Here is a 72,089-nt window from a genome sequence, read left to right on the forward strand (position 1 = left end):
AGACAAGGTAGAAGAACCTACTAAGGAAGAAAAACCTAAAGAATATTGGCTACTATTTTTTGACGGGGCTTCAAAAGCAAAAGGTAGTGGTGCAGGACTTGTGCTCCAAAGCCCTGATGGCTTTACAGTGGAATACGCTATTAAGCTAGACTTTCCGACCACTAATAACGAAGCAGAGTATGAAGCATTAATAGCTGGACTTGGTCTAGCTAGAACCTTGAGGGTAAAAAATTTGAAAGTCTGTGGTGACTCAAAGCTTGTAGTCTTCCAAGTGAATGGTGAGTTTGAAGCCCGTGAGGAGACTATGCTGAAATACCTAAGGATTGTAAAGACCCAGATGGCACTATTCGAAGAATGCTCGGTAGAATATGTGCCCAGGGAGGAGAACACCAAGGCTGATGCCTTATCACAATTTGCATCCTCCGACGATGAGGTATGCTCATGAAGCGTTTATTATCAGGTTTTGAGAACCCCAAGCATTGAAGCAAAGTTAGTTGCCCCCATTGACACAGGGGCCACTTGGATGGATGAGATTAAGTTGTACTTACAAAGCGGTCATCTACCGCCTAATGCTGATGAAGCGCGGAAGTTACAGGTGAGGGCCCTTAAGTATGTACTCATTGAGGGGGTCTTATATAGAAAATCGTTTGTGATCCCTTATTTGAGATGTTTGAGGCCGGATGAGGCTCGAGAAGCCCTTAGAGAAGTTCATGAAGGGGTATGTGGCCAACACCTCGGTGGAAGAGCATTAGCTCATAAAGTAACTCGCCTTGGATTCTATTGGCCAGATATGCTAAAGCACGCTCAAGACTATGTGAAAAGGTGTGATCGTTGTCAAAGGTTTGCACCCGTTGTACGACAGCCACCTGAGATGCTAACGTCTATTAATACTCCTATCCCCTTTGCAATGTGGGGGATGGATATTCTTGGACCGTTTCCACTTGCTAGTGCGCAGAGAAAGTTTCTATTGGTTGCGATTGATTATTTCACTAAGTGGATTGAAGCCAAGCCGTTGGCCAAGATAACCACCAAGCAAGTTGCACAATTTGTGTGGGAGAACATTATCTGCAGGTACGGAATACCTCGAGTCATGGTTACAGACAATGGGACTCAGTTTAATAATGCTGAGTTTAGAAGTTATTGTGAGGATTACTCGATTGAGTTACGCTTCACTTCAGTTGCCCATCCTCAAGCTAATGGACAAGCTGAGGTGGCCAATAGGATAATCCTTGATGGACTGAAGAAAAGAGTTGAGAAAGCCCAGGGAACATGGGCCGATGAGATACTCCCTATACTATGGGCGTATCGAACAACTTGTAAGGTTTCAACTGGGGCAACACCCTTTCAGCTGGCTTATGGAGCCGAGGCAGTGGTGCCACTTGAAATCACTCATACATCCTCCAGGGTCCAGCAGTATGAGCCAGAAGCCAACGAAGAAGGTATGAGACTTGCGCTTGATATGATTGATGAGATTCGTGACGAAGCTCATGCTAAGATTGTGGAAAACCAGAAACGAGCTTCCTATTACTATAACCTACGGGTTAAGGAGCGATACTTCCGGGAAGGAGATCTGGTACTTAGAAAAATTGAAGCTTCTGGAGTGGGTCCCAAAGGCAAGATGGCTCCAAATTGGGAAGGCCCCTACCAAATTAAGACTGTTACAGGCCATGGCTCATACAAGCTTCAAACCTTGGAAGGAGTTGAAGTTCCCAGAAGTTGGCATGCGACCAACTTGAAGATATATTATATTTAATGCTTATCTTATGATAGTAAAATTTAGTAGTTATCGCAAGAATAAGGTCATGTCGACCACTGCCATGTAGTTGAATTCAAGTTTAGTTTATCTCTTTTACTATGATATTAATGAAAGTCCCGAGGATTTTTAGCCTTGATTTTGTTAAAGTGTTATGGGCCTATGCTTACCTTCGAATAAAACATCCTGAAAAAGGATAAAGGCTTGAAGCTGAGAAAAGATATTAAGTAAATTCCAAATATGACTGTTAAAAGTCAACGACCCTGATGGGCTATCCCAATCATAAAAAAATGATTACGAGAATCCAAGTTGTAAGCCCAACCTAATCGTTGGAAGATGATTTGGAGTTTTAAAATTCTAAGTAAAAATAACTTTGAATTAGTCCCGATTCATGAAAGTTAAAGTCCCGTGACTATTTCGAGATTTGAATTAACAGATCTTACTAGAGACAATCTAAAAATATCCTAAGTAAAGAATATTAAAGGCACGAATTGCAAAATACGAAACAAAAGCAACTTAAATAAATAAGTTAATAAAGTTAACCCCGATGGGTGCAAGTTCCAGAATTTAAATAGTTACAAGGGTTGAGCCACGCAGGGCATAAAAACTATCTAAGGAAGATCGTCGTCAAAAACGTCGTCCCCTTCCCCGGCATCCGCCACCTTTTCTGGGATCTCTCCCTCCTTTCCAGGTTCCTCCACCACGTCCTCGGCCATTGGGGAATGGACTTCATCCTGGAGGTTTCTATCCTGGGAATCGAGGGGGTGAGAGTCCCCGAGCACCTCCTCCTCCTCGAGGTCAACCGGTGAAGCAGAAGTTTTCCCCGGGATAGGAGGGACGGGGAACTTCTCTAATGAAACCCCTTCTATCTTGGAGCTTAACTCCTCGATAATCGACTCCCAGCACATGGTAAAAGTCTCCGGGAAACTAGCGTCGTACTCCGCCGACAGGAGATCGTCGAACTCTTTGGACTTTTTATAGTCCTCGATCGCCTCCGCGCGTGTGCGCGCCAACTCCGCCTCCAGAGAGCGGACCTTCTCTTGCTCAGCCACCAGCTCAGCCTCCACCCTTCTGAACTGCTCAAAATTAGCAGTTGAGGAATCGAAGTAGCGATCGCGGTCGCGTTCCGCGATCGCTTTCTCCGCCCTCACCGCCTTCAGGTTATGAACAGCGGCTTGCAGATAGGTGTTAACCTGCGAAACAAAAGGGACTATTAAAAAGAAAGACCTTAAGTTTGAAAACAATAAGGAACAAAAAATACTGCTAAGTAAGAATTTCGAAAACTTACGGTGGCCACAGCTTGGGCCCCCAGCATTTCGATCTGGAGGTCTTCCGAGGACTCGACCACATGGGCCCTGTCCCGCGGAGTGACTACATTCTTGGACCACTCTGTGGCGGCCCGAGAATCACCGACCACAGTGTCCTTGTTCAGAAGGCCCCACTGGACCACGTAAGGACTTGAATCCTCATCTATGGCAGTGGGCCTTGGGCTTAAGAAAGCCGGAACCTTCTCCACGGCCCCAGGGACTCCATCCTTCCTGACCCGCTTGGAGTGGGGAATCACTGTCGCAACGGCCTTTTCTGCGGCCGCCTCCCGCTTCTTAAATATGCTTCCTAAAGCGACTTGGGCTGCGAATAAAAAAAAAACACACAAAGAGTTAGAAGCCCATTTTATAAGGATAAGAGAAATTTGGCAAATACACAAGTAAACAGGGCATACCCTCAGGGCCTAAATCGCTAAGCCCATGCAATTGGAGGGAGGCCTCTGAGATAAGCAACGAGCAATGATGGAGATTGTCTCCTGTCAAAACCCTGATGGCAGCCTCTTCCTCGACCCCCAACTTAAGGGACCGCATCGTTCCGTCCTCGGCCTGGCTAAAATTCGAGTAAAAATAATCGGCCCAATTGGCCCCTTCCAGGTGTAAATAAAACCATTGTTTCTTCCAATTTGGAAGAGAATCGGGGGCCGAGTCAAAAACAAAGATACTGCGGCCCAAAGTCCTGTATTGGATCTTGACCCAGCCTTCGTCGTTTGGGGCATTCACAAACTTAAAAAGGTATCGAAATACAGCCACACTGGGCTCTAAATTGTGCTTTCTGCACTGGACCAAAAAACAATATATAAACCTCCAGCCATTGGGCTGGAGTTGGGTTGGGCATACCCGGGCTTCAGCTAAAAGCCTATAAACGAACATTGGGGGAGGCAATCTAAATCCAGCATAAAAAGTCTCCTTGTAAATCCTAATTGTCCCGGGCTTTGGGTAACAAGCCCGGTCATTTGGGCCCGGAAGCTCGGCCCTATAAGGGTGTTCAATTCCAAAGAGCTTGCTCATAACATCAATATCTTTCTGGGTAAGCTTAGAAGGGTAGTTGTAAGCATCTAAGTGGAGCAAGTTGGGGAACGCTTGGCCAAACTCACTTAATAAATCTCTAAGTGAAAATACACTTGCATGGACAAGAGATTTTTTACCTCGGTTTGCGCGCGAGCGCGCGGCCTGAGGCTCAGATAGTTGAGATTGCTGGGATGATGAGGAATCCGCCATTGATGTTCTTCGTAAGGAGGTTTGAAACCCAGAAAGTGAATGAAAGAGATGAAGATTCGTCGGAAACTGGAAAAACGTTTGAAGATTGCCCGGATTCTGCAAAAATCTTGAAGATCGCCGGAAAGGTCGCCTTGAAAATCGCCGAGAAGCTAGAGAAAACTAAAAAGCTAGAGAGTGTTTGAAAGTGTTTAAGCTCTTGAACTTGTGAAGTGTTTTGAGTGAAATGAGAAATGAACTCTCAGTCACTCAATTTATAGAAACCCACAGCCGGTTCCCTTACCGGTAAACCCTAAAATGAACTGGCTACAGCCCGTAAAATGGGCCTTGGGCCGGTCATCCAGCCATGTCAGAGGTGGGAAGCCCGTAAATTTAAAAATTGAATCCATTCTAGAAGGATCTCAAGAATTCTGGGGGACACTCGGAAAATTAAAAGAAAAATGAGCTATATAGGCCTGACAAGTATAGACTAAGGCCCACAACCTATAACGGTAATATGCACCTAAGACAATTATAGGAAGGTATATTACTCATAAACACGTCTCCTTGGCGGGTGTACCCACGCCAAGGAAGCAATCACAAATCAAGCCTGTGAAGGCCTTAAAGACAACCACGCCCAGGAAGCATATTTCCTAGGCGTGGTACAAGACTATGTCTCCTTGGCGGGTGTACCCACGCCAAGGAAGCAATCACAAATCAAGCCTGTGAAGGCCTTAAAGACAACCACGCCCAGGAAGCATATTTCCTAGGCGTGGTACAACACTATGTCTCCTTGGCGGGTGTACCCACGCCAAGGAAGCAATCACAAATCAAGCCTGTGAAGGCCTTAAAGACAATCACGCCCAGGAAGCATATTTCCTAGGCGTGGTACAACACTATGTCTCCTTGGCGGGTGTACCCACGCCAAGGAAGCAATACTTGAAGAAAGCATCGTCAAACCACGCCAAGGAAGCACTTTTCCTTGGCGTGCTACCAAATTATGTCTCTTGGGCGTGTGCACCAACGCCTAGAAGACATTTCACTCTAGAAAAGGCATGACCGATCCTGGGAGCCTGCCTCCTACGCGTGGCAGCTAAAATGCCTCCTTGGCGTGTGTAGTCACGCCAAGGAGACTGAACACGTCGAACAACACTCAGCAACGCCCAGGAGACGAGTCTCCTAGGCGTGGCTCACTGGATGCCTCCTTGGCGGGGGTACCCGCGCCTAGGAAGCATCTCCTTGAGAGGGATGAGTTTTTATTAAAGGATTATTTAATTCTTTATAAAAATACCCAAAAAAATCCAAAAATATGGAAAAATACAAGAAAAATCATAAAATTGAAATTTTAATTTCAAATATATTTTTTGAAAATTATTTAAAGGCTCGAAAAATTCTAGAAAATTGGAATTTAATCATAAAAATTCCAATTAATTTGAATTTAGCCCTGAAAAAATACGAAAGTGCTCGAAAGTACCATTACAAACGTAATTTTGAAGAATACTTGTTGTACCAATAAAAAGACTCGTAGTATCATGAAAACGACTCGAAAAGTCAAAAGAAAGACTCATGTCTTCCGATACTCCAATCAAAAATGAAGTACGATCCCGAAGGATACGAAACAGAGCTATCTTTACTATACAGTCAATTCGAATCATCTCTCGAATTGTTTCAAAGTAGTCAAGATCGGTGAGATCCTTGCGCTATTTATGGAACTTCAGACCTTGGACGATGGGAATTTGCAGAAGTTAGCTTTCTCGCATGATATATGAATGAGGGGCTCAGAAAGCCGACGAGGACTCAGCAACTTTTGAAAAGTTTTTACAAAATTTGTCGAAAGTTGGGGGGCAAATGATATGGGTCAGAAGTAATATTTAATTATTATTAGATATTAAAAGCCCAAGAACACTAAAGCCCAGTTAAATAGGGCCTGAGGCTCTTAAATATTAATTAATTTCGTAATTAATTAATAGAGGCCCAGTCAGAGGTCCAGTTACAACTCCAAATTCTATAATACATCTGATTGTAGCAGATAAATATTCAGAAGTTCGGATAAACGTCAACAACAAGAGGATAAGAGCTCTGTCTTATCTCTTGCTTCGAAACCTACTTCGATATAAAGTCTGATACATGGAATCATACTTCCATCCGACTTCTGACTCTGAAGCGTCTATATAAAGGGCTCTACCCCTCATAACTAGAACTACGTTTTGGACTTGATTCTTCTTCACACAGAGGATACGTAGGCATCTCGCATCGAGACCAGTCCGAAGCACGAATCGCTCACCCCCGTTTTTAGTTCTACAACAATAGGTAACTTGAATAATTTAAATTGAATCATATCATGGCTTCTGATCATGCATCACACAAACTCAATGTTGCCTTACATTTTATTACACTACATGACACGAATCATCAAAGTAGTGGCACCTTGTCACAAAATTCTTTATTCTACATAGAAAACTCAAGCAAACTCAAGGCAGGTTGCCAAATAATTCTTTAACTACGTAGATAAGTCAAGAAAACACAAAGAATCATGTAGTGTCTTGTTTCATGCATATCAAACCATCAAACCACTTCAATAGATTTTTACAACTGAGGATCTTGAGAAAACTATGTGAGACAAGTTGTTTTCTTTTATATTCTACTTCACCATTTCATTTTTTATTTGTTAAAATAGAAAGGTTTTTAGAAGTACTACACTCCAAAAAACCCTTTTACGCACATATTCATGAGATGGATCTGAGTAAAATAAATAATAATATTATTATATTAGATAAATTATGTTGCCCACACCCTTGATACTATCTTAAAAGAAATTTTCATGATTTTACACATAAAGTCATGTCATTAGTAGTTTTACCCATCCTTCTAACTTCTCAAAAAAAAATTGATAGTAACCTCGTATCCGGTAAAAATTATTAATATACATATCACAACCATATGATTCGAGACATTTCAAATTTTCATGAGTAAGAATAGAATAAATTTTTGAACTAGCACAATTAGAAATTGTGTCCATCAATAAAATAATTACGAATAGATCAACATAACATGTGTACACTCTAATTAATTTGTTTTACATATATAAAAAACCTATCTATATTTTCAAAAAGGAAAAAAACCTTTATGATGGCTAATTAATTAATTAATATAAATATATTAATTTGCCTCCACTTCAATATCCTTTCCAAAAACTCAACTTCCTCACTCCCCTTAGAATACTTTTCAAAATCATGTATATTTTGATCTGAGATTCCAAAAAATTCTGGTAGCCACATGAACATGACAAATATATAAGCCAAAGTAGAGCATCTATTTTTTTATCTTTATAATGTGCATTTGAAATGATATAAAAGGTTATATAGCAGACTAAAAGTCTAGTTTTGGCAAGTTATTTACTATGATATTTTTTTTCCTTTTTGTCGTCTTTTTAACAATCTGAATGACTTTCTAAATCCTTGCATCAATGAAGTGGTTAAGTTTTTTATATCAATTAAGTTTTTTTGCATGTAGGCAGGATAGAAATCTATCTGTTGGTTAATCATGGTATAAAAATCAAAGATTCTGATGTAAAGTTCATATGCTCTACTGCAGAACAGTAGTTACCTTGTAAGTTAGCGGTGATTAACCAGGAAAAGAGCTGCACCCTCTTTACCTTGTAAGTTAGTGGTGATTATGTCCTGCAACATGCTGCTTAGTATTTGTTTAGTATTGTTTGGCTGCTTCACACATATCTTCTTAATTTTGTTATTCAGGACTCGTAGTAATAAGTCACTGACCTGCATGTTAGGTTCATAGCACAGGATTCTTCTAGCTTCTCAGCCGTCGCGTTGGAACTACTCATTTTTTTAGGTAAAGTCTTTCTTTGATTTCTGGCTTGTAAATTTTCAGGACGGAGACGGAAATTAGTCTTACTCGAGTTTAAAAATTTTTAAATTTGTTTATTAGAGTGGGATAAAAAATTAACTTTAGTGTTAATAAAATGCTAAATACATGATAGATATGTACACAAGTGTGCGACTTTAGTAGTGGCTATCTTTCTAGCTTCTGCTGGAGTAATTGCATAATATTGTAGAGACATACTCTTTGCTACACCAATTAAGCAAGTTAGGCGCAAAAAAGCTTGGAAACATAGTGCTCGATGTTTACAGTTTAGGATTTTATTCAAGGATAGTTAGACATGTCTTTCCTTGTCATATGTACTATAATGCTAAAGCTTCTACCTCTGCATGTACCTTATCCTCTTTAGGTCTTTCTTATCTACCATAGTACTTATAAACACCCCAGTACTGTTGACATAAAAGATTTCATGTGCTTCTTGCTAAAATAGATTTGCCAAGTGGTCCTAAATTTTTTCATTTGATAATCAACGGTAGGATTAGAAGTTTTTGTTCTGTTTCATGCCTTATTATCACATTCTAAATTGGTGATTGTTTAGATTTAAAGGAATATATATTTCGAAGACCTACAATTACAATCTTAACTAGCTTAGATATCTGAAGACATACCCCAATAACAGATCACACAAAAGATTTATTTTTACTATTATAGGATCTCATACAGCTCAAAATGAAGTTAAATTCTCACCCGCTTATTATGCTCAAATGATGGGATACTTGACATTGTCTCTGACAATGTTGCTGAAAAGCATGCCTGCTGCTCTGCTTGGACTTGATGCAGGCGATGTCTTAATTCTTATACCATTTCTAGTTCCTGCCATTCACTCTTGTCACGTCTAGTTCATTTGGTAGGTTCCCCAGGCTTCTCACACTGTCAGAACAAATAAGGTCTTGGCTTGCTTATAAACATAAAATCTAGTCCCACAAGAAATAATTATGCACTTTAAGGAAAGATAATGTAGATATTGTTATAATTTTCTATAATAACCTATTTAAATAAATAAGATAAAGCTAACAACTATTGATCTCAAGAGATAGAAATATATGTATTGTAGTAGTATTGTGTAGTAATACAAAATTTCTCTAGTATCTAAACAACGGAGTGCAGGATGCTATTTATAGAGAAAAAGCACCGCCACCTCTTCAGTGTGAAAATGAACCGGAAGTGCATGTATCAGTTTATTACAACGTGTATTGGAACTAGGAATTGAGTTTCCTAACTATTTGATCCTTGGTTGTAGGAATTCATCATGGTTGTCACCAGATCAATGTCTGGAACATCTAAGACAACTGATACCAATGCCAAGTAAGTCTTTTTAGGTTGTTATTAAGTTGATTTGAATTTGGTTTCTAGACTGATTCTTATTCTTATTCTTATTATTTTTATTTAGGATTTCTGTGAATCACAAATCTGCCACCAAGAAAACTGATACCAATACCAAGTAAGTTTTATGTTGTTATTAAGTTGATCTGAATTTGGTTTCTAGACTGATTATTATTATTATTATTATTTTGATTAATGATTTCTGTGAATCACAAAGCTGCTAAGAGACCAAGCAAAAGAGCAAAGTCTCAAAGGACTGAGAAAGTTAATGGGTAAGTTCTTATCAGTTTTTGTTACTTAATATATTCATCTTAGTTCGGTTTCAAAATATATATATATATATATATATATATATATATATATATATATATATATATGGGGTCGCGCTCAAGAGAGAACCGATGCTTAAAATAGAACTATAGAACCACTAAGGTTCTGCTGCAGAACCCTAAATTTTAAATAGATTTTTAGTATCTAAATCTAAATTTTTTTTTGATGTTTTTTCATCGTTGTGTGTGTTCAAAAATAATTTTAAAATATAATATATAGGTATTGACATTTTTTGCATGTGAAGTTCTGTTGCAGAACCCTAACTAATACTAGAAATAAAGTAAGGGTTCTATGGGTTTCTCTCTAATGGTGTGTGTCTGTATATATATATATATATATATATATATATATATATATATATATATATATATATATATATATATATATATATATATATATATGAGTAAATTGTAATTTAATTGTCCGAAAATGTATCTTTTTGCAGTTTTTTGAACAATTAAATGCCTAACTGTAAACTTCAACATAAGGGTGTTACTTTATATAATATGTACGTATGTGTATAATACATACTTATTATGATTTAGGTTTTATGGGAAGACCTGCGTAGTTAAGGACGGCTGGCCATTGGACTTGGACGCTTTTACCATATTGATGTAACTTTTTCCTTCGTTATGTTTCCCTATTCAGTATTTTCATTATAGGTTATGATCTGATTTTGTTTAATTAGAGGAGAAATGACTATCTGAAAAAATATTATCAGAATCGTCCACCACCAACCTATGGAATAGTATGATCTTTTTCTCTACACAGGTTTTTTTAGCATCAATTCCTTTCTAATTCAGTGTTAATTTTTTTTCCGTACTCTTTTCATCAAAGACACCATTTGAGGTCTCTTGTGCTGGACAATTAGAATGGAGAGGCATGAGTGCTAAAGTAAGTAATTTTACTGAAATCACTACAAAAAAAACAGCCTCAGACAACACACGTTACTCAGCGGTTTGGAAAAATTCCGTTGTGCCAATACGACATACAACGGCGAAATATTTTTCTTTAGCATACCGTTGTCTGAGAGCGGAACAGACATTGATTACGTAAACTATTGTCTATGTGGTAATCTTCAAAACGTGACAGACAAGCTTTATTTTTGAAAGTGTTGTGTAATTAGATCTGTATTCTGCTACCTTAGTTAATATCTCAAAATGAGACTATAAATCTGAGAAAGTAATGCTATGTCTTTTATTTGCTCTTCTTTATCAAGTATAGACTAACAAGTTTGTTTTCCTTGCCTTTGTTACAACTGCAGGGCTTGATCCAGTAGTCCAGGGCTTGATTCGGTAGTTGATATGACCAATGCTCAACTGATCCACCACAAGCAGACTCGTTATAAAGTTCTTCAACCATGGAATCATAAACCTTGGAAAGAAATATTCATCAAAAAGAGCCTTATCTTTGATGTTCATCATTCTCATGGCCATTATATATCTTATACCTCAAGTAAAAACTTTGTGGTTTACACATGTTGCACATTTAAGTTATGCAAGAGCAAGCTTTCATATAGATGTTGCTAGTTTATCTTTCGCATTGTAATATTTACAATGTAAACTATTATTTTGTAAGATTTTGTGTCTTAATTTTTTCAAATTTATTGTGAGCATATTTTCATTTTTATATGTTTGTGTGAGTATAAAAGTCTTGTGTGTAAGAAAATACCACAATGACTTGTAAAAACTAAATGAAAAAACCATCGTCCTAAATGAAGAAAGACAACAATCCGAAAACTAGAAACTGTTGTATATATTATTTCTTAAAATGGTTCTTAAATTGATATGTTCCAAAACCGTTGTTATGCATTCTTTCACACAATTGTTTTGTATCCTAAAATTGTTGTTTCATATGATTTCCAACAATGATTCTAATATGCCAATACCGTTGTGTGACATGCTTTCATACATTGGTTTATAATGTAAAACTATTGTTTGTAATTCTTTGCAACTTTGGTTTAGTTTTAAGAACCGTTGTGTCACCAGCTCTTCAACAAGTGTTAGGAACTGTTATTATATATATCGTTCAACAACAGTTAGATTCCCGTTGTCTGATACATTATCAGATATCGCCTCGATATTCAACGGAATCCCGAGATAATAGACAACGGTGATAAACCGTTGTATAACCCTGTTTTTCTTGTAGTGAATATGCTGCATGTTTCCTTCAAGTAAGATGAGATCTCAAAGTTTCGCCTATTTAATTCTTTTTTAGGACAAAGCTCCGTTTCGAAAACTGGCCAGGGAAATGAGGGCTGAAGGACGTAGCTTTTTCAGTTTTTAGGCTGTAGCCTAAATTGGTAAGTAACCCATGTATTGTAAGATATTAAACAATCGTAAACGATTTTCTCTCTCTGGTTCTTGCATTAACTAGAAGATAAGATTTTGTTTTGTACAAATAGGTCTTCTGGTCTTGATAATCAACCTGTTGGTGTTTGTATATATGGCTAATTGCTTTACTAAATATTGTCGATCACAAATGCATCAACAGCCAATGTCTTCATGCTTTAAATCAAATAACTGATGGCTTCTAATCCAGCAATTTTCTATTATTGATCCGTTCTTGCATTGATTTATAGCCTGCCATATAACATTAGTTTCTTAAAGATTTCACATATTTATGTTTTGATTTATTTTATCAGATACTTATCCTTTTGAGCTATTATTACCGGGATTGTAACTATAATACTAGTACTAGTTTCTGCCAATCTTTGTGCACTCCCTCTTTATTTATATGGTCTGTTAAATCTTTTGCAGATGCCAGCATCAGAGGAATCCTGAAACAAAGTTGCTACCTCAGAAGGCTTAAGTTTCATGCTGCAGACAATGATTTGCATTTTCTATTTTTATTTTCACATTAGGACTAGTTAGTAATTTTCATTTCTGTTGGATGCTCGGAGCCTTAAACCATCTAATGTAATTGATGGGTACTTATTAGGATTGCAACCTTTTTTTAATATTCAGATGTTTGCATTCTTATGGTTAGTCAACAAATTTTTTGCATCCAGATTTCAGTTGGGGGGGAGGTGGTATGGAGCGGGAGCTAGGGCGGTGCAGGAGGACCGAGGGGAAGAAATGGTGGGGTTTCAGGGATGTTGTGGTTGGTCGCAAATACTGTGACTTTCTAGAGTCAGATATATCTATCGATTTACCAATTTGAAAATCAAGTCATACACAACGTATATGGACTGCTAGCTAATGTTTCTAATAACTTTGACACAACATAAAATAGCAGATATAGTTTTAATCAATTGGGCATATATTATGTCCAGTCATTGTTTGTATAACATTCTGCAAGAGAGAGCACAACATTTGAGGGATATATATATGGCCACTTCATTAGGCAGTTGGTCAGTTGGTAGTTGATTAACATTTCTTGTATCAAAAGTGCATTACAAACAGCTGATATTCTCACAACTCTTTCATTGCATTTGGTTGGGATGAATGTATTTTGCTAGGAATGGAATGAGGTCGAGAATGGAATGGTAATCCCATTTCCCTTCTTCACTCAAAGTACTATGGACTTTGCTTGCAGAAGGGTAGTTATAAAGTTTAGCTCCATTCTGCCGAAATGCAATTTTCTAATGATGAGAAACATGGGAGCATTGGAAGGCGCATTTTGATGGTATTCAGGTGAGTAAGAGGTTAGGTGTACTAGTGCAGATCAACTGGACCTTTGAGTTGGACTTTTATGAATTCTGTTAATTCCATCTGTATGTCATTCAAGTAACGCTAATATATTTATCTTTCCAAATTTGAGTTCTTTTTCTCCAAACAGAGGGAATATTGTTTGGAAAGATTTTAACATTGCAGAGAAAGCTGGAGGAATTGGAAATGGTATCACCCTGGAGAAGGATGTCACTGTTCATAGCTGCAATCTGGAGATTCATCAAAACGAGGGCAGTCCGGGGACTATCAATTCCAATTATTGCTGGCACTGTGTTTGCTTCAATTGTGAGTCTTGCCTTGACATTATATATCTTCTGGATGAAAGGTTTCCTAGGAGGAAAATATCTTGAAGATAAATGTGGGATATCTTATCAAGATATTGAGTGTGTGTGTTGTTTCAAGCTCATAGCTTGTTTCAAAAAACTATTGTGATGTTTATTTGCGGATGTCACATATATTACTTGCTGAGTGTAGATTCCGTGAGGAAATACCTTTAAATCAGTGTGGTCAAGAATGCTAATTTTTTTTGACGAAAAATGAAATTTCATTACTCATTCAAATCATTCAAAATACAATTCTTGATTTTAACCGGAACAGACCTCTAGTCAAAAATGCATTCAGGATACACATGGGACTTGAGCTAGCTTGTGCCGGCAATATTCGCAGATCGTTTTATAAAATACAATTCGACGTTGTTTACCTCCTTAATCATATTCATGCAGTCTTCAATTACCTGACCAAACTGTGATCTCATTGGAGTTGCATTACGAATCATCTGCACCACAAACAAGCAATCTGATTCTAGTACAACTGAATTCCACTTTCCTTCTTGGCCCAGCTCAGTGCTTCTTTAATTGCAATAGCTTCCACCATAGACGGGTTCATCACCTCATTTAAAATATTGACTTAGCTCCCAGAAGCACACCCTCATGATCGTGAACAATAATGTCAATGCCACAAAAACCCCGGTCAGAAATAACTGATGCATCCGCTGTCATCTTTACTGTGTCTTGTTGAGGCTTTGCCCAGTGCGTAATACCATCTCCTGCTAATGAAGATTGAAGATGTACCTTGAAGTTCCTGTCCTGAGCCACTTTCCATTGTGAAAGATACTCCCAAACTTTTGCAACAGTTCTCAGGGCTGACCATCTCTTATTGTTCCAAACAAGGTCATTCCTGGCTCGCCAAATCGACCAACATAAAGTGATAACCTTTGCTTTCTTCTCACTAGGCTGTCCAACAATGCTCTTCTCAAGCCAGGGTTGAAAGTTTAAGCCCACATGTGTGTCAATGGTTGGATTGAAGATATTCCAACACCTAGCAGCAACGTCACATCAACCAAAGCATGAAAGATTGATTCGACACCATTACCACAGACCGGGCATTTGTTATCAATCTGAACATGTTTCGAGCGAAGATGGGTTTTTGTTAGAAGACAATCTGTTACAGCTCTCCAAATCAAATTCATACAGAGCTTTTGGGAGGTGTTTTGGTGTTCCATACCGTTTTCCAGAAATTAATACTACCATTTTTATTCCATGCGCCTTTTTGTGACTACAAGAGTTTATAAGAACTCTTGACGGAATATAGCCCAGATTGCTCTAACTTCCAGAACAACATATCCTTATCTAACTCCTGCTCAATCTTGGTTGATAATGCAAAAATGATCTCTGGCATTAAAGATATCTCTTATACGTCCAAGTCCCATTCTTTGGTGTCCGTGTGAAATAACGAATCGACATTCATATTTACTATCGACAGAGAATCGGTAATGATGAAATGATTATCTGTATCATTAAGCCAAAGATCTCAAATTTGGAAAGACAATCTTTTTGGACAACCAAAGATCTCAAACTTGAGTAGACAACTAAAGTCCCACTAGGCCACATCCACACCCTACCATGCCCTATCTAGACCAACCTTGGGGTCCATCTCCTAGCCCCACAACCATCCCCATTCTCCTTAATTAAACTGCTTCATATCTATTTTTTATACTTGTATCAGAGTAGACCCCGATACATGCATTTATATTTCATGTTGCTCTTACAACTCTTAGCCTAAGAACCTTCTAGTATTAATTAGCGTTCTGCACCACATGAACAAAATGTAGTGTTTATGTATTATATTTTAAAATTATTTTCGAACACCCACAACGATTCAAAAAACATTTATTTAAATTTAGATCCGGGACATCTATTTGAATTTAGGGTTCTATGGCAGAAACTTAGTGGTTCTAAGGTTATATTTTAAGAATGGGTTCTCTTGAGCGCGATTATATATATATATATAGGGTCCTACTCCAATAGAAACCACTAGAATAGAAACTAAATAGAAACCAAGGCGATTAAGTAGAATGATGCGGGTTTTGGGACAGGGGATGGACCCGAGATGGGCCTAGACGGGGTCTAAGTGGGGCCTAGTAGGGCTGGTTCGGGGCCTAGTGGGACCATGGTGGGGTCAAGGTTTGGCTCTTTAAGACAGTCTGGAGCCTGTCCAGGGCCATTGAGGAGCCTTGACGAGGCCCTAGCGGGCCCGGGGTAGATTAAGTGGGGGTGAGGGTGGGGTGACATATAGGGGGTGGGTGAGGTCATTTAGATATAGTTTCTCTTGGTTTCCATTTTAGTTTTATTTTAGTGGTTTCTATATGAGCAATTTCCTATATATATATATATATATATATATATATAGAGTCTTGCTCCAGTACAAACTACTAAATACATCCTTAAATGCGAACTAATGCTTGTAAGAGTATTGGAAGATTTGTGCGCCCCGAAAATGGGTCCCTAGGTGGGCCTTGACAAGGCCTAAGTGGGCCCTAGTGGATGGGGGTGGGCCCTAGTGGGAAGGGGGTGGGGTAAAGCATTGGCTCTTCGACTTGTCTGGAGCCCTTCCGGGTCCTGTCCGGAGACATCTAGTGGGTGGGTGATGTCATGTAGGCCTTGTTTCTCTTGGTTCGTATTTAAGGTTCGCATTTAGTGGTATGTATATGATCATTATCCTATATATATATATATATATATGACAAAGTTCTATGGAGTGCAATTTTTTTTTTTTTTTGGAGTATTGGAGTACAAAGCATTCACCATTTATTTACTTTCCATCCAACGACTGTTAAAGTATTGGCAGCTTTTTTCAATTTGTATTATTCATTTAATCACTGCTTACCAGTCCATATATACCGTACAATACGTAGAGTATGTATTAACTTGTTTTTGGCAGTTACAACATTGCTTGAATGTAGGCAATTAATTTCTGATTAATAGCATGTATCTTCATCTCTTGTATATCTGCTTTCTTGTTTCATCCTACGTTGCAGCCCGGTCTGTTATCCTACATAGTAGATCGACGCAAGGTCAATGTACTAATCCGTTGCACAATTTGTTCTCTTCCGGGGTTGTCAGATGGCGAACGTCGAAGATTGTCCGGGAGAGTCTCGATGTGTATAAGTTGTTTAATATGTACAGATGATGTCCTTTATTGTTGTAAAGAGTTCTTCTTATCGTTATTGGTAAATCCTTCACGTTTGTAAATGATGTGCATGTGTTCAGGTTGTAGCTTATATGTTTGGATTCATGTTTGGCTGAAATGTATTGCCTGTAAAGCTAATGCCTTTATGTGTTACTCCCTCTGTCCCATTTAATTGTATACGTTTCTTTTCAACTGCTCGACACGCATTTCAATGCTCTTATAAAATATAGTTCCGTAACTTATTTTTGAGATTTTTTTTTTCTGAATAAAAATATAACATCCAAACTTTAATTCAGAAAAAGAAAATTTTAAAAATAAATTACACAACTACACTTTACAGGAGCATTAAAGTCCGTGCCGCGTCCCCGTCCCCCAATGTATACTACTCAGGGGGACGGAGGGAGTAATATTGTAGTTTCAGAGGTGCCACACATCGATTCTTCCGACTCTAAAAATTCAGAAAATGATGTAGGATCTTTAGTATCCAAAACTTCGAAGAGTTGTAGTCCAGATAAAGATGTAGAAGAACCCATCGAAAATGTGAAAATTCACAGGCAACATGTTACGTTGCACACGATGGTGTGAAGTACTGGACTCCTATATGCGAGGAGATTAAGAAACCTCAGCTAAATCAACACTTTATTACATTGGAGGACGCTTTTAAATTTTACAGGGATTATGGGCTTATTTGCGGTTTGATGTCTGTAAATATACAAAGAAGACATTTAGCAAAAAAAAAATATACAAAGAAGACTGACAACGGTGGCAATCTGTATGCCAAGTATTTAATATGAAGTCACGGTGCTTCCCCATTGCCTAATAAGTTGTACGATGCTGATGGTAATGTAGTTCAAGGACCCCGCAGGAAGACATCCTATAAGCGTTGCAAATGTCCTGCTCAGATTGTTCCTTGCTTCTTTCTGACACAGCTTATCTGAAGCAAGATTAGTACTACCTTTTCTGTTCTCCTCGTCCTCCAAGTCTACAAACACTGGTTCTTTTTTCTTCCAATTAAACACCCAAGGGCTTTCTATTAGTCGGTTGCTCCGTCGTCGTCCTGCAACAATTCGAAACATTCAGCAATACATCACAATAAATTCCCTCGTGTGACATAATATTTCTCAATAACTAGAGAATGCTTTACTAAAAAAACAAAAATTTACAATCAGCTAACACATTAGGACAAAATTCAATACCAAAAAAAGCCCCACTGACATTCATACATGCCGTATAATATATTAAATGTTTGGCTTGTTATGCACAACCTCAAACTCCACCATAACACTACTACTATTTCATACTAAATCTGCACACCTTCAATTACAGACATAATTACCAAGAAGACAAAACATTTAATGAAATGCATATTGTTAAATAAATATATCACTACTAGAAATATGTTAATACACATCAGTTAAAAACTGATGTCCCATAGAATTGCAACTGATGTTACTGTGGGCGATGTTAAAGGTACATGTCTTTAACATCAGTTAAAAACTGATGTCTATTGTTGGATTTAACATCAGTTCTGAACCCTAAATAATGTATATTATACTCTTTAACATCAGTTCAGTAATCTTGGATGATGTCTCTTGCATTCATATACATCAGTTAATAACTGATATTAAAACTTAGTGTCTTTAACATCGCCCACAAAGACAACGTTTGAAAATTTTTTTGCACTTTAAAGAAACTGATGTTATAACATTTGATTAACATCATTTCTTTACTCATTAATTGACGTAATAAGATTGAATTAACATCATTTTTATACGTAAGAAATATAAAACCAAGAAAACAACCAAATCAACAACTAATTCTTATTAATGCATATATAAACCAATTGTACTCTATACATCCATCAAATTCCAATCTCACCTACTACACATCCATCAAATCCAATATGGATCAACTACTACACATCCATCTAATCTAAATATCAAGTATGTACTACATCCATATATTATTTTCAACATGCAACCACTGAACATCCATCAAATCCAATATCGATCAACTACTACACATCCATCTAATCTAAATATCAAGTATGTACTACAACCATTATTGATTTTCATCATGTGCATCTGCAACATAAGGGATAAGCTTCACATGTAGAAGATTTTTTTCCTATGCATATTAATAGAGCACCCAGACTTATGAAAAGAAAATGAAAGTTTCAGCGAAAACAAGATAAAATATGTTTAATTATATCTAGAATGAGACCAGACTGGTGAACACTGAACTTTATAGCAGAAAATTTTAAGTGTACTTCACTGATATATTGTTGTGATTTTGTAATGTATCTAGACAGCGGTAAAAAAAATTTACAAGTGTACATCAAACAATTTTATTGCACGCTTTCAGAATTCAAGGATTAATTAGTTCTATGAAACATGAGCGCGGTAGAATTAGTTATTAGATGCAGAGGAACTTGACCTTATATCCGTTTTTGTTTTTCTTTTCTAATACTCTGTATACCTTTCTAAAATGGTACATACTTTTTGCTAGACAAATTAAGAATCAAACCATTCTAAAATTTACAACACCAAACAAGGCACCCTATCTGTTCTACGTAAGTGTTGCAGTACAGTTCACATCTTAACAATTGAATATACTACTAGAAACACGCCACTCAAGCATGTATGAAAACAATCTAGAGCAGAACATATTCTAATACTCCGCTGACAAAAGTAGCACTAATCAAACTTGCGGTTTGTTAATCAAATTCCCCATATCCTCAACAATCTATAAAACGGCGCAAGACATTGCTCTATAAAACTATACTACCGGCTACATTGAATTCATGTGCTAAAAAATCAAAAATGTAATGCCTAGAACAAAATGCATCACTTCGTACACAAAATAAACTTCACTAATTAAAAGTAGCACTAATTACCAAGGACTATTCAGAATGTTCCACACCGCCCAAGACATTGCTCTATAAAAATGTACTAGCGGCTACACTGAAATCAGGTGTAGAACAAATAAAAATTTCAATGCCCAAAAAAATAAAAGGAATCACTACGTACACAACAAAATTACACCAAAACAAGGCACGACAAACATGTGTTTCTGTACTGTGGATCACTGGCATTATACACACCACAATATAGCCTTCCAACATCCATTTTTTTTAACACAATAATAACCAATATATCACAAGCAAAACAAATACCATTCAAATGTTGGCACAATCAAAATATAAAATGTGCGGCACAAGTTTTGTCTAGGCATTTAGCCTCGCAATGAAATCCAAATATCAATATCTAAATATGGGCGATTCGAATATTTAACCTAATAATCGAATTTCATAGTGGATGTTGTATACATACAATACTAATGTCATGACATGCAACAATATATATACTTCACATACCTACTATGGAGTTATAAAAAGTATATGGGAGCTAGACTATAACAATTTTAGAGTCCCTATATTTCGTTGTGATTGGGTAGATATGAACAAAGGGGTTAAGGTTGATGACTTCGGATATACATTGGTTAATTTGAACAAATTAGGATTTTTAAATGATCCTTTGGTGCTAGGGAAACATGTTAAGCAAGTTTGCTACATTGATGATACTCTTGAAAAGTTTTGGTCTCTGGTGTTGAAAGTCCCGGAAAAAACTTTTATGACCACTGTGATGATGACAATGAAGCAACTGTAGAAATAAAACTTGAGAATGAGCTGCAGTTGCCCGTGTTCCCGAATGTTGATGAAAAGGACGATGAAAATACTAGCTATATGCGAGAGGAAGAAGAATGGATTCAACTTTCATCATGGTAATATATATAATTATTTATAGAACTTGAGTCCATGTACTGCTGACTTTTTTCTTTTTATAAGTGAAGCTCATATTATCCACATGTACATCTCATGAACCCCTTGATGAGATTACTTTTGCCGTGATAAAATCATCATCTAGTTGACTATGAGTTCTCAATTAATTGAGAATGGTGCTGGTTGATGTCTCTTGTTATAATAGATGATGATTTTATTATAGCAAAAATAATCATTCGGCGGACATACAAGTATGGCTAGCTTCTGCTGCAGGGCTCGGAGATATGTTATCTATTGCATATGATAAAATTATAAAATTTTCCACATCAAACTTATGCAAATTAAGGTTAATCACTTGTTTTGTGTTTATGGCAGAATTACTAGCATAAGGTGTCGAGGCCTGCAAAATTATGGGTAAGCAGCATGCATGTTACCAAAGGCAGTAAACAAGGATTATAATTCCATTTTCATTGTAATATTCACTACTAAACAACTCTATCTTGTATGTTGAACAATGTAATTTGAAATCTGTCTTGTCCAATTGGAAGTGTTTGGTTTGCCAATTTTGATTTTCTCGTTTGCTAGTCTCTTATACGAATGGCTTACAATTTTGATTGAGGATCTCTAGTTTGTTGTTGGTTGGACCTTTGGTTGATTTAAGGAATTATCTATTGGTTTGGTTTATTCAGATGGGGCATCTTATTGTTTTGTTTGTGTACAAGGTTGGGATATGTGATATGTGAAAGTCAATATTTTCTTTCATCTTTAGTGTATAGATAACGGCTTCTTTTGCTAATCATTTAATCATATTCCCAATAGGATTTTCATACGACATTGTTCCCAACTGTTGTATGAACCCTATTATCTCAATGCTAATAACCATTCTCTATGAACTTTGATTTCCATAATGGTATTTCTAATCAATTGTTTGATAGAGTCTAAGATATCAGTTTCAGCAAACCATTGTCTAAATTAGACAATGGAGTTGTCTAAAATTGTTGTCTTAAGATAAAATAAAATTTTGTTCATACAACATGCATGCACCCTTGTGTAAAAGGGTTACAAACAACAGCTCCTAAAATAACAGTTGTCTTAAGATGGAATGAATTTTTGTACATACAACATTCGTGCACCCTTGTGTAAAATAGTTATAAACATGAGGTGAAAAAACAGTTGTTTAAATAAGTCAAATCGAACAGCTTACACAATAGTGTGCAAAATCCAATATACACGTTGTTGGATGGAAACCAAGACAACAGTTTTTTCATAGAGAAGAAAAGCCCGTGGTTTGATTTTTTCGGACAACCGGTAGATTTTCAACCGTTGTCTCAAGACTGTTGTGTGAATGCGAATTTCTTTTAGTGATGGAGCGAACGAAGTTAACGCAATCTAAGTAAGTTTTATACTTGTTTTTATTTTTTATATATACTTTGATCGTGGTAATATAAACGGTATGCTAGCTAACTTATTTTAAGTAATATTACATTATTTTTTGAATTAATCATACTTGCAGCCTTGGTGAAAGCGTTATGATAGTTAAATATTTTGAGTAAATTTATTTACTTTTATTTTTGGATTTCATTTTTACTCCATGTGTGACCTCAACCATACAGTTCAGATTTGTATATAGTCGAATAATTGAAAATCTTAGATGGCTTTAAATTATTTTTTCTGGGAACAGGGAGAACTTTGTTCTCTGTTTGAGAATGGAATTAGTAAATTGTAAGTATTAAGTATATATTTTTTGCAACCTTATAATCATAGGGTGGATATTCAGTACTAAAAATTCTTTGGTTAGTGTGTGGACCTCATCTCGTTGGTAATACATGTGATTATCTCCTCCTAGAGTCAGAGTGAGAAGGCAGTTCGAGGCGGGGATATCGGGGAGGAAAAGAATCCCCGTTCGGGGTTCGGGGAGGGGTCGGGGAGGGGTATTAAATTCGGGGATCGGGGACGGGGATAGCACTCTCCGACCCCGAAATGCCCCCGCTCCCATCCCTAGTCCTATTTCATCACAAACTAATATGTCTATTAGACTTATTTTTTAGAGTTTGGCATGGAATTCACCTAATGGCTAAAACCCTTCGACCATGAAACTCAAAACTGGTGAAATTTAAATGCACAAAGTTGGTGCCCCCAAGTATGTCAACCAACAAGATAAGATATCTCATCTTTTGAGAGGAATAGATGCATATATTTGAAATTTGGCACATTCTTGATTAGTATCCTATATATATCTTTGTATATATTGTGTTCATATAAAATCATAATTACAATAGAAAACTAACATTAGTCAATTTGAGTCCCTCATTAATTTTGCCAACAACCTCCTCCTACCCTCTCGGCATTGCACATTAGTGCAAACTTAAGATATGGATACCTTACTTGTAGAGCGTTTTATAAAATACCATTTCTATAGTTATTTTAAAATAAAAACCATATATCAGCTACTACCCACCATAATAAAAAATTTAAGGTTAAGAAAGTATTAATCTTCATAGTGTTTTAAATTGAGTGCAATATATAAGTGGAAATTAGTTCCATGGAGAGTTAAGGCAATCTAAGGAAGTTTTTTACTTTATTTTTTTATATATACTTTGATAGCAGTAATATAAACCGTATGCTAGCTAACTTATTTTAAATAATATTATATTATTTTTTGAATTAATCATACTTGTAGCCTTGGTGAAAGAATTTTGAGTAAATTTATTAACTTTTATTTTTGGAATTCATTTTTACTCCATGTGTGACCTCAACCATCACATCAAATTTCACTCATGATCATTCATCCATATGTATATATCATGTGGCACAAATTCATGGACCAACTCTTGTCTTCTCCCGGCTCCAAACAAAATGCAGTCTTCAATTGCTCAATCTACAGATTCCCTATTGTTCGAACTGTCGTGAAAGTGCAACGTGGGTATTATATATGTGTTTGGTGAAGTACAATTAGGAATTTCTAATGAGTTTGAATGATATGAGGGTTTAGTGCATAACAAAAGATTGTTTATCTTTTTGAAATGAGTTGACCAGAAATTAGAGTTGAAGATTGCTTGGTATTCTTATTTTTTTAACAATGATCTTTGCGGGGCCAAGTAGAAAACCATCTATGTACAATCTTTTGGATATAGATTGGTCATGGAGTAATATTCGAGTGATAAAATAGTTCAGATTTGTATATAGTTTGAGAATGGAATTAGTAAATTTTACATATTAAGTATATATTTTTTTCAACCTTATAATCATAGGGTGGTTATTCATTACTGAAAGTTCCTCGACCAGTGTGTGGGCCTCATCTCGTTGGTAATACAGGTGATTATCTCCTTCCAGAGTCAGAGTGAGAGGGCAGTGCAGTCCTATTTCGTCACAAACTAATAAGTCTTGTTAGATTTATTTTTTTGAGTTTGGCATGGAATTCATCTAATGTCTAAAACCCTTCGACCATGAAACTCAAAACTGGTGAAATTTTAATGCACAAAGTTGCAAATATGTCAACCAACAAAATAAGATATTTTATCTTTTGAGTGGAATAAGTGCACATATTTGAAATTTCGCACATCCTTGATTTGTATCCTATATATATCTTTGTATATATTGTGTTCGTATAAAATCATAATTAAAATAGAAACTAACATTAGTCAATTTGAGTCCCTCGTTAATTTTTCCAACAACCTCCTCCCACCCTCTCTACGTTGCACATTAGTGCAAACTTAAGATATGGATACCTTGCTTGTAGAGCGTTTTATAAAATACCATTTCTATAATTATCTTCAAAAAAAACCATATATAAGCTACTACCCACTATAATAAAAAAATTTAGGTAAAGAAAGTATTATCTTCATAGTGTTTTAATCATACTTGTAGCCTTGGTGAAAGCGCTATGGTAATTAACATATTTTGAGTAAATTTATTTACTTTTATTTTTGCAATTCAGTTTTACTCCATGTGTGACCTCAACCATCACATCAAATTTCACTCATGATCATTCATCCATATATATCATGTGGCACGAATTCATGGTCCAACTCTTGTCTTCTCCCCGCTCCAAACAAATTGCAGTCTTCAATTGCTCAATCTACAAATTCCCTATTGTTCTAACTGTCTTGAAAGTACAACGTGGGTATTATATATGTGTTTAGTGAAGTCCAATTAGGGATTTCTAATGAGTTTGAATGATATGAGGGTTTAGTGCATAATAAAAGATTGTTTATCTTTTTCAAATGAGTTGATGAAAAATTAGAGTTGAAGATTGCTTGGTATTCTTATTTTTCAGCAATGAATCTGATATGTAGTTGGGAAATAAAGAAAAAGAAAATAATAAAGAAAAAGAAAATCAGTTCATCATTAAAAATTTCATCCTTTAAGCTTCATGCTTGTGGTGTACCCATTTTAGGAACTAAAACAACTTTGACTTTTCTTATTGACCTTGATAGCAATTAAAAGATCGAATATTTGATCAACTCTCAAACACTCGACAACATAATTTATAGATTTTACTTCTTCCGCCCGACTATTTAATTATAAAATCACTTACTTTCATTATATATTGTTTCAAGCTATGTTTATAAATTTCTTTTACATGTACTTTATATATTCGTTGTGGTTCCAAGCCATTACTAATTGTTAAAACTATCCCATTAGAGTACCTTCCACTACATATGTGACACTCTTCACATTTGTCGGAACAACAAATCTCAACTTTATTTTTGTAGAGAGTCGTATATTAAATGACCTTTTGCATGCTAGATAGAAGATATTTCTCCTAGACCTCTAATCGTCAACGCCACATATATCTTTTACACATTTATCAATAATGGCGAGCAAGAGATGTGCTAAAATAGAAATTTTTCATATGTAGGAATGATACTTATTTGAAGACATGAGTGGATCTTGAAAATAAACTAGTGCATGGAACAAGGCCCTACACACCTAGATAGTCATACACAACACACATAACAAACCTTTAGACAACTTGATATCTCACATTGTAAAAGGTTATGTGAACAATTAGGTTATCAAATCTTCTCTCATATCATATAAATTGATGACTTTAGCACTGGACAATAACGGTGAAAATTAGTAATGGTGAGGAAAGGTGGGCAATTCTCGCACATAAAGAAAATAATACACTACAACATGTTTGATTTGGTTTAAGGGATGATTTTCCTATACCAAAAACAATAACGAAACTCTTTACATGTGATAGATTTGATTAAAGGAACCATTAACGATGGTTTAAAGCAGTACCGCTTTCCTTCTTGAGATTTTTATGGTTATATTCGAATCTCTAATTTGACGGATTTTTTGAACAATGCTATGCACAAGTATCCTACACTTGTTCAATATAGGTAACTTAAATAATTTAAATTAAATCATATCATGCCTTCTGATCATGCATCACACAATCTCAATGTTGCCTTACATTGTATTACACTACATGACACGAATCATGAAAGTAGTGGCACATTGTCACAAAACTCAAGCAAACTCAAGGCAGGTTGCCAAATAATTCTTTAACTACGTAGATAAGTCAAGAAAACACAAAGAATCATGTAGTGTCTTGTTTCATGCATATCAAACCATCTAACGACTTCAATAGATTTTTACAACTAAGGATCTTGAGAAAACTATGTGAGACAAGTTGTTTTCTTTTACATTCTACTTCACCATTTCATTTTTTATTTGATAAAAGAGAAAGGTTTTTAGAAGTACTACATTCCAAAAAACCCTTTTACGCACATATTCATGAGATGGATCCGAGTAAAAGATATTTTGTAAAACTAACTAAAGTGGAGAGTATAGAAATAAATGTAAAACTCCAATAAAATTAATGATATCTAACACAAATAAATAATAATATTATTATATTAGATAAATTATGTTGCCCACACCCTTGATACTATCTTAAAAGAAGTTTTCATAATTTTACACATTAAGTCCTGTCATTAGTAGTTTTACCCATCCTTCCAACTTCTCAAAAAAAAATGATAATAACCTGGTATCCGTAAAAATTATGAATATACATATCACAACCATATGATTAGAGACATTTCAAATTTTCATGAGTAAGAATAGAATTAATTTTTGAACTAGCACAATTGGAAATTGTGTCCATCAATAAAATAATTACGAATAGATAAACATAACATGTGTACACTCTAATTAATTTGTTTTACATATATAAAAAAACTATCTATATTTTCAAAAAGGAAAAAAACCTTTATGATGGCTAATTAATTAATTTCTCTTATGGGTTATAAAAAGTTACTTCACCAATACCTCACCATACAATGGGGTGGCGATATTGGACCCGACCCTACAACCCGACACGAATTCGACTCGTAAAATACGAATTCGAGTTGTACTTTTTCGGGTTCAGGTCGAATTCGGGTTGACCCAAAATCAACCCAGAAAAAACGGGTCATTTTCGGGTTGAATTCGGATTATCCGAAATTGACCCGAAATTAATATATAATATTTATATTACATACATTTATATTATTTATATTATTTTTATAATATTTATACGTTAAATTTAATAAAAAAATTATTTTAATAAAAATTCATTTATTTGAAGTAAAATAATATTTATTTATTATTTAAAAAATATATTTATTAATAAATATTAATTTTCGGGTCGGGTTCGGGTTCGGGTTACCCGCGGGTCGGGCTCGGGTTGGGTATTCTAATTCATTAAAATTTCGGGTCGGGTTTGATTTGGGTAAAATTTTTAACCCGCTACTGTCAACCCGACTCCAAACCCGAAATTGTCAGCTTTACCATACATGTAGATTACTTTCTGAGCATAACTTTATAAATAAAGTCCATTATCTGATATGTAGATTTTTAATTGTATTACAAAAAAATCCCTAACAATAAAATCGTGCATGTTATAAAAAATAATTTTTTCACTATGTTAGATAAGTGTATTTGTGACACTAAAATTTACCATGGACCTTTAAGTATAATATTTTAAAAATAAACCCGGACACAAAAGAAGAAAAAATAAAAATTATTTCCACGAGATGAATAACATATTCTTACGTAAGTTAAATATTTCAACAATTTTTAAAACTAAAAGTAATTTAAGAAAATAATATATAAGTTTGTAGTTCAGAATTATGGTGTGTCATTTTGGACCAATATTCCCAGTACTTGAACAAAATTAAAAATATTAATAATAAATGGTGATGAAATATGCCTTTTATAATATCGGTAAATATATTAATCAATATATTCAAATAGATTTTAAATTTGCAAAAAATAATAAACTAAAATATACCATTTAGTTTTTTTTCCGAAAAATATTCAAGACTTTACCCATCGTGACAAATGAAGTTTAGTGCCTGATGTTAGGAATATATGATAGATTTTGGGTTTTGTATAGTTTTATTGATGTTCAAATTGACTTTTCCTACAAATATATAACCACTTTAAGTAAGTAGACCAATCATATGTTTTTTAGTTTTAATAAAACTAAGCCAAAAAGGAATTATAAGTGTGGCCTGTTTTGGAAATAGAAGTCATTTATTCTCCTTGTATTATCAAAAAAACTGTAAGAATGTCATGGCACAAAAAAGAGGAATATAAGATCCCTAATAAACACTAATGTTACAAGAAAATTCCACAAATTAATTATGTTTTTTCCATTTGAAAGATTACCATATGGTCTGGCAATGCAAGTTTTTAAATGCTAATAGAATGTAATATTCAGATACTAATATATCCTCGCTTTTTCCAATAGTGGAGGTACCCAAGGTTAGCATCCCTTTATAATCTCTTGTTCTATTTCATTCTATCAACTAAGGAGGATAGAGAAACATGACAACAAAGAGCAAGGGTCGCCAAAAGATTGTTATGGCAAAAATGAGCAAGGAAAGTAATCTCAGGGTTACATTCTCCAAGAGGCGTTGTGGGTTATTCCAGAAAGCGAGTGAGCTTAGCACCCTATGTGGTGTAGAGATTGCAATCATCGTCTTCTCTCCGGGGAAAAAAGTTTTCTCATTTGGATATCCGAATGTTGAACAAATCCTTGAAAAGTTCCTCAATGCTCAGGACCCGAGTCCGATGAATTCAACCACCCTTCTTGTACAGGCTCTTCGCAGTGCAAGGGTTCGTCTACTCAACAAGGAACTCTCTGAGTTGCTTATATATTCGGAAGAGCAGAAGAAACAAGGGGAGGAGCTCATAAAATTGAAGAAGCAACGACAAGAAATGTTCTGGTGGGAGGCTCTGATTGATGATCTTCGATTTGAACAACTTGATATGTTGAAAACAGGTATGGAGGACCTCAAGAGAAGCATCGCAACACACGCTCAGAATCTTGTGATGATGGAACACGCACTAGCACTAGATGGGTGTAGCACCAGCACTGGACTTTCAATGACACCAAATGGATTTAATCTCGGGCACGGATGTGGACATCCAATTGTGTACCAAAATTAGGGAACCCAACTAGGGGTGTGAGGCATAAAGGAGCTGAATTATAAGAACTTGTCGTAAGTGGTCTTTTGTTAAAACATTTTATATATGTTTGTACAAAAAGAAAACCAAGCTATCTATCATGCTTTTTGTCTTGGTTTGTGCTACTCATTTAATCATTTCTTTCTTGATATCATGATGAATAAAAGATTTTAATATGTTCTTTTCTCTATTTTGGTTTCATAATATTATCATTTAATTTATTCAGTTGCTAAAAGTTGTTAGTTCTTATACTCTTTATATATTGATGTTTAGTATAGGTGTCACTTTACAGAATGTTAATTTCTTTATTATATATAGAAGAAGAGAAAAGAATGTGCGAGGGGCCGTAGAAATCTTCATCTTTGCGGGGTCACGTAGAAAACCATCTATGTACAATCTTTTGGATATAGATTGGTCATGGTCTCTTGATAGACCCTAGAGTAATATTCGAGTGATAAAACAGTTCAGATTTGTATATAGTCGAATAATTGAAAATCTTAAATGGCTTTAAATTATTTTTCTCGGAACCAGGGGAGAACTTTGTTCTCTGTTTGAGAATGGAATTAGTAAATTTTACATATTAAGTATATATTTTTTGCAACCTTATAATCATTGGATGGTTATTCACTACCGAAAGTTCCTTGGTCAGTGTGTGGGCCGCATCTCGTTGGTAATACTGGTGATTATCTCCTCCCAGAGTCAGAGTGAGAAAGCAGTGCAGTCCTATTTCGTCAAACTAATAAGTCTGTTAGACTAATTTTTTTGAGTTTGGCATGAAATTCATCTAATGGCTAAAACCCTTCGACCATGAAACTCAAAACTGGTGAAATTTAAATGCACAAAGTTGGTGCCCCCAAATATGTCAACCAACAAAATAAGATATCTCATCTTTTGAGAGGAATAGATGCATATATTTGAAATTTCGCACATCCTTGATTTTTATCCTATATATATCTTTGTATATATTGTGTTCGTATAAAATCATAATTAAAATAGAAAACTAACATTAGTCAATTTGAGTCCCTCATTAATGTTTCCAACAACCTCCTCCCACCCTCTCTGCATTGCACAGTAGTGCAAACTTAAGATATGAATACCTTGCTTGTAGAGCGTTTTATAAAATACCATTTCTATAGTTATCTTCAAAAAAAACCATATATAAGCTACTACCCACTATAATAAAAAAATTTAGGTAAAGAAAGTATTATCTTCATAGTGTTTTAAATTGAGTGCATTTAAGTGGAAATTAGTTCGATGGAGCGAACGAACTTAAGGCAATCGAAGTAAGTTTCGTACTTTATTTATATGGGTTTGTCTAGTTTGTGCCCATGGGCACATGCTAAGCACGGAAACTCATAAATTTGATGTGTTTTCATTGGTGTGGTTGGTGTGAATGCAGGGGGGCCATCATTATTAAAGAAGTGTAAGCCAATCAAAACATAGAAAAACTATTAAATTTTGTGCTTAGTGTGTGCCCATGGGCACACACTAGAAAAACCGTATATATATATATATATATATACACACACACACTTTGATAGTGGTAATATGAACAAAATGCTAGCTAACTTATTAAGTAATATTATATAATTTTTTGAATTAATCATAATTGTAGCCTTGGTGAAAGCGCTATGATAATTATCATATTTTGAGTAAATTTATTTACTTTTATTTTTGGAATTCAGTTTTACTCCATGTGTGACCTCAACCATCACATCAAATTTATCTCATGATCATTCATTCATATATATCATGTGGCACGAATTCATGGACCAACTCTTGTCTTCTCCCCGCTCCAAACAAATTACAGTCTTCAATTGCTCAATCTACAAATTCCCTATCGTTCTAACTATCTTGAAAGTACAACGTGGGTATTACATATGTGTTTGGTGAAGTCCAATTAGGGATTTCTAATGAGTTTGAATGATATGAGGGTTTAGTGCATAAAAAAAAATTGTTTATCTTTTTCAAATGAGTTGACGAAAAATTAGAGTTGAAGATTGCTTGGTATTCTTATTTTTCAGCAATGAATCTGATATGTAGTTGGGAAATAAAGAAAAAGAAAATCAGTTCATCATTAAAAATTTCATCCTTTAAGCTTCGTGCATGTGGTGTACCCATTTTAGGAAGTAAAACAACTTTGACTTTTCTTATTGACCTTGATAGCAATTCAAAGATCGAATATTTGATCGACTCTCAAACACTCGACAACATAATTTATAGATTTTACTTCTTCCTCCAGACTACTTAATAAGAAAATCACTTACTTTCATTCTATATTGTTTCAAGCTATGTTTACATATTTCTTTTACATGTACTTTATATATTCGTTGTGGTTCCAAGCCATTACTATATTGTTAAAACTATCCCGTTAGAGTACCTTCCACTACATATGTGACACTCTTCACATTTGTCGGAACAACAAATCTCAACTTTCTTTTTGTAGAGAGTCGTATATTAAATGACCTTTTGCATGCTAGATAGAAGATATTTCTCATAGACCTCTAATCGTCAACGCCACATATATCTTTTACACATTTATCAATAATGGTCGGCAAGAGATGTGCTAAAATAGAAATTTTTCATATGTAGAAATGATACTTATTTGAAGACATGAGTGCAAATTGAAAATAAACTAGTGCATGGAACAAGGCCCTACACACCTAGATAGTCATACACAACACACATAACAAACCTTTAGACAACTTGATATCTCACATTGTAAAAGGTTATGTGAAAAATTAGGTTATCAAATCTTCTCCCATATCATATAAATTGATGACTTTAGCACTGGACAATAACTGTGAAAATTAGTAATGGTGAGGAAAGGTAATTAGTAATGGTGAGGAAAGGTGAGCAACTCTTGCACATAAAGAAAATAATACACTACAACATAACGATTTGGTTTAAAGGATTTTCCTATATCAAAATAATAACCAAACTCTTTACATGTGATAGATTTGATTAAAGGAACCATTAACGATGGTTTAAAGCAGTACCCCTTTCCTTCTTGAGATTTTTATGGTTATATTCGAATCTCTAATTTGACGGATTTTTTGAACAATGCTATGCACAAGTATCCTACACTTGTTCAATATAGGTAACTTAAATAATTTAAATTCAATCATATCATGTATTACACTACATGACACGAATCATTAAAGTAGTGGCACATTGTCATAAAATTCTTTATTCTACATAGAAAACTCAAGCAAACTCAAGGCAGGTTGCCAAATAATTCTTTAACTACGTAGATAAGTCAAGAAAACACAAAGAATCATGTAGTGTCTTGTTTCATGCATATCAAACCATCTAACCACTTCAATAGATTTTTACAACTGAGGATCTTGAGAAAACTATGTGAGACAAGTTGTTTTCTTTTATATTCTACTTCACCATTTTTTTTTATTTGATAAAATAGAAAGGATTTTAGAAGTACTACATTCCAAAAAACCCTTAAGCACATATTCATGAGATGGATCTGAGTAAAAGATATCTTGTAAAACTAACTAAAGTGGAGAGTATAGTAATAAATGTAAAACTGCAATAAAATTAATGATATCTAACACAAATAAATAATAATATTATTATATTAGATAAATTATGTTGCCCACACCCTTGATACTATCTTAAAAGAAGTTTTCATGATTTTACACATAAAGTGCTGTCATTAGTAGTTTTACCCATCCTTAACTTCTAAAAAAAATGATAATAACCTCGTATCCCTAAAAATTATTAATATACATATCACAACCATATGATTGGAGACATTCCAAATTTTCATGAGTAAGAATAGAATTAATTTTTGAACTAGCACAATTGGAAATTGTGTCCATGAATAAAATAATTACGAATAGATGAACATAACATGTGTACATGCTGCTTAGTATTTGTTTAGTATTGTTTGGCTGCTTCACACATATCTTCTTAATTTTGTTATTCAGGACTCGTAGTAATAAGTCACTGACCTGCATGTTAGGTTCATAGCACAGGATTCTTCTAGCTTCTCAGCCGTCGTGTTGGAACTACTCATTTTTTTAGGTAAAGTCTTTCTTTGATTTCTGGCTTGTAAATTTTCAGGACGGAGACGGAAATTAGTCTTACTCGAGTTTAAAAATTTTTAAATTTGTTTATTAGAGTGGGATAAAAAATTAACTTTAGTTTTAATAAAATGCTAAATACATGATAAATATGTACACAAGTGTGCGACTTCAGTAGTGGCTATCTTTCTAGCTTCTGCTGGAGTAATTGCATAATATTGTAAAGACATACTCTTTGCTACACCAATTAAGCAAGTTAGGCGCAAAAAAGCTTGGAAACATAGTGCTCGATGTTTACAGTTTAGGATTTTATTCAAGGATAGTTAGACATGTCTTTCCTTGTCATATGTACTATAATGCTAAATCTTCTACCTCTGCATGTACCATATCCTCTTTAGGTCTTTCTTATCTACCATAGTACTTATAAACACCCCAGTACTGTTGACATAAAAGATTTCATGTGCTTCTTGCTAAAATAGATTTGCCAAGTGGTCCTAAATTTTTTCATTTGATAATCAATGGTAGGATTAGAAGTTTTTGTTCTGTTTCATGCCTTATTATCACATTCTAAATTGGTGATTGTTTAGATTTGAAGGAATATTTATTTCGAAGACCTACAATTACAATCTTAACCAGCTTAGATATCTGAAGACATACCCCAATAACAGATCACACAAAAGATTTATTTTTACTATTATAGGATCTCATACAGCTCAAAATGAAGTTAAATCCTCACCCGCTTATTATGCTCAAATGATGGGATACTTGACATTGTCTCTGACAATGTTGCTGAAAAGCATGCCTGCATTTCTAGTTCCTGCCATTCACTCTTGTCACGTCTAGTTCATTTGGTAGGTTCCCCAGGCTTCTCACACTGTCAGAACAAATAAGGTCTTGGCTTGCTTATAAACATAAAATCTAGTCCCACAAGAAATAATTATGCACTTTGAGGAAAGATAATGTAGATATTGTTATAATTTTCTATAATAACCTATTTAAATAAATAAGATAAAGCTAACAACTATTGATCTCAAGAGATAGAAATATATGTATTGTAGTAGTATTGTGTAGTAATACAAAATTTCTCTAGTATCTAAACAACGGAGTGCAGGATGCTATTTATAGGGAAAAAGCATCACCACCTCTTCAGTGTGAAAATGAACCAGAAGTGCATGTATCAGTTTATTACAACGTGTATTGGAACTAGGAATTGAGTTTCCTAACTATTTGATCCTTGGTTGTAGGAATTCATCATGGTTGTCACCAGATCAATGTCTGGAACATCTAAGACAACTAATACCAATGCCAAGTAAGTTTTTTTATGTTGTTATTAAGTTGATTTGAATTTGGTTTCTAGACTGATTCTTATTCTTATTCTTATTATTTTTATTTAGGATTTCTGTGAATCACAAATCTGCCACCAAGAAAACTGATACCAATACCAAGTAAGTTTTATGTTGTTATATATTAAGTTGATCTGAATTTGGTTTCTAGACTGATTATTATTATTATTATTATTATTATTTTGATTAAGGATTTCTGTGAATCACAAAGCTGCTAAGAGACCAAGCAAAAGAGCAAAGTCTCAAAGGACTGAGAAAGTTGATGGGTAAGTTCTTATCAGTTTTTGTTACTTAATATATTCATCTTAATTAGTTCGGTTTAAAAAAAAAATAAAAAAATAAAAAAATAATAAATATATATATATATATATATATATATATATATATATATATATATATAGGGTCGCGCTCAAGAGAGAACCGAGGCTTAAAATAGAACTATAGAACCACTAAGGTTCTGTTTTTAAATAGATTTTTAGTATCTAAATCTAAATTTTTTTTTGATGTTTTTTCATGGTTGTGTGTGTTTAAAAATAATTTTAAAATATAATACATAGGTATTGACATTTTTTGCATGTGAAGTTCTGTTGCAAAACTCTAAGTAATACTAGAAATAAGGTAAGGGTTCTATGGGTTCTCTCTAATGGTGTGTGTCTGTATATATATATATATATATATATATATATATATATATATATATATATATAGAGAGAGAGAGAGTCTTACTCCACTACAAACCATCTTATTCTACAAACTAAAAAGTCAGCGATATCACTAAATTCTGAATACAATATCACTAAAATTTTAAACAACCCCACCTCCACCTCCATCTTCTCTAACTCCACCTCCATCTTCCCCAACTCCACCTCCACTTCGGGCAACTCCATGTCCTACGCTCTCTCCACCATTGCCACCGCCTGCGGCCCCATTCACGTCATCCAAGCCTCAGTCCGCCTCCACCACCAACTTCCACCCAACCTTCACCTCTTCCACCACCTTCATCTCGACCTCTGCCGCCACCACCACCACCACCACCTTCACCTCCGCGCGCTATCTCGTTCTCTACTTCTGCCATACCTCCACCTCGACCCCCACTTCCACCTCCGGCATCTCAACCCCACTCCCGCATCCTCCATGCCCCCGCCCACTCCATGTTCACCGCTTCCATCTCCACCACCGCCATCATCACTAGAATCAACGAACAAGAACAGATCTAGAGGTTTGCATCAAGTTCTGAAGATTTTAACGAATATCACTAATTTCTACAGCGAATATCACTAATTTCTAAAGCGAATATCACAAAAATGTACAGCTGATATCACTAACTCGTACACCAGAATAGCTACGATTTCTGTATGTATATCAATAGCAGGTGGCAGGTGTGGCAGTCTGGCAGAGGTGGTGATGATGATGGTGAATCGGAAACAGTGACATGGGTGGAAGTGTCGGCAGAGATGTGGTAGCAGGGGTGGAGGAAGAGGAGAGAGACGAAGTGGGTTTGATGGAAGAGATAAGGTGGAGTTGTTGGGTTGTATAAAAAGAAAGGTTTTTAGTTTTTATTTTAAGATTAGTTTGTATTTGATCATGAGCCTATATATATATATATGAATAAATTGTAATTTAATTGTCTGAAAATGTATCTTTTTGCAGTTTTTTGAACATTTAAATGCCTAACTGTAAACTTCAACATAAGGGTGTTACTTTATATAATATGTACGTATGTGTATAATACATACTTATTATGATTTAGGTTTTATGGGAAGACCTGCGTAGTTAAGGACGGCTGGCCATTGGACTTGGATGCTTTTACCATATTCATGTAACTTTTTCCTTCGTTATTTTTCCCTATTCAGTATTTTCATTATAGGTTATGATCTGATTTTGTTTAATTACAGGAGAAATGACTATCTGAAAAAATATTATCAGAATCGTCCACCACCAACCTATGGAATAGTATGATCTTTTTCTCTACACAGGTTTTTTTAGCATCAATTCCTTTCTAATTCAGTGTTAATTTTTTTTCCGTACTCTTTTCATCAAAGACACCATTTGAGGTCTCTTGTGCTGGACAATTAGAATGGAGAGGCATGAGTGCTAAAGTAAGTAATTTTGCTGAAATATGCCGCATGTTTCCTTCAAGTAAGATGAGATCTCAAAGTTTCGCCTATTTAATTCTTTTTTAGGACAAAGCTCCGTTTCGAAAACTGGCCAGGGAAATGAGGGCTGAAGGACGTAGCTTTTTCAGTTTTTAGGCTGTAGCCTAAATTGGTAAGTAACCCATGTATTGTAAGATATTAAACAATCGTAAACGATTTTCTCTCTCTGGTTCTTGCATTAACTAGCAGATAAGATTTTGTTTTGTACAAATAGGTCTTCTGGTCTTGATAATCAACCTGTTGGTGTTTGTATATATGGCTAATTGCTTTACTAAATATTGTCGATCACAAATGCATCAACAGCCAATGGCTTCATGCTTTAAATCAAATAACTGATGGCTTCTAATCCAGCAATTTTCTATTATTGATCCGTTCTTGCATTGATTTATAGCCTGCCATATAACATTAGTTTCTTAAAGATTTCACATATTTATGTTTTCATTTATTTTATCAGATACTTATCCTTTTGAGCTATTATTACCGGGATTGTAACTATAATACTAGTACTAGTTTCTGCCAATCTTTGTGCACTCCCTCTTTATTTATATGGTCTGTTAAATCTTTTGCAGATGCCAGCATCAGAGGAATCCTGAAACAAAGTTGCTACCTCAGAAGGCTTAAGTTTCATGCTGCAGACAATGATTTGCATTTTCTATTTTTATTTTCACATTAGGACTAGTTAGTAATTTTCATTTCTGTTGGATGCTCGGAGCCTTAAACCATCTAATGTAATTGATGGGTACTTATTAGGATTGCAACCTTTTTTTAATATTCAGATGTTTGCATTCTTATGGTTAGTCAACAAATTTTTTGCATCCAGATTTCAGTTGGGGGGGAGGTGGTATGGAGCGGGAGCTAGGGCGGTGCAGGAGGACCAAGGGGAAGAAATGGTGGGGTTTCAGGGATGTTGTGGTTGGTCGCAAATACTGTGACTTTCTAGAGTCAGATATATCTATCGATTTACCAATTTGAAAATCAAGTCATACACAAAGTATACGGACTGCTAGCTAATGTTTCTAATAACTTTGACACAACATAAAATAGCAGATATAGTTTTAATCAATTGGGCATATATTATGTCCAGTCATTGTTTGTATAACATTCTGCAAGAGAGAGCACAACATTTGAGGGATATATATATTGCCATTTCATTAGGCAGTTGGTCAGTTGGTAGTTGATTAACATTTCTTGTATCAAAAGTGCATTACAAACAGCTGATATTCGCACAACTCTTTCATTGCGTTTGGTTGGGATGAATGTATTTTTCTAGGAATGGAATGAGGTTGAGAATGGAATGGTAATCCTATTTCCCTTCTTCTCTCAAAGTACTATGGACTTTGCTTGCAGAAGGGTAGTTATAAAGTTTAGCTCCATTCTGCCGAAATGCAATTTTCTAATGATGAGAAACATGGGAGCATTGGAAGGCGCATTTTGATGGTATTCAGGTGAGTAAGAGGTTAGGTGTACTAGTGCAGATCAACTGGACCTTTGAGTTGGACTTTTATGAATTCTGTTAATTCCATCTGTATGTCATTCAAGTAACGCTAATATATTCATCTTTCCAAATTTGAGTTCTTTTTCTCCAAACAGAGGGAATATTGTTGGGAAAGATTTTAACATTGCAGAGAAAGCTAGAGGAATTGGAAATGGTATCACCCTGGAGAAGGATGTCACTGTTCATAGCTGCAATCACTACAAGAAAAGCGGGCATTTCCGACCGCCAAAATCGGTCGGAAATAAGCAAAATCGGTCGGTTTTGAGGTCATTTCCGACCACCGACCGACCGACCACGTCGGTCCCTTTAAACCGAGTCGGAAATGACGTATCGGTCCGAAATGAGTTATAAAACCGACCGATTCTGTCGGTCGGAAATGTGTTTCCATGTCCATATACACGTGGATTGTATCAGATAAATCTGGCCCACCGTTGACGTGTCATACACGTGGATTGTCTCAAAACCGACCAATGACGGTCGGAAATGAGTCGGTCGGAAATGCCTTTTGAGGGCCCATTGAATGAGCTTCTGGTCTAAAACCGACCACACAGTGGTCGGAAATGAATTGGTCGGAAATGCCTTTTCAGGGCCCATTGGATGAGCTTCTGGTCTAAAACCGACCACACAGTGGTCGGAAATGAGTTGGTCGGAAATGGCTTTCAGGGTCCATTGGGGGAGCTTCTGTTCTAAAACCGACCACAGAGTGGTCGGAAATGAGTTGGTCGGAAATGGCTTTCAGGGTCCATTGGGGGAGCTTCTGGTCTAAAACCGACCACCCAAATTACATACACATGGTCGGAAATGAGTTGGTCAGAAATGAGTTGGTCGTTTTTCTGGGTTTTAAGATATGAATTTGGTCGGAAATGTATACATCTAGTCGGTTTTCTGGTTTTTTTTTACCATTCTTGGTCGGAAATGAGCAAATTTGGTCGGTTTTCTGGAGATATAATTTCAAAAAAATGCAGTATTTACATTGTAAACTATACCATATCCCTGTTATTTTACCAAACCAACAATGCACATACAATATCCAATTTGAAAACCAAAATCAAGAATCATATCCATCAAAATTCAGTACGACACAATTTAAAAGCCAACAAGCATTCATATATTTAAACAAGAACAGTTATAAAATTCAGTACGACATAAATGTTACAGCTGAACAATCACCCAAAAGCCAACAAAAGCCAACAAAAGCCAACAATCATATACGTTACAGCTGAACAATCAAAAGCCAAAAGCAATGTTTTAACAAAATAAGCATCCCTACCAATAATGCATCTAGCTAGGTAGCTTCACTTCAATCTTCCTCATCGCCATCACCATCATGATCATCCCCATCAATGTCATTCTCCGAACTCTCACCATCGGTGATATCCTTAGTTGCCTCCGCAATTGCCTGCAATAATTAAAAATTTATATGCCATCACCATATATGTCGATCTATATGCACACTAAATTAGAAAATTTAGTACTATAATACTTATACAGACATGAAACATATATATACACTGCACACACACACAGATATATATATATATATATATATATATATATATATATATATATATATATATATATATATATAAACACACAAAAAAGTTTCATTTTCATTGCCATTTATATCCACAAACCATCAATAACTTATAAATTGCAAATTACAATCTTAATTCAGTTCAAAACAAATTTTACAATATCAAGTAACATATATATTTGTTGCAAATTTGTTGCAAATATCAAGTATCAAGTATCAAGTAACAATATCAAGTAACATATATATGTTTGTTGCAAATATCAAGTAACAATATCAAGTAACATATATATATTTGTTGCAAATTTTACACTTATCTACTTACAGCTTGGGTTCCAGCCTCGTATTTGTTGCAAATGTCGGTCATGATTGTCGTGACAACGTTCACAACCTCCCTGAAGAAAATAGAGTTGAAGGTGCCTTGACTCTCCGGATTAGAAACCTCGAGAAGGTTCCTAGCAAGACCTTCCAACTCTGCATTATCCAATTGTTGTTGGAAATGACTCGGGTTTGCTTGTGCATTAGTGAGAGCATGGCGAACAACTTGCACAAAAAGCGGGTCAGGTATGTTTGTGCGGTTGGGGACAGAGGATGAGGAGCTTGCACCTCCCCTAGCTACTTCTCTGAAACGGTGAGCCAAATTCGGCAACAATGTGTTTGCAGGGACGGTTGGAAATCCAATAAGTCGATTCTTTTTTGGCTTGTTTGCGCCATCCGTTGTTGCTTGCAGCCACCACTCGATAGGCTCAGAGAAATCTGATCCAGGAGTTAGGTCAACCCCTGAATTCTCCAGGATGGCACTATAGCGAGACTGAAAAAAAAAGTAAAGATAATTACGTATTCATATATATATATATATATATATATAGGGTCTTCCATATATATATAGACACACACAAATTAAACAATCTTATAACTAGATATATATGATCAAGGTTATTCTTTTTAATTAGTAAAGTCTTTTTTTATTGCAAATATACCATTACTATATAGTTAGCGTTCGTAAACAAAATCAGTGTTTAAAATGTAAACTAAATTTAAAATGTATACTAACCGCTATTTCCATTGCCCCTGGTGTAGTATACACTAAATTAGGTGGGCATTTCTTTCCCTTGCTTTCCTCCCTCGCCTTCCTCGAAGCTTTAGTTGTGTGTGTCCTTTCCCACAACTCGAGGCGTTTCGGTTTCTTCCCTTTTTTCTCTGCCATCATTTCCTAACAACAAATTAAGGGAATAAAATCAACCACATTTGATCCAACATTTTTGATTTATTAGTCAATTAATTAAGCATATGTAGCATTAATATTAATTCATTAAGAAATAAAACTGCACTTGATTACTCGTAAAATTCTACATTTAATAAGTTTTGAATTACCATTTCGACAGCTTCAAATGATTTTGCACCTGCAGTGTGCAAGGTCTCCACTTTTTCTCGATTCTTTGCTCCAACCTGGGACCGATGCCTGTGACCTTCACTATCCCAGTACTTCAACAAGTTTTCCCATAGAGGGGCTTGAAAATACTTCGGCCTCAGCTCTTTTGCTGACTTCCCAGTTTCCTTCTTTTTTTTCACAAAACGCCGCTTCTCCTCATTCATCATTTTCTTACATGTTCTCTTCGCATGCTCCTTGATACTCCAAGTGGCCTCAGTTCGACTCTGTCCCCTCAAATTTTTGTAGAAGTGCTGAAGAGAAACAAAGAACATGTCAATTATACACACACACACACACACACATACAAGGAATATACGTACACACACACACACACACACACACACATATATATATATATAGGATGTAAAGAGTAGAAAATTAAGGTACATATATACATATACCTTAAACTCAGTTACAACATCGTCCATCCAATCCGGGTTTTTTGCCATAATATCAGTATAGGTGTACGATCCAACAGGCCACTGATCACGAAGTATTGCAAGCAAAGTCTTTTTTGCTTCGTCATCAAAGATACTATACAATTAATGATAAAGAAATCTTATGACGAAATCCAAAAATAATACAATATAAAGCAAGTATAACTCTAACTAGATACATATGAAATGATTAAGTGAAATTACCGCCCGCCATGAATGTCAATACGGGTAGGTTTGCTCGGCAGCTGTTCCCCAAACCTTCCCATCGAAGCAGTTCTGGGCCTGCGGATCAAGCGAACAAATGGACTTGGCGGAGTAGCTGGAGGTGTTTGATCACCTTGATCAGTTGGAGGTGTTCGTGGTGGATTTTGATCATCAGCTTGAGTTGGGGGAGTTCGTGTTGGGCTTTGATCTTTAAATAAGTAGAAAATCAATTTTTCATTATAATATTCCTTCAACTATTGTTCAAAATTATTGATTTTAAGGACCAATATAAGTTGATTAATTATATTCTTATCCGTAAGGTTGGATTATTTAAATAAGTTAATTATTTTTTTAAAAAAAATAACCCTACGTCAATATTTAAATACTATAAACTAATATTTTCGCTATAATATGTCAAAAAATAAAATTATATTGACTTGATTTTTGGTATATAACTACGATGAGTACTTAATTTACGATCCGTACGGTTGGATCGCCTAAAAAATAAATTTATTTTTTTGTAAAAAAAATAACACTACATCCATATTTAAGAATAACATAACATTTTCACTATAATATCTCAACAGATTAAATCCTATTGTCTTGATTTTTGGTATATAACTACGATGAGTACTTAATTTACTATCCGTACGGTTGGATCGCCCAAAAAATAAATTTATTTTTTTGTAAAAAAATTACCCTACGTCTATATTTAAGTATAACATAATATTTTCGTTATAATAAATCAGCGGATAAAATCCTATTGATTTGATTTTTGGCATACAACTACTATGACTACTTAATTTACGATCCGTACGGTTGGATCGCTTAAAAAACAAATTGATATTTCGAAAGTATACACCCTAGGATAACTTCTGATAAAATCCAAACCCTGAACTCCGACATTCACTGCAATGCATGATTCGTAACAGAATAGTGTCTTTATAATTTTTTTTATATTTTTATTCTTTTGCTATCATGATTAGTACCTTAAATTAGACCATATCACAAAGATTTTACATTTTTCTGCTGTTTGAATAATTAATTTGAAATTAGTTAGTTAGTATTTATATTTTGTTATGGAAATAAAAAAAATTAAAAAACAAATATTAAGTTATGAATAATTTTTTATTAATTTATTAACTGACTAAAAGCTAGTTTCAATTTTTTTAATTTTTAATTTTTAAGTTTACTTAGCTGAACAATTTTTTTTATTTTTCTCACAAGTCAAAACCGACCGCCATAGTCGTATATCGGTCGGAAATGACAGAACGAAATGGTCGGTTTTCTGCACTTGAGAATCTGGTCGGAAATGAGTTAAATTTGGTCGGTTTTCTGTGTTAAAATTATGAGTTTGGTTGGAAATGTGTTGCATGTGGTCGGTTTTCTGTGTTAAAATTATGAGTTTGGTCGGAAATATATTGAATCTGGTCGGTTTTCTGGATGTAAAATGTTTTTACTTTTTTTTAAATAGTTTACTTAGTCGAATAAAATTTATTGTTTTTCTAAGAAGTCAAAACCGACCGCCCGAGTTTTAATTCGGTCGGAAACGAAGCGGGCCATTTCCGACCGCCAAAATCGGTCGGAAATAAGCTGGGCTCCACCTCGTCCCCACTCAGCCAATCACAAGGCGACAACAAGTTAAAAGCTGACCAATTATTTTAAATCAGCCAAGGTGGTCGGAAATGACCACAGGCGGTCGGAAATGTGTCGGTCAGTTTTACCGACGTGGCGTCCATGTCAGCTGAAGAATGTTGGTGAGCGGGACCCACGCCCATTATAACCGACCGATTTGGTGCGGTCGGTATTGGCGGTCGTAAATGACGCCATTTTTTACGACCGATCGCGTTTGGTCGGTAAGTCGGTCGGAAATGACCGTTTTTTTTCCGACCACTTTGGTCGGTCGGAAATTTTGGTCGGAAATGTCTGCTTTTCTAGTAGTGAATCTGGAGATTCATCAAAACGAGGGCAGTCCGGGGACTATCAATTCCAATTATTGCTGGCACTGTGTTTGCTTCAATTGTGAGTCTTGCCTTGACATTATATATCTTCTGGATGAAAGGTTTCCTAGGAGGAAAATATCTTGAAGATAAATGTGGGATATCTTATCAAGATATTGAGTGTGTGTGTTGTTTCAAGCTCATAGCTTGTTTCAAAAAACTGTTGTGATGTTTATTTGCGGATGTCACATATATTACTTGCTGAGTGCAGATTCCGTGAGGAAATACCTTTAAATCAGTGTGGTCAAGAATGCTAAATTTTTTTGACGAAAAATGCAATTTCATTACTCATTCAAATCATCACTACAACAAAACACCATTAGACAACACTGATCAGACAACGCACGGTGAAAAAAGCGTTGTTTGGAAAAAAGACACAACACTTTCTTTTCGTCCTCGAAAAACTATTGTCTAACACCTACGACCTACAACGGTTAAAAAAACTGTTGTCTAGTAAATTCAATCAGACAACGGTTTCTTAACTGTGGTATTGTGTAATGATGCATTTTAGACAACTGTTTTGAGAGCCGATGTGTGAAGAAACTTCAGACAATAGTTCAAGAAACCGTTGTTGTAATTAGACAAGTGTTTTATTTGTTGTGTTGTTTACGAGCAGTTCAAACAAGGGTTTCAAATAGTGTTGTGTGACTGGGAAGCTAACATACAAGTGTTTTTGTTAGCGTTGTATGATGGCCTTATAGACAAGCCTTTACTAACTAATAAAACCATTATCTGTCAGACACTACAGGACAAAAAATACCTTTTTATAATAAGACAAAATTTAAATTTGACTAGTATTGTTAAAAAACAAACAAAATAAACATAAAAAAAATTGAATTTTTTTATACATGACTAATATTGTTAGTTCTCGACATCCGTACGGTTAGATTATCAAAATAAATATTTATAAATTAATACAGCGCTAATCATACACATAACAAAGATTCTATCCAGTACTTTCTAAATTGTAAACATAAAACACATACTTATACTTACGTTCGAAGTACAAAATTGTCTTGGTATTACAAATGAACAATACATGTTTGCATATATGCATAATATAAATATATATTTTAATACAAAGAGTAGAAAAACAATAATTGATCAAGGAAATGCGAATTTTTAACTCATAAAAATGAAAATATATTATATAACGGTTTCCTTCTCATAAGCCGTTGTCTACACTACTTTTATACAACGGGTTTTCCCTGAAGCATTGTTTGAGCCTAATTTAGACAATGGATTCTCTTACAACGGTATAACGTGCGTAACAGTTGTGTCATTTTCAATGATACAACAGAGTTACATATAGAAACCGTTGTCGGTTAGACACTACAGGACAAAATATACCTTTTTACAATAAGACAAAATTTACGTTTGACTAGTATTGTTAAAAAAAAACATACAAAATAAACATAAAAAATTTTAATTTTTTTAATACATGACTGATATTGTTAGTTCTCGACATCCGTACGGTTAGATCATCGAAAAAAAATATTTAACAATTAATATAGAGCTAATCTTATACATAACAAAGATTCTATCCAGTACTTTCTAAATTGTAAACATAAAACACATACTAATACTTACATTCGAACTACAAAATTATTTTGGTGTTACAAATGAACAATACATATTTGTATATATGCATAATATAAATATATTTGTAAAGACAAAGAGTATAAAAACAAGAATTTATCAAGGAAATGCGAATTTTTAACTCTTAAAAATGAAAATTTATTATACAACGGTTTTCTTCCCATAAACCGTTGTCTACATTCCTTTTACACAACGGATTTTTCCTCGAGCGTTGTTTGAGCTTAATTTAGACAATGAATTCTCTTACAACGGTATAACCTTCGTAACAGTTGTGTCATTTTCAATGATACAACATAGGCCGTATAAAAACCGTTGTCTGTTAGACACTAAAGGACAAAAAAGACCTTTTTACAATAAGACAGAATTTACGATTAAGTTGTATTGTAAAGAAAACATACAAAATAAACATAAAAAATTTTGATTTGTTTTACACATGACTAATATTGTTAGTTCTCGACCTCCGTACGGTTAGATCATCAAAATAAATAATTATAAATTAATATATGGCTAATTGTATACATAACAAAGATTCGATCCGTACTTTCGAAAATTGTAAATATAAAACACATACTAATATTTACATTCGAAGTACAAAATTGTCATGTTATTAAAAATGAACAATACATATTTTCATATATGCATAATATAAATATATTTTTTTAGATAAAAATTATAAAAATAAGAATTGATCAAGGATACGAGAATTTTTAACTCTTCAAAAAAAAATTAACAATTACCCTTTTATCGTTAAAAAAATTTATAAGATTATTGTTAAAAAAATTATAAGATATATTGTTAAAAAAAATTATAGGATTTTTGTTAAAATTTTTGGAAGATCCAACCGTACGAATGTCAAGATATATTGATTTTAGTCATGTAAACATATAATCAAAAATTTAGACATATTAATTTTTTTGGGTGATCCAAATATCAAGACATATTAAGTTTAATCATGTGAAAAAATAATAAAAAATTATATGGTCGTCACTTAACGAGATGAGTTCCGGATTAACAAAATAATTATCTCTTTTATTCAAGATATGTCATTTTGATCTACTTGTTTCCCCCTCCCCAATTTTTCTAAACTCCCGCCCCTTCAACTCAAACCTAATTGAACTTTCCCTCCTGCCTCTCACCACAGAAAACTCATCCTTTCATTCTCAAACCTAAATCTAATTTTCTTGTGGCTCCCCTTCTCTCTCAGCTCTCTCCCCCCTTTTAAATAATTTAAAAAGCAGAAGAAGAAGTGTTGTGAAGCTGGAGAAGTGTGGTGCTGAACAGAGCTTTAGGGGTAGAAGACAGAGTGTTCTAACCCTAGAACTAGAAATGTGAAGACGGGGTTGATTAGCTGCTCTAGTGAAGAAAAGGGTTGTTTTGGTCACTACTAGAAAATATGATTAAATGTGACTGGATAAAAGTGACCGTCACTAAATATTACCGAGCGCGGTCATTTGTAAGTCAACTTACTAAACTGTAATACCAAAACCATATTTGACTGAATGTGGTCGCAAAGCTCTTGACATTGACGACCAAATATAGTCACTTTACAAAGTAACTGAAATCTGTCACATTTAGCTACTACATTTGAGACTAATCATGGTCACACTTAAAAAATGACCAGACATAGTCGCATTATCCTACTCGCACTTAGCGGGAAATTTCCCGCCATATGTAATTTCAAATATTAGAAAATAAGAACTACCAGAACCAGTCACATTTACAAATGCGACTGAAATTAGTCGTCCATGTATCCTCATCCTTGGGCAGGAAATATTGAACAAATTTTAGGAGATTTATAACCAATTCTGGTCACATCCATTGGGAATGTGACTGATCTTGGTCACATATGTTTCCACTGTATACGGTCACTTTTAGTAGACAGTATGGCCAACAGCATAAGGTACCGGAGATGCTCCATGTATTTGAATAAATTTCTATAAATTATACATTTTTTATTTTAGAAAAAATAAAATACATACAATAATTGCATACATAAATTTCAAAATTAAACAATGAACTTGATCCATCAAATCTTGAATTGAACAATAATTTTAAATTTGAATACATACTAATTGTCTAGAAAATTTTCAACATAATATCATCACTCATCACTATCACTTCTCTCGTCAACACTCATATGGTCATCATCATTTAGATCGTCATTATTGTGCTCCGTGAAGTTAACGTTTTCATAATTTCGTAAGTCGATGAAGAAATTAGAAGGATCATGAATAACTACGGTATTCACATGTGATGATGAAGCATTTGACGTGTCATTTTGAAAAGCGACATCATTGGATGTAGCATTATCATTGTAGGTCATATCTTCATCTACTTGTCGACTCTTTGTTGTAAGCACCGTGTACCATGATGAATTCGCCTTTGTTATACTTGGTACATAACATACTTGATGTGCTTGGCTAGCCAATATGAAAACATATTCGGCATTTAGTTTTGATCTTACATCCATGGTAGTTATTCTATTTCGATCGACTTTGACGTGTGTTGTATGATCAAACCAATGACATTTGAATAAGATAACATCATGACCATTGTGATAGTGAAGTTTTAAGACTTCGAGCAATCTTCCATAGTTGTTTCCATAGTTTTCTTTGTAAGATGATCCTACATTAGATATTAGCAAATCTTAAATACAAATAAGCTATAACTAATGCATTCAGCTATAACTAATGCATTCTAGAATTTAGAATTTATCATATTCATTACCTATCACAAGTATCTTCATGAAATAATGTTCTTGGTTATTGTCTTTCTTTTCGTATATTTGTTCAGAGTCAGACAGGTGATGTGATAATTAAGTCTTTCTAGTACTGAAAGATAACAGTGTCTTCTTAATAATGTACGGTGCTGACTTGCTGATACTCTGTTTTCTAACGTGCAGGAGGCTATGGAGAGTGCTGCATAGGAATTTGCTTCTCAAACAGGTGCTGATGAGCCACCTCCATCTCCTGCCACCTGCAGAAAAAGGAATATATTAATTTCTCTGCGAGCTCGTAAGTTAAATAAAGGGAAGATATTTATGAATCCAAACAAGACTATTCACGACTTTCTCGGGCCAGAGGAGGCTGCCGAATGGACCACCTCGTCCATTCCTGCACGTATTCCGAATCATGCATATGATATGATGGGTAGGGCACTAAATGAGGTGACTGATATGGTCCAGGCCATGGATGGGATAAATGAGATCACCCGATCCCACCTTGATGAGGAGTTGAAAAAATTGGCTGATGGTGCATATCCAAACAAGGATGATCCTGTACAAAAGGTATTATGGGGCCAATATATCAAGGTTGCAGCAAGTTTGGCTAGTTCTCAATTCGAGAGATTCAAAAAGGTCATAATTGAGGTAATTATTAGCATTTCATATCATATTTTTTGCATAGCTATGTGTTCAATTATGTTTTTGAAAATTATTGCTCAAGTTTTTTATTTTTGCTGATTATTATTTTTGCTCATTTATTTCGAATGAAATGAGCTTTTTATTCATATACAGGATACCGAGGAGGATGGAACTGAAAATGGACATGATATGGAAGATTATGAAGGAAATGCGGATGGACAGAACATAGATGATGAAGCAGGAGACATGGATGATGACAGAGCAAACATGGATGGACATTATAGTGATGAAGATGGCAGCTTCAACAACACTCAACTTAGCCCTTAGTTTATATGCATTGTCTAGTAGTCTATCTCTATGTGTAATTAGAAGTTATGCTTTTGTGAATTCTAGTAATCCGTATGTGAATTCTACCAAGTACTCTAGTCTCTTTATGTATTAGAAGTTTATTTTGGCTTAATGTTGAACTACTTTTGCTTTTGGTATTCAAATATCTCATTTACTATAAATTACTTCTATTGTTGGTATTAAAATATTGCATTTCTTTAGAGAGAATTTGAGTTTTGTGGTGTGATATTATAGGAAAAAAAATGGTAGATCATAAATATAATGTGACTGATTTTGGATATGCAGAACAATATTTTGACTAGTTTTGGTCATACAGAGTGCATCTTTGTGACCAAAGTCAGTCGTCACGCATTTACAAATTTGATTAGAGGTAGTTCCATTGTGACCAGAATTGGTTGACACATATTTGGAAGTAACTGCGGATATGACTAATTTTGGTCTTATTTAGTGTCACAATGTGACCAAAACCAGTTATATTAATTCTAAACAATTTGACTGTACTTGGTCACAACTAGTGTGACCGGAGCTTGCCAGGTATGACTATTTTTAGTCTCAAATAAAAACCACTTGTGACCGGTAGCGATTATAATTCATTTGATAGAATTGACCACACATGGTCACATATGTTGCGACCGGAGATGGTCATTTTTTTGTGACCGGAGCTGGTTGTTTTTGACCAGTTTTGATGGCTTTTCTGTTAGCTAAAAGTGACTATTATTGGTCACGTTAAGTTTTATTTGTGACTGTTTTGCTATTTTCGACGGCCTTATAAGCGACTGAGGATTTCCAGTCATTTTTAGTCTTCAAACGACCGTGGGCGGTCATTTTGATCATAAAAGCGACTGCAACACTATGGTCACTTTTAGTCTATTTTCTTGTAGTGGGTGATGTGGGTAAGATTCTTTTGGGGAAAACGATCGGAAATTCCAAAGCAGAGATGTCTCTCTCTCTCTCCCTCCCTCATCTTTCTCCTACTCTCCCCTTCCCCCTCCCTCTCACTCCATGACTGTTTATGTTAATTCCATTTTCATGTTATGAATTTGAGGAGAAATGAGTCAAAGGGCTAATTTAATATGCTTGCTGAGTTGTTGTATTTTATATGTAATATTAGTTCATCTTTAATTGTAAAAAAAATTGGTCAATATTAATATTACTTTGCACTTTGAATGATTGTGTTTTTCTGAACTATGTGTTCAGTGATTATGTTAGGGTAAGAGATTGGTCTTATATATGTGATGGCCTATATTGAGTTTGGTAGAGCTTTATTTGTGTCAATTTAATTATATTGTTAGTTATAGATGTTCAATGTTTTTGGATTGTGTTTTATTGCTTGAATTGTAGTTTAGATGAGTTATTATTCTGTTCTATTTTAAGGTTTTTTTTCTATTCTTGTGATGGGCGTTTTGTGATTGTTAAGGCTTTTTCTATTTATGTGAAGAGCTTGTTGAGATTGTTAAGGCTTTACGTGTATAAATGAATGTTTCAATCTATATGTGGAAATGTTTCTTAGTATAAATATATTTGTGGTTCTGTAAAATGATTCTGTGTCGCTCGCAATTTGGAATAATATTTGCTTGCTTCTTAAACATAACATTCATGAATTTTTTTTACTCTGTTGGAGACTCATTTATCGTTGTAAGAAATATCCACTTTGTTCTCCTATATTAAGAGTCTGCTATATCTGCTCCCACCATCCCCATCAGTATCTACTTTTTATACTTCCTTAATATGGCCCAAGATAGGAAACCAGTGCCACAATTCATAGAAGCAAATTGACATACTTATTAGTTATTAACATGCTTTGGTTAAATTTGGAAGCCACAAGTTAGCTTTGCAATATAGGGATTGTAGATTTTGATGTGGATAATTTTGTTTACTCAGAAACATGCCATTGATACTCAACTGGGTGGAAGGTTTAATGTACAAGCATATTATTTCTGCAGGGACCTTGGTATTTTGTTTAGCTCAGTCTTGCGCTGGTCGGGTCATGGCTCAAATTCATCATGTACTAACTGCTTGTTATTTATTGCTGCAGGGACCTTGGTAACACAAATTTGTCTGGTGTTTTGGTACTTGATCTCGGAAAACTCTAATATATCCAATATCTGTGAGTACTTATGATTGCAATAGCTCTTATGTGCTGCTAGTGATGAATATATCAGTGGGTTACCATGAGCTCTAACATAATTGATGTTAAGTTTCCAGAAAATATAAATTAACACAGATCTTTTAACGATCTAAAAAATGTAATCCAAACTTGTTATGATTCAGTAAGCTTTACAAAAATAACATTCATGGGACTATCCCAAACGAGCTGGGAAAGTCGAAGAATCTAATAAGCTTGGACTTGTACAACAACAATCTCACAGGGATCATTCCTCCTACTCTGGGAAAGTTGTCGTCTCTTATTTTCTTGTAAGTTGGCCTGGTCACTAAAGTGTCTCCATTTATATATGCCTGTAAAAATTTATTCACCTAAATTATCATTCAAGAAGACTGCTGGCTTATTAGAAAGGGGGATTCTAGATAAAGTCACAAGTCCCTTTTCTTTGTATATATCTCAAACATCACTCTATCTACTGACTGTAAATTAAAACTTGACATTCGCTTTGGGAACTTGTTAATGTTTCCACCCTAAAAGTCGTGTAAGTGATCAACATTTCGTTTAAGTTGCATATCTAGAGTAGTCAATTTACTATGAATTTCATCCAGACATTCATCATCTAGCTCTATTTTGTAATTTGTATGACTGATACATAAATTTATTAGAATATTGCATTCATTAACATTTTAAAAAGAAATTGACAAAAATTGTGTGTTTCTTATGCCAGGGCTGATGCATTTAAATGGAAAGGTAGGTAAATGAATTAAAGAAGAGGGCAGAAGAAACCAAGATTGATCTTCTTACCAACCAAGTGGTTATTATTAAAGAAAGGTCCAATATGCCTGTAGATGTTACCATTTATTGTATGTATTTTAGGTATTTATATATTTGGGATTTGCCACCCTCAAGGGAAATATTTGTGGATATTAGATGGTATATGTGATTTGGTTGTAGCCCTGGTTATTAGTACGTAATGAAAAGTTTTGTTTACTAATTTTTGGCTTTTTAATTACATTCTATAGCTTAGTTTAATTGAGTTATGTAAAATCATTGTCTATTATGTTTTTAGGTAATGGGATAATATAGGGCCATTGTCATATAGAACATGATACAATAATCATTATTCATTAAAAACATTGTCTCATAAAATTGGAAACAATGATTTTTTGTTACAAAACCATTGTCCAAACAGATGACTTGCAATAATGATGAAACATAAACAATTGTTAAAACATGTAAAAGACAACCAACTATCTAAAATAAAACCATTGTCTGACATAACTAAACACAACCACCTCAATAATTAAAATATTGTTAGAAGGGCCTTACACAAGTGGGCAGGTGTTCGAAACCCGTTGTACAAGAGAGGAAAGAACGAGCTTCTCTATTTCAACTACCGTTGTATGATCCTCTTTCTAACAAGTCTGGAGAGCTACTAAAACTGTTGTGGATTTCCTCTCTCACAACATCATTTTTGAAAACAACTATTGTTAAGAAGAATTTTTAACAACACCATGTTTAAGAGAAAACGTTGTTGGTTCTGGGTGTTGCACAACAATTTGTTTAACGTAAACCATCGTGTTCAGCACTATCACACAACGGTGCGCTACGTTGTCTGATACGCATATCAGACGGCGTCTCGATAGACCACGGTTTTCCGTGGTCTCAGACAACGGGCAAAAACCGTTGTGTGATGCTGTTTCTGTTGTAGTGCATTCAAAATACAATTCTTGATTTTAACCGGAACAGACCTCTAGTCAAAAATGCATTCAGGATACTCATGGGACACTTGAGCTAGCTCGTGCCGGGATATTCGCAGATCGCTTTATAAAATACAATTCGACGTTGTTTACCTCCTTAATCATATTCATGCAGTCTTCAATTACCTGACCAAACCGTGATCTCATTGGAGTTGCATTACGAATCATCTGCACCACAAACAAGTAATCTGATTCTAGTACAACTGAATTCCACTTTCCTTCTTGGCCCAGCTCAGTGCTTCTTTAATTGCAATAGCTTCCACCATAGACGGGTTCAGCACCTCATTAAAAATTTTGACTTAGCTCCCAGAAGCACACCCTAATGATCGTGAACAATAATGCCAATGCCACAAAAACCCCGGTCTGAAAAAACTGATGCATCCGCTGTCATCTTTACTGTGTCTTGTTGAGGCTTTGCCCAGTGCGTAATACCATCTCCTGCTAATGAAGATTGAAGAGGTACCTTGAAGTTCCTGTCCTGAGCCACTTTCCATTGTGAAAGATACTCCCAAACTTTTGCAACAATTCTCAGGGCTGACCATCTCTTATTGTTCCAAACAAGGTCATTCCTGGCTCGCCAAATCGACCAACATAAAGTGATAACCTTTGCTTTCTTCTCACTAGGCTGTCCAACAATGCTCTTCTTAAGCCAGGGTTGAAAGTTTAAGCCCACATGTGTGTCAATGGTTGGACTGAAGATATTCCAACACCTAGCAGCAACGTCACATCAACCAAAGCATGAAAGATTGATTCGACACCATTATCACAGACCGGGCATTTGTTATCAATCTGAACATGTTTCGAGCGAAGCTGGGTTTTTGTTAGAAGACAATCTGTTACAGCTCTCCAAATCAAATTCATACAAAGCTTTTGGGAGGTGTTTTGGTGTTCCATACCATTTTCTAGAAATTAATACTACCATTGTTATTCCATGCGCCTTTCTGTGACTACAAGAGTTTATAAGCACTCTTGACGGAATATAGCCCAGATTGCTCTAACTTCCAGAACAACATATCCTTATCTAATTCCTGCTCAATCTTGGTTGATAATGCAAAAATGATCTCTTGCATTAAAGATATCTCTTATACGTCCAAGTCCCATTCTTTGGTGTCCGTGTGAAATAACGAATCGACATTCATATTTACTATCGACAGAGAATCGGTAATGATGAAATGATTATCTGTATCATTAAGCCAAGGATCTCAAATTTGGAAAGACAATCTTTTTGGACAACCAAAGATCTCAAACTTGACTAGACAACTAAAGTCCCACTAGGCCACATCCACACCCTACCATGCCCTATCTAGACCAACCTTGGGGTCCATCTCCTAGCCCCACAACCATCCCCATTCTCCTTAATTAAACTGCTTCATATCTATTTTTTATACTTGTATCAGAGTAGACCCCGATACATGCATTTATATTTCATGTTGCTCTTACAACTCTTAGCCTAAGAACCTTCTAGTATTAATTAGGGTTCTGCACCACATGCACAAAATGTAGTGTTTATGTATTATATTTTAAAATTATTTTCGAACACCCATAACGATTCAAAAAACATTTATTTAAATTTAGATCCAGGACATCTATTTAAATTTAGGGTTCTATGGCAGAAACTTAGTGGTTCTAAGGTTCTATTTTAAGAATGGGTTCTCTTGAGCGCGACTATATATATATATATATATATATATATATATATATATATATATATATATATATATATATATATATATATATATATATATATAGGGTCCTACTCCAATAGAAACTACTAGAATAGAAACTAAATAGAAACCAAGGCGATTAAGTAGAATGATGCGGGTTTTGGGACCGGGGATGGACCCCGAGATGGGCCTAGACGGGGTCTAAGTGGGGCCTAGTAGGGCTGGGTCAGGGCCTAGTGGGACCATGGTGGGGTCAAGGTTTGGCTCTTTAAGATAGTGTGGAGCCTGTCCAGGGCCATTGAGGAGCCTTGACGAGGCCCTAGCGGGCCCGGGGTGGATTAAGTAGGGGTGAGGGTGGGCCCTAGGTGGGTGATGACATATAGGGGGTGGGTGATGACATATAGGGGGTGGGTGAGGTCATTTAGATATAGTTTCTCTTGGTTTCCATTTTCGTTTTTATTTTAGTGGTTTCTATTTGAGCAATTTCCTATATATATATATATATATATATATATATATATATAGAGTCTTGCTCCAGTACAAACTACTAAATACATCCTTAAATGCGAACTAATGCTTTTAAGAGTATAGGAAGATTTGTGCGCCCCGAAAATGGGTCCCTAGGTGGCCCTTGACAAGGCCTAAGTGGGGCCTAGTGCATGGGGGTGGGCCCTAGTGGGAAGGGGGTGGGGTAAAGCATTGGCTCTTCGACTTGTCTGGAGCCTTTCCGGGTCCTGTCCGGAGCCATAGTGAGACTTTAGTGGGTCCTAGGTGGATTGAGTGGGGGCGGAAGTGGGCCCCGGGTGGGTTCGCATTTAGTGGTATGTATATGATCATTAGCCTATATATACACACACATATATATATATACATACATATATATATATATATATATATGACAAAGTTTTATGGAGTGCAATTTTTTTTTTTTGGAGTATTGGAGTACAAAGCATTCACCATTTATTTACTTTCCATCCAACGACTGTTAAAGTATTGGAAGCTTTTTTCAATTTGTATTATTCATTTAATCACTGCTTACCAGTCCATATATACCGTACAATACGTAGAGTATGTATTAACTTGTTTTTGGCAGTTACAACATTGCTTGAATGTAGGCAATTAATTTCTGATTAATAGCATGTATCTTCATCTCTTGTATATCTGCTTTCTTGTTTCATCCTACGCTGCAGCCCGGTCTGTTATCCTACATAGTAGATCGACGCAAGGTCAATGTACTAATCCGTTGCACAATTTGTTCTCTTCCAGTCCGGGGTTGTCAGATGGCGAACGTCGAAGATTGTCCGGGAGAGTCTCGATGTGTATAAGTTGTTTAATATGTACAGATGATGTCCTTTATTGTTGTCAAGAGTTCTTCTTATCGTTATTGGTACATCCTTCACGTTTGTAAATGATGTGCATGTGTTGAGGTTGTAGCTTATATGTTTGGATTCATGTTTGGCTGAAATGTATTGCCTGTAAAGCTAATGCCTTTATGTGTTAATATTGTAGTTTCAGAGGTGCCACACATCGATTCTTCCGACTCTAAAAATTCAGAAAATGATGTAGGATCTTTAGTATCCAAAACTTCGAAGAGTTGTAGTCCGGATAAAGATGCAGAAGAACCCATCGAAAATGTGAAAATTCACAGGCTACATGTTACGTTGCACACGATGGTGTGAAGTACTGGACTCCTATATGCGAGGAGTTTAAGAAACCTCAGCTAAATCAACACTTTATTACATTGGAGGACGCTTTTAAATTTTACAGGGATTATGGGCTTATTTGCGGTTTGATGTCTGTAAATATACAAAGAAGACATTTAGCAAAAAAAAATATACAAAGAAGACTGACAACGGTGACAATCTGTATGCCAAGTATTTAATATGTAGTCACGGTGCTTCCCCATTGCCTAATAAGTTGTACGATGCTGATGGTAATGTAGTTCAAGGACCCCGCAGGAAGACATCCTATAAGCGTTGCAAATGTCCTGCTCAGATTGTTCCTTGCTTCTTTCTGACACAGCTTATCTGAAGCAAGATTAGTACTACTTTTTCTGTTCTCCTCGTCCTCCAAGTCTACAAACACTGGTTCTTTTTTCTTCCAATTAAACACCCAAGGGCTTTCTATTAGTCGGTTGCTCCATCGTCGTCCTGCAACAATTCGAAACATTCAGCAATACATCACAATAAATTCCCTCGCGTGACATAATATTTCTCAATAACTAGAGAATGCTTTACTAAAAAAACAAAAATTTACAATCAGCTAACACATTAGGACAAAATTCAATACCAAAAAAAGCCCTAGTGACATTCATACATGCCGTATAATATATTAAATGTTTGGCTTGTTATGCACAACCTCAAACTCCACCATAACACTACTACTATTTCATACTAAATCTGCACACCTTCAATTACAGACATAATTACCAAGAAGACAAAACATTTAATGAAATGCATATTGTTAAATAAATATATCACTACTAGAAATATGTTAATACACATCAGTTAAAAACTGATGTCCCATAGAATTGCAACTGATGTTACTGTGGGCGATGTTAAAGGTACATGTCTTTAACATCAGTTAAAAACTGATGTCTATTGTTGGATTTAACATCAGTTCTGAACCCTAAATGATGTATATTATACTCTTTAACATCAGTTCAGTAATCTTGGATGATGTCTCTTGTATTCATTTACATCAGTTAATAACTGATGTTAAAACTTAGTGTCTTTAACATCGCCCACAAAGACAACGTTTGAATTTTTTTTGCTTACATCAGTTAATAACTGATGTCTGTAGCCTTTAACATCAATTTAACTTTAAAGAAACTGATGTTATAACATTTGATTAACATCATTTCTTTACTCATTAATTGATGTAATAAGAATGAATTAACATCATTTTTATACGTAAGAAATATAAAACCAAGATAAGAACCAAATCAACAACTAATTCTTATTAATGCATATATAAACCAATTGTACTCTATACATCCATCAAATTCCAATCTCACCTACTACACATCCATCAAATCCAATATCGATCAACTACTACACATCCATCTAATCTAAATATCAAGTATGTACTACATCCATATATTGATTTTCAACATGCAACCACTGAACATCCATCAAATCCAATATCGATCAACTACTACACATCCATCTAATCTAAATATCAAGTATGTACTACAACCATTATTGATTTTCATCATGTGCATCTGGAACATAAGGGATAAGCTCCACCTGTAGAAGATTTTTTTCCTATGCATATTAATAGAGCACCCAGACTTATGAAAAGAAAATGAAAGTTTCAGCGAAAACAAGATAAAATATGTTTAATTATATCTAGAATGAGACCAGACTAGTGAACACTGAACTTTATAGCAGAAAATTTTAAGTGTACTTCACCGATATATTGTTGTGATTTTGTAATGTATCTAGACAGCAGTAAAAAAAAATTACAAGTGTACATCAAACAATTTTATTGCACGCTTTCAGAATTCAAGGATTAATTAGTTCTATGAAACATGAGCGCGGTAGAATTAGTTATTAGATGCAGAGGAACTTGACCTTATATCCGTTTTTGTTTTTCTTTTCTAATACTCTGTATACCTTTCTAAAATGGTACATACTTTTTGCTAGACAAATTAAGAATCAAACCATTCTAAAATTTACAACACCAAACAAGGCACCCTATCTGTTCTACGTAAGTGTTGCAGTACAGTTCACATCTTAACAATTGAATATACTACTAGAAACACGCCACTCAAGCATGTATGAAAACAATCTAGAGCAGAACATATTCTAATACTCCGCTGACAAAAGTAGGACTAATCAAACTTGCGGTTTGTTAATCAAATTCCCCATATCCTCAACAATCTATAAAACGGCGCAAGACATTGCTCTATAAAACTATACTACCGGCTACATTGAATTCATGTGCAGAAAAATCAAAAATGTAATGCCTAGAACAAAATGCATCACTTGGTACACAAAATGAACTTCACTAATTAAAAGTAGCACTAATTACCAAGGACTATTCAGAATGTTCCACACTGCCCAAGACATTGCTCTATAAAATGTACTAGCGGCTACACTGAAATGAGGTGCAGAACAAATAAAAATTTCAATGCCCAAAAAAAATAAAAGGAATCACTACGTACACAACAAAATTACACCAAAACAAGGCACGACAAACATGTGCTTCTGTACTGTGGATCACTGGCATTATACACACCACAATATAGCCTTGCAACATCCTTTTTTTTAACACAATAATAATCAATATATCACATGCAAAACAAATACCATTCAAATGTTGTCACAATCAAAATATAAAATGTGCGGCACAAGTTTTGTCTAGGCATTTAGCCTCGCAATGAAATCCAAATATCAATGTCTAAATATGGGCGATTCGAATATTTAACCTAATAATCGAATTTCATAGTGGATGTTGTATACATACAATACTAATGTCATGACATACAACAATATATATACTTCACATACCTACTATGGAGTTATAAAAAGTATATGGGAGCTAGACTATAACAATTTTAGAGTCCCTATATTTCGTTGCGATTGGGTAGATATGAACAAAGGGGTTAAGGTTGATGACTTGGGATATACATTGGTTAATTTGAACAAATTAGGATTTTTAAATGATCCTTTCGTGCTAGGGAAACATGTTAAGCAAGTTTGCTACATTGATGATACTCTTGAAAAGTTTTGGTCTCTGGTGTTGAAAGTCCCGGAAAAAAACTTTTATGACCACTGTGTTGATGACAATGAAGCAACTGTAAAAATAAAACTTGAGAATGAGCTGCAGTTGCCCGTGTTCCCGAATGTTGATGAAAAAGACGATGAAAATACTAGCTATATGCGAGAGGAAGAAGAATGGATTCAACTTTCATCATGGTAATATATATAATTATTTATAGAACTTGAGTCCATGTACTGCTGACTTTTTTCTTTTTATAAGTGAAGCTCATATTATCTACATGTACATCTCGTGAACTCCTTGATGAGATTACTTTTGCCGTGATAAAATCATCATCTAGTTGACTATGAGTTCTCAATTAATTGAGAATGGTGCTGGTTGATGTCTCTTGTTATAATAGATGATGATTTTATTATAGCAAAAATAATCATTCGGCGGACATACAAGTATGGCTAGCTTCTGCTGCTGAAACAGGGCTCGGAGATATGTTATCTATTGCATATGATAAAATTATAAAATTTTCCACATCAAACTTATGCAAATTAAGGTTAATCACTTGTTTTGTGTTTATGGCAGAATTACTAGCATAAGGTGTCGAGGCCTGCAAAATTATGGGTAAGCAGCATGCATGTTACCAAAGGAAGTAAACAAGGATTATAATTCCATTTTCATTGTAATATTCACTACTAAACAACTCTATCTTGTATGTTGAACAATGTAATTTGAAATCTGTCTTGTCCAATTGGAAGTGTTTGGTTTGCCAATTTTGATTTTCTCGTTTGCTAGTCTCTTATATGAATGGCTTACAATTTTGATTGAGGATCTCTAGTTTGTTGTTGGTTGGACCTTTGGTTGATTTAAGGAATTATCTATTGGTTTGGTTTATTCAGATGGGGCATCTTATTGTTTGGTTTGTGGACAAGGTTGGGATATGTAATATGTGAAAGTCAATATTTTCTTTCATCTTTAGTGTATAGATAACGGCTTCTTTTGCTAATCATTTAACCATATTCCCAACAGGATTTTCATACGACATTGTTCCCAACTGTTGTATGAACCCTATTATCTCAATGCTAATAACTATTCTCTATGTACTTTGATTTCCATAATGGTATTTCTAATCAATTGTTTGATAGAGTCTAAGATATCAGTTTCAGCAAACCATTGTCTAAATTAGACAACGGAGTTGTCTAAAATTGTTGTCTTAAGATAAAATAAATTTGTGTTCATACAACATGCATGCACCCTTGTGTAAAAGGGTTACAAACAACAGCTCCTAAAATAACAGTTGTCTTAAGATGGAATGAATTTTTGTACATACAACATTCGTGCACCCTTGTGTAAAATAGTTATAAACATGCGGTGAAAAAACAGTTGTTTAAATAAGTCAAATCGAACAGCTTACACAATAGTGTGCAAAATCCAATATACACGTTGTTGGATGGAAACCAAGACAACAGTTTTTTCATAGAGAAGAAAAGCCCGTGGTTTGATTTTTTCGGACAACCGGTAGATTTTCAACCGTTGTCTCAAGACTGTTGTGTGAATGCGAATTTCTTTTAGTGATGGAGCGAACGAAATTAACGCAATCTAAGTAAGTTTTATACTTGTTTTTATTTTTTATATATACTTTGATAGTGGTAATATAAACGGTATGCTAGCTAACTTATTTTAAGTAATATTACATTATTTTTTGAATTAATCATACTTGCAGCCTTGGTGAACGCGTTATGATAGTTAAATATTTTGAGTAAATTTATTTACTTTTATTTTTGGATTTCATTTTTACTCCATGTGTGACCTCAACCATCACAGTTCAGATTTGTATATAGTCGAATAATTGAAAATCTTAGATGGCTTTAAATTATTTTTTCTGGGACCAGCGAGAACTTTGTTCTCTGTTTGAGAATGGAATTAGTAAATTGTATATTTTTTAAATATATTTTTTTGCAACCTTAAAATCATAGGGTGGATATTCAGTACTAAAAATTCTTTGGTTAGTGTGTGGGCTTCATCTCGTTGGTAATACATGTGATTATCTCCTCCTAGAGTCAGAGTGAGAAGGCAGTTCGAGGCAGGGATATCGGGGAGGAAAAGAATCCCCGTTCGGGGTTCGGGGCGGGGTCGGGGATGGGTATTAAATTCGGGGATCGGGGACGGGGATAGCACTCCCCGACCCTGAAATGCCCCCGTTCCCATCCCTAGTCCTATTTCGTCACAAACTAATAAGTCTATTAGACTTATTTTTTAGAGTTTGGCATGGAATTCACCTAATGGCTAAAACCCTTCGACCATGAAACTCAAAACTGGTGAAATTTAAATGCACAAAGTTGGTGCCCCCAAGTATGTCAACCAACAAGATAAGATATCTCATCTTTTGAGAGGAATAGATGCATATATTTGAAATTTGGCACATTCTTGATTAGTATCCTATATATATCTTTGTATATATTGTGTTCATATAAAATCATAATTACAATAAAAAACTAACATTAGTCAATTTGAGTCCCTCATTAATTTTGCCAGCAACCTCCTCCTACCCTCTCGGCATTGCACATTAGTGCAAACTTAAGATATGGATACCTTACTTGTAGAGCGTTTTATAAAATACCAGTTCTATAGTTATTTTAAAATAAAAACCATATATCAGCTACTACCCACCATAATAAAAAATTTAAGGTTAAGAAAGTATTAATCTTCATAGTGTTTTAAATTGAGTGCAATATTTAAGTGGAAATTAGTTCGATGGAGAGTTAAGGCAATCTAAGGAAGTTTTTTACTTTATTTTTTTATATATACTTTGATAGCGGTAATATAAACCGTATGCTAGTTAACTTATTTTAAATAATATTATATTATTTTTGAATTAATCATACTTGTAGCCTTGGTGAAAGAATTTTGAGTAAATTTATTTACTTTTATTTTTGGAATTCATTTTTACTCCATGTGTGACCTCAACCATCACATCAAATTTCACTCATGATCATTCATCCATATGTATATATCATGTGGCACAAATTCATGGACCAACTCTTGTCTTCTCCCCGCTCCAAACAAAATGCAGTCTTCAATTGCTCAATCTACAGATTCCCTATTGTTCGAACTGTCGTGAAAGTGCAACGTGGGTATTATATATGTGTTTGGTGAAGTCCAATTAGGAATTTCTAATGAGTTTGAATGATGTAAGGGTTTAGTGCATAACAAAAGATTGTTAATCTTTTTGAAATGAGTTGACCAGAAATTAGAGTTGAAGATTGCTTGGTATTCTTACTTTTTTAACAATGATCTTTGCGGGGCCAAGTAGAAAACCATCTATGTACAATCTTTTGGATATAGATTGGTCATGGTCTCTTGATAGACCCTAGAGTAATATTCGAGTGATAAAACAGTTCAGATTTGTATATAGTCGAATAATTGAAAATCTTAAATGGCTTTAAATTAATTTTCCCAGAACCAAGGGAGAACTTTGTTCTCTGTTTGAGAATGGAATTAGTAAATTTTACATATTAAATATATATTTTTTTCAGCCTTATAATCATCGGGTGGTTATTCATTACTGAAAGTTCCTTGACCAGTGTGTGGGCCTCATCTCGTTGGTAATACAGGTGATTATCTCCTTCCAGAGTCAGAGTGATAGGGCACTGCAGTCCTATTTCGTCACAAACTAATAAGTCTGTTAGACTTATTTTTTTGAGTTTGGCATGGAATTCATCTAATGTCTAAAACCCTTCGACCATGAAACTCAAAACTGGTGAAATTTAAATGCACAAAGTTGCAAATATGTCAACCAACAAAATAAGATATCTTATCTTTTGAGTGGAATAAGTGCATATATTTGAAATTTCGCACATCCTTGATTTGTATCCTATATATATCTTTGTATATATTGTGTTCGTATAAAATCATAATTAAAATAGAAACTAACATTAGTCAATTTGAGTCCCTCGTTAATTTTTCCAACAACCTCCTCCCACCCTCTCTGCGTTGCACATTAGTGCAAACTTAAGATATGGATACCTTGCTTGTAGAGCGTTTTATAAAATACCATTTCTATAATTATCTTAAAAAAAACCATATATAAGCTACTACCTACTATAATAAAAAAATTTAGGTAAAGAAAGTATTATCTTCATAGTGTTTTAAATTGAGTGCATTTAAGTGGAAAGTTCGATAGAGCGAACGAACTTAAGGCAATCTAAGTAAGTTTCGTACTTTATTTTTTTTATATATACACTTTGATAGTGGTAATATAAACAGAGTGCTAGCTAACTTATTTTAAGTAATATTACATAAATGTTTGAATTAATCATACTTGTAGCCTTGGTGAAAGCGCTATGATAATTAACATATTTTGAGTAAAATTTATTTACTTTTATTTTTGGAATTCAGTTTTACTCCATGTGTGACCTCAACCATCACATCAAATTTCACTCATGATCATTCATCCATATATATCATGTGGCACGAATTCATGGTCCAACTCTTGTCTTCTCCCCGCTCCAAACAAATTGCAGTCTTCAATTGCTCAATCTACAAATTCCCTATTGTTCTAACTGTCTTGAAAGTACAACGTGAGTATTATATATGTGTTTGGTGAAGTCCAATTAGGGATTTCTAATGAGTTTGAATGATATGAGGGTTTAGTGCATAAGAAAAGATTGTTTATCTTTTTCAAATGAGTTGACGAAAAATTAGAGTTGAAGATTGCTTGGTATTCTTATTTTTCAGCAATGAATCTGATATGTAGTTGGGAAATAAAGAAAAAGAAAATCAGTTCATTATTAAAAATTTCATCCTTTAAGCTTCATGCTTGTGGTGTACCCATTTTAGGAACTAAAACAACTTTGACTTTTCTTATTGACCTTGATAGCAATTAAAAGATCGAATATTTGATAAACTCTCAAACACTCGACAACATAATTTATAGATTTTACTTCTTCCGCCGGACTATTTAATTATAAAATCACTTACTTTCATTATATATTGTTTCAAGCTATGTTTATATATTTCATTTACATGTACTTTATATATTCGTTGTGGTTCCAAGCCATTACTATATTGTTAAAACTATCCCATTAGAGTACCTTCCACTACATATGTGACACTCTTCACATTTGTCGGAACAACAAATCTCAACTTTATTTTTGTAGAGAGTCGTATATTAAATGACCTTTTGCATGCTAGATAGAAGATATTTCTCATAGACCTCTAATCGTCAACGCCACATATATCTTTTACACATTTATCAATAATGGCCGGCAAGAGATGTGCTAAAATAGAAATTTTTCATATGTCGGAATGATACTTATTTGAAGACATGAGTGGATCTTGAAAATAAACTAGTGCATGGAACAAGGCCCTACACACCTAGATAGTCATACACAACACACATAACAAACCTTTAGACAATTTGATATCTCACATTGTAAAAGGTTATGTGAACAATTAGGTTATCAAATCTTCTCTCATATCATATAAATTGATGACTTTAGCACTGGACAATAATTGTGAAAATTAGTAATGGTGAGGAATGGTGAGCAATTCTCGCACATAAAGAAAATAATACACTACAACATGTTTGATTTGGTTTAAGGGATGATTTTCCTATACCAAAAACAATAACGAAACTCTTTACATGTGATATATTTGATTAAAGGAACCATTAACGATGGTTTAAAGCAGTACCGCTTTCCTTCTTGAGATTTTTATGGTTATATTCGAATCTCTAATTTGACGGATTTTTTGAACAATGCTATGCACAAGTATCCTACACTTGTTCAATATAGGTAACTTAAATAATTTAAATTAAATCATATCAAGCCTTCTGATCATGCATCACACAAACTCAATGTTGCCTTACATTGTATGACACTACATGACACGAATCATCAAAGTAGTGGCACATTGTCACAAAACTCAAGCAAACTCAAGGCAGGTTGCCAAATAATTCTTTAACTACGTAGATAAGTCAAGAAAACACAAAGAATCATGCAGTGTCTTGTTTCATGCATATCAAACCATCTAACCACTTCAATAGATTTTTACAACTGAGGATCTTGAGAAAACTATGTGAGACAAGTTGTTTTCATTTATATTCTACTTCACCATTTCATTTTTTATTTGATAAAATAGAAAGGTTTTTAGAAGTAGTACATTCCAAAAAACCCTTTTACGCACATATTCATGAGATGGATCTGAGTAAAAGATAACTTGTAAAACTAACTAAAGTGGAGAGTATAGGAATAAATGTAAAACTGCAATAAAATTAATAATATCTAACACAAATAAATAATAATATTATTATATTAGATAAATTATGTTGCTCACACCCTTGATACTATCTTAAAAGAAGTTTTCATGATTTTACACATAAAGTCTTGTCATTAGTAGTTTTACCCATCCTTCCAACTTCTCAAAAAAAAAAAAGATAATAACCTCGTATCCGTAAAAATTTAATACATATCACAACCATATGATTCGAGACATTTCAAATTTTCATGAGTAAGAATAGAATAAATTTTTGAACTAGCACAATTGGAAATTGTGTCCATCAATAAAATAATTACGAATAGATGAACATAACATGTGTACACTCTAATTAATTTGTTTTACATATATAAAAAAACTAGCTATATTTTCAAAAATGAAAAAAACCTTTATGATGGCTAATTAATTAATTTCTCTTACGGGTTATTAAAAGTTACTTCACCAATACCTCACCATACAATGGGGTGGCAATATTGGACCCGACCCGACGACCTGACACGAATTCGACTCGTAAAATACGAATTCGAGTTTGAGTTTTTTGGGTTCAGGTCGAATTCGGGTTGACCCAAAATCAACCCAGAAAAAAGGGGTCATTTTCGGGTTGAATTCGGGTTATCCGAAATTGACCCGAAATTAATATATAATATAAATATTATATACACTTATATTATTTATATTATTTTTATAATATTTATCAGTTAAATTTAATAAAAAAAATTATTTTAATAAAAATTAATTTATTTGAAGTAAAATAATATTTATTTATTATTTAAAAAATATATTTATTAATAAATATTAATTTTCGGGTCCGGTTCGGGTTACCCGCGGGCAGTGCGGGTCGGGCTCGGGTTGGGTATTCTAATTCATTAAAATTTGGGGTCGGGTTTGGGTTGGGTTAAATTTTTGACCCGCGACTGTCAACCGGACTCCAAACCCGAAATTGTCAGCCTTACCATACATGTAGATTACTTTCTGAGCATAACTTTATAAATAAAGTCCATTATTTGATATGTGGATTTTTAATTGTATTACAAAAAAATCCCTAACAGTAAAATCGTGCATGTTATAGAAATTAATTTTTTCACTATGTTAGATAAGTGTATTTGTGACACTAAATTTTACCATGGACCTTTAAGTATAATATTTTAAAAATAAAACGGGACTGAAAAGATGAAAAAATAAAAAATATTTCCATGAGATGAATAACATATTCTTAGGTAAGTTAAATATTTCAACAATTTTTAAAACTAAAAGTAATTTAATAAAATTATATATAAGTTTGTAGTTCAGAATTATGGTGTGTCATTTTGGACCAATATTCCCAGTACTTGAACAAAATTAAAAATATTAATAATAAATGGTGATGAAATATGCCTTTTATAATATCGGTAAATATATTAATCAATATATTCAAATAGATTTTAGATTTGCAAAAAATAATAAACTAAAATATACCATTTAGTTTTTTTCCGAAAAGTAAGACTTTACCCATCGTGACAAATGAAGTTTGGTGCCTGATGTTAGGAATATATGATAGATTTTGGGTTTTGTATAGTTTTTATTGATGTTCAAATTGACTTTTCCTACAAATATATAAACACTTTAAGCAAGTAGACCAATCATATGTTTTTTAGTTTTAATAAAAATAAGCCAAAAAGGAATTATAAGTGTGGCGTGTTTTGGAAATAGAAGTCATTTATTCTCCTTGTATTATCAAAACAACAGTAAGAATGTCATGGCACAAAAAAGAGGAATATAAGATCCCTAATAAATACTAATGTTACAGGAAAATTCCAAAAATTAATTACGTTTTTTCCATTTGAAAGATTACCATATTGTCCGACAATGCAAGTTTTTAAATGCTAATAGAATGTAATATTCAGATACCAATATTTCCTCGCTTTTTCCAATAGTGAAGGTACCCAAGGGGTAGCATCCCTTTATAATCTCCTGTTCTATTTCATTCTATCAACTAAGGAGGATAGAGAAACATGGCAACAAAGAGCAAGGGTCGCCAAAAGATTGTTATGGCAAAAATGAGCAAGGAAAGTAATCTCAGGGTTACATTCTCCAAGAGGCGTTGTGGGTTATTCCAGAAAGCGAGTGAGCTTAGCACCCTATGTGGTGTAGAGATTGCAATCATCGTCTTCTCTCCTGGGAAAAAAGTTTTCTCATTTGGATATCCGAATGTTGAACAAATCCTTGAAAAGTTCCTCAATGCTCAGGACCCGAGTCCAATGAATTCAACCACCCTTCAACTTGTACAGGCTCTTCGCAGTGCAAGGGTTCGTCTACTCAACAAGGAACTCTCTGAGTTGCTTATATATTCGGAAGAGCAGAAGAAACAAGGGGAGGAGCTCATAAAATTGAAGAAGCAACGACAAGAAATGTTCTGGTGGGAGGCTCTGATTGATGATCTTCGATTTGAACAACTTGATATGTTGAAAACAGGTATGGAGGACCTCAAGAAAAGCATCGCAACACACGCTCAGAATCTTGTGATGATGGAACACGCACTAGCACTAGATGGGTGTAGCTCCAGCACTGGACTTTCAATGACACCAAATGGATTTAATCTCGGGCACGGATGTGGACATCCAATTGTGTACCAAAATTAAGGAACCCAACTAGGGGTGTGAGGCATGAAGGAGCTGAATTATAAGAACTTGTCGTAAGTGGTCTTTTGTTAAAACATTTTATATATGTTTGTACAATAAGAAAACCAAGCTATCTATCATGCTTTTTGTCTTGGTTTGTGCTACTCATTTAATCATTTCTTTCTTGATATCATGATGAATAAAAGATTTTAATGTTGTTTTCTCTATTTTGGTTTCATAATATTATCATTTAATTTATCCAGTTGCTAAAAGTTGTTAGTTCTTATACTCTTTATATATTGATGTTTAGTATAAGTGTCAATTTACAGAATGTTAATTTCTTTATTATATATAGAAGAAGAGAAAAGAATGTGCGAGGGGCGGTAGAAATCTTCATCTTTGCGGGGCCACGTAGAAAACAATCTATGTACAATCTTTTGGATATAGATTGGTCATGGTCTCTTGATAGACCCTAGAGTAATATTCGAGTGATAAAACAGTTCAGATTTGTATATAGTCGAATAATTGAAAATCTTAAATGGCTTTAAATTATTTTTCTCGGAACCAGGGGAGAACTTTGTTCTCTGTTTGAGAATGGAATTAGTAAATTTTACATATTAAGTATATATTTTTTGCAACCTTATAATCATAGGATGGTTATTCACTACTGAAAGTTCCTTGGTCAGTGTGTGGGCCGCATCTCGTTGGTAATACAGGTGATTATCTCCTGCGAGAGTCAGAGTGAGAAAGCAGTGCAGTCCTATTTCGTCAAACTAATAAGTCTGTTAGACTAATTTTTTTGAGTTTGGCATGGAATTCATCTAATGGCTAAAACCCTTCGACCATGAAACTCAAAACTGGTGAAATTTAAATGCACAAAGTTGGTGCCCCCAAATATGTCAACCAACAAAATAAGATATCTCATCTTTTGAGAGGAATAGATGGATATATTTGAAATTTCGCACATCCTTGATTTGTATCCTATATATATCTTTGTATATATTGTGTTCGTATAAAATCATAATTAAAATAGAAAACTAACATTAGTCAATTTGAGTCCCTCATTAATTTTTCCAACAACCTCCTCCCACCCTCTCTCCATTGCACATTAGTGCAAACTTAAGATATGAATACCTTGCTTGTAGAGCGGTTTATAAAATACCATTTCTATAGTTATCTTTAAAAAAAACCATATATAAGCTACTACCCACTATAATAAAAAAATTTAGGTAAAGAAAGTATTATCTTCATAGTGTTTTAAATTGATTGCATTTAAGTTGAAATTAGTTCGATGGAGCGAACGAACTTAAGGCAATCGAAGTAAGTTTCGTACTTTATTTATATGGGTTTGTCTAGTGTGTGCCCATGGGCACATGCTAAGCACAGATATCCATAAATTTGATGTGTTATCATTGGTGTGGTTGGTGTGAATGCAGGGGGGCCATCATTGAGTGTAAGCCAATCAAAATATAGAAAAACTATTAACTTTTGTGCTTAGTGTGTGCCCATGGGCACACACTAGAAAAACCGTATTTATATATATATACACTTTGATAGTGGTAATATGAACAGAATGCTAGCTAACTTATTAAGTAATATTATATAATTTTTTGAATTAATCATACTTGTAGCCTTGGTGAAAGCGCTATGATAATTAACATATTTTGAGTAAATTTATTTACTTTTATTTTTGGAATTCAGTTTTACTCCATGTGTGACCTCAACCATCACATCAAATTTATCTCATGATCATTCATCCATATATATCATGTGGCACGAATTCATGGACCAACTCTTGTCTTCTCCCCGCTCCAAACAAATTACAGTCTTCAATTGCTCAATCTACAAATTCCCTATTGTTCTAACTATCTTGAAAGTACAACGTGGGTATTATATATGTGTTTGGTGAAGTCCAATTAGGGATTTCTAATGAGTTTGAATGATATGAGGGTTTAGTGCATAACAAAATATTGTTTATCTTTTTCAAATGAGTTGACGAAAAATTAGAGTTGAAGATTGCTTGGTATTCTTATTTTTCAGCAATGAATCTGATATGTAGTTGGGAAATAAAGAAAAAGAAAATCAGTTCATCATTAAAAATTTCATCCTTTAAGCTTCATGCATGTGGTGTACCCATTTTAGGAAGTAAAACAACTTTGACTTTTCTTATTGACCTTGATAGCAATTCAAAGATCGAATATTTGATCGACTCTCAAACACTCGACAACATAATTTATAGATTTTACTTCTTCCTCCAGACTATTTAATAAGAAAATCACTTACTTTCATTCTATATTGTTTCAAGCTATGTTTACATATGTCTTTTACATGTATTTTATATATTCGTTGTGGTTCCAAGCCATTACTATATTGTTAAAACTATCCCATTAGAGTACCTTCCACTACATATGTGACACTCTTCACATTTGTCGGAACAACAAATCTCAACTTTCTTTTTGTAGAGAGTCGTATATTAAATGACCTTTTGCATGCTAGATAGAATATATTTCTCATAGACCTCTAATCGTCAACGCCACATATATCTTTTACACATTTATCAATAATGGCCGGCAAGAGATATGCTAAAATAGAAATTTTTCATATGTAGAAATGATACTTATTTGAAGACATGAGTGCAAATTGAAAATAAACTAGTGCATGGAACAAGGCCCTACACACCTAGATAGTCATACACAACACACATAACAAACCTTTAGACAACTTGATATCTCACATTGTAAGAGGTTATGTGAAAAATTAGGTTATCAAATCTTCTCTCATATCATATAAATTGATGACTTTAGCAGTGGACAATAACTATGAAAATTAGTAATGGTGAGGAAAGGTGAGCAACTCTTGCACATAAAGAAAATAATACACTACAACATGTTTGATTTGGTTTAAAGGATTTTCCTATATCAAAATAATAACCAAACTCTTTACATATGATAGATTTGATTAAAGGAACCATTAACGATGGTTTAAAGCAGTACCGCTTTCCTTCTTGAGATTTTTATGGTTATATTCGAATCTCTAATTTGACGGATTTTTTGAACAATGCTATGCACAAGTATCCTACACTTGTTCAATATAGGTAACTTAAATAATTTAAATTGAATGATATCATGCCTTCTGATCATGCATCACACAAACTCAATGTTGTCTTACATTGTTTTACACTACATGACACGAATCATCAAAGTAGTGGCACATTGTCACAAAATTCTTTATTCTACATAGAAAACTCAAGCAAACTCAAGGCAGGTTGCCAAATAATTCTTTAACTACGTAGATAAGTCAAGAAACCACAAAGAATCATGTAGTGTCTTGTTTCATGCATATCAAACCATCAAACGACTTCAATAGATTTTTACAACTCAGGATCTTGAGAAAACTATGTGAGACAGGTTGTTTTCATTTATATTCTACTTCACCATTTCATTTTTTATTTGATAAAATAGAAATGTTTTTAGAAGTACTACATTCCAAAAAACCCTTTTACGCACATATTCATGAGATGGATCTGAGTAAAAGATATCTTGTAAAACTAACTAAAGTGGAGAGTATAGGAATAAATGTAAAACTGCAATAAAATTAATGATATCTAACACAAATAAATAATAATATTATTATATTAGATAAATTATGTTGCCCACACCCTTGATACTATCTTAAAAGAAGTTTTCATGATTTTACACATAAAGTCCTGTCATTAGTAGTTTTACCCATCCTTCTAACTTCTAAAAAAAAATGATAATAACCTCGTATCCGTAAAAATTATTAATATACATATCACAACCATATGATTCAAGACA

General features: G+C 34.5%; 3 protein-coding genes and 1 long non-coding RNA gene across 8 annotated transcripts; all 4 read left to right on the plus strand.

The window, feature by feature from the left end:
* Positions 1 to 7,787: 7,787 nt before the first annotated feature.
* On the plus strand, positions 7,788 to 37,539 carry LOC108192590 (uncharacterized). 5 transcript variants are annotated; one of them, XM_064082521.1, is made up of 10 exons: positions 7,788 to 7,930; positions 8,028 to 8,124; positions 9,413 to 9,477; positions 34,646 to 34,696; positions 34,786 to 34,860; positions 36,345 to 36,413; positions 36,490 to 36,547; positions 36,637 to 36,693; positions 36,778 to 36,862; positions 37,320 to 37,539. In XM_064082521.1, exons 3-9 carry the CDS (start codon positions 9,422 to 9,424, stop codon positions 36,844 to 36,846), a joined length of 435 nt encoding a protein of 144 aa, XP_063938591.1. In that variant the 5' UTR covers positions 7,788 to 7,930; positions 8,028 to 8,124; positions 9,413 to 9,421; the 3' UTR covers positions 36,847 to 36,862; positions 37,320 to 37,539. The 5 variants fall into 5 exon arrangements, with proteins under 5 accessions (XP_063938591.1, XP_063938592.1, XP_063938593.1 ...); XM_064082522.1 differs by having other exon boundaries at positions 8,028 to 8,123; positions 9,406 to 9,477; XM_064082523.1 differs by having other exon boundaries at positions 7,820 to 7,930; positions 8,063 to 8,124.
* A 10,815-nt stretch (positions 37,540 to 48,354) lies between these two features.
* LOC135148362 (uncharacterized) lies at positions 48,355 to 49,321 on the plus strand. Its single transcript, XM_064083307.1, has 2 exons — positions 48,355 to 48,815; positions 48,963 to 49,321. The coding sequence occupies exons 1-2, from the start codon at positions 48,489 to 48,491 to the stop codon at positions 49,134 to 49,136; spliced, it is 501 nt and encodes a 166-aa protein (XP_063939377.1). The 5' UTR covers positions 48,355 to 48,488; the 3' UTR covers positions 49,137 to 49,321.
* Positions 49,322 to 50,250: 929 nt separating this feature from the next.
* LOC135148406 (uncharacterized) lies at positions 50,251 to 52,255 on the plus strand. Its single transcript, XR_010286577.1, has 2 exons — positions 50,251 to 51,264; positions 51,989 to 52,255. It is a non-coding gene; the product is annotated as an uncharacterized LOC135148406 (long non-coding RNA).
* A 15,413-nt stretch (positions 52,256 to 67,668) lies between these two features.
* Positions 67,669 to 68,295, plus strand: LOC108203876 (agamous-like MADS-box protein AGL62). Its single transcript, XM_017373081.2, has one exon. The coding sequence runs from the start codon at positions 67,669 to 67,671 to the stop codon at positions 68,293 to 68,295; it is 627 nt and encodes a 208-aa protein (XP_017228570.2).
* Positions 68,296 to 72,089: the final 3,794 nt, after the last annotated feature.

Source organism: Daucus carota, chromosome 8 (assembly GCF_001625215.2).
Source record: "Daucus carota subsp. sativus chromosome 8, DH1 v3.0, whole genome shotgun sequence".
Classification (NCBI taxonomy): domain Eukaryota; kingdom Viridiplantae; phylum Streptophyta; class Magnoliopsida; order Apiales; family Apiaceae; genus Daucus; species Daucus carota.

Excerpts from the sequence above, each read along its gene's own strand:
- LOC108192590 (XM_064082521.1), top strand. The coding sequence starts at position 9,422 with ATGGTTGTCACCAGATCAATGTCTGGAACATCTAAGACAACTGATACC. Across the intron at positions 34,861-36,344 it reads AGGACTGAGAAAGTTGATGG|GTTTTATGGGAAGACCTGCG; the intron begins GTAAGTTCTTAT and ends ATTATGATTTAG. Across the intron at positions 36,694-36,777 it reads GGAGAGGCATGAGTGCTAAA|GACAAAGCTCCGTTTCGAAA; the intron begins GTAAGTAATTTT and ends ATTCTTTTTTAG.
- LOC135148362 (XM_064083307.1), top strand. The coding sequence starts at position 48,489 with ATGAATCCAAACAAGACTATTCACGACTTTCTCGGGCCAGAGGAGGCT. Across the intron at positions 48,816-48,962 it reads TCAAAAAGGTCATAATTGAG|GATACCGAGGAGGATGGAAC; the intron begins GTAATTATTAGC and ends ATTCATATACAG.
- LOC108203876 (XM_017373081.2), top strand. The coding sequence starts at position 67,669 with ATGGCAACAAAGAGCAAGGGTCGCCAAAAGATTGTTATGGCAAAAATG.